At 40.2% G+C, this 67645-nt stretch overlaps 1 protein-coding gene across 1 annotated transcript; it reads left to right on the forward strand.

Moving 5' to 3' along the window:
- Positions 1 to 697: 697 nt before the first annotated feature.
- On the forward strand, positions 698 to 48788 carry BACE2 (beta-secretase 2). Its single transcript, XM_032219491.1, has 9 exons — positions 698 to 1438; positions 28958 to 29046; positions 30675 to 30891; positions 36396 to 36524; positions 39095 to 39229; positions 41750 to 41851; positions 43971 to 44120; positions 45084 to 45252; positions 46422 to 48788. The coding sequence occupies exons 1-9, from the start codon at positions 1121 to 1123 to the stop codon at positions 46673 to 46675; spliced, it is 1563 nt and encodes a 520-aa protein (XP_032075382.1). The 5' UTR covers positions 698 to 1120; the 3' UTR covers positions 46676 to 48788.
- Positions 48789 to 67645: the final 18857 nt, after the last annotated feature.

Below are 67645 nucleotides of genomic sequence, written 5' to 3' on the forward strand. Positions count from 1 at the left end.
AACTCACATTATGGCATGGTCAAATATAGGACCTCAGCTTACATAGGACACCTTTTGTATCTGATGGGTATTATGAGTAAATGCTGTATATAGGCAACCAATAGAAGAGAATATATGTAGCTCACGGCTGAACTGTTATATTTCAATAGTTATATACCCTGTTTATAACTAGGGTAATGAAATCTAAGAACCTAGAAATGGTGTACTGATGATGTTACCTAATCAGGTTGTGAAATGTCTAAAAGCGAACACCAAGCTCAGACAGCACCAAATAGGTACCATTAGCCAGGCCTAACATCTAAAAATAAAAGTGCTGGAATGGGGGTGAAAGGGGGGTGAAAGGGGGGTTTCCAATCAAAATGCATGAAACCTTGCCTGGATGCCCATATGATCCTCATGATCAGGAGACTGTGGTGGTGGTCAGGAAAATTGTTGCCAGCCACCGTTCCTCTCTTGCGGGTTACAGGATTCTAAACCACAGACAAATTGACCTCCCGTCTTGTGAAAGTATATTTTGAAAATCAGAAAAGATTAATCAGCTGATTAAACTTCTGAGCAATAGAAAAGTTTCCACAAAGGCTGTCCCAACTCCGTGCAGCTTTCATTTTACAGAACTCCTCCACGCCCTCCGCTTTGAACAGTTTCGCTTTTATGGCCAACCCCTTAGAAAACTTATGAGGGAAATTCCTCCTTCCTCCCTGGCGCTTTCTCCGCCTCCAAGGCGTTTGCCGGCCACGGGGACGGCCGAGTGGCCCATCGGCCCAGGCGGAGAATGCTGTCAGCCAAGCTGACCGCCCAGCGGGGCACTTTTCTTCAGAACAATTTGCAATCCCGTCACATCCGCTGGGAAGTTACTCGGCGAGTGTCTGGAAAAGAAGACGGCGCCCCCCGCAGTGGTAACCAAAGTCCTGAGACGCTTTGAGCTCCGGGAAAAAACTTTCTTTCTCGGGGCGGTCAAGAGAGCTCTTCTCAGGTTGGACATGCGGGAAGAAGCACCATGAAGCTGGGCTGCCCAGGCGCCTTCCTCGCCTCTCACCGTCGCGGCCGCTTTGAGAAGCAGCGCAAGGGAAGGCTTTAGCTCCCTCTTCTCTAACTGCCTCGGGTTGCGGCGACCGGGGGGATGTCGCGGACGGCTGCCTGTGTCGTGCTGTTGCTCCTGCTAGCAGTGGCGGAGCGGGGCCGGGCTAGTTTCGCTTTCCGCCTCCAAGTATCTTCTCCGGTGACCCCCGAGAGCAACCTGGTTCCCACGCCCGTGTTGCTAAAGTCTCGGAGCAACGGCGGAGCCGGCAGCCAGCCGGCGCTCCCAGAAGCCTCGGGCTTGGCCTTAGCGTCGGATCCCGGCGGCTCCCTCAACTTTCTGGCCATGGTGGACAATCTGCAGGGAGACTCGGGACGCGGCTACTATTTCGAGCTGCTCCTCGGCACCCCGCCGCAAAAGGTAGTGGCACCGCCGGAGCGGGGCTGGTGGACCGATGAGGGAGGTTTCCCATAAAGTGGACCCGTTTGTGCGTTCGCACCTGGGACGGCGTCTCCTTTCCGCCACCGCATCATAGAGCGGGTCTCCCCCTTTCCCTATCCTGAGCGATTCAAGGACCTGGGCGCGCCCGGGGAGGGGGAGCGGGTACACCGCGTAAGGCAACCTTCGTCAACCAAGTGCTCTCCTGGCGTACTGTGGCTTTAAGCAGTTTTGGTTCTGGCGTCCCGGTTGGGGAAGAGTGGGCTAAAGTGTCCGAAGGCTGTTGTGAGAAATAGATCATGGGGCTTTCTGAAGTACTTAGAAGTACCTGAGATCCGACTGAACCTGCTACTTCGAGGCTATCTTCGATGCTTCCGGGAAGCTCACAGATTTCCAAGGCGGTAGTTGTTTCTGCTGTTCCTTTTTTATCCCCACCCCCCACCCCGGCAGGAACCGAGGTTTAGAAATAGCCTTTCTCTGACTTTAGAAGGTTTGGTAAATTGTCAACATCTTCACGTTTTAAACCTCCATTATGTATCTTTGAATGCCTTTGTTCAGTCTGATGCTATTGTCATTCAACTTTATTATCATTTGGGGTTTTAAAACAGGCATTTTTAAAAATCAGTTACTAACATTTAATTATCTCTCTCTAAATAAGTACCCAAACCATTTTTCCTTCCCCCCCTTTTTTTTGAAGTCTGAGGTTTTGCTGAGAGATGGCCAGAACTTTATACTATATCTCTTAATTGTATTGGGTGGGGTAAGGCTGTAATTAATCTTCTTTTGGGGTGATGTGTTGGGTCTCGCTTCCAAGTGATGGCAGAAGTCGTAGTGAAAGTCTATTTGAATGAAACTTTATTGCACTATATACTTTTTAATATATTATTAATGCAGCTGAAAAACAGATGGGAGCAGTTTCTGGCTAGGGAAGGTTGTGGTGCCCAGAAAAGTAAAATATTACTTTCCTCGCAACAACAAAACTGCTTTCCCCCTCCCCTTACAGTGATGAATGTGCTTATACACGGCTCGTTATGTTTTCTGCATTTGGAACAGCTCTATAATACTTCAGAATAATCTGAATTCTGATTTTTATTGTGTTTATGTTTACATGACCTTTTGAATCACAACCCCTGACCTTGCTACTTCTGAAATAAAAAACAAAGGATCTTTCTATAACTATGTAGCAAAATCCTGGTGTACATACTGATTCCATTTGGCTTGCTGGTTGTGTGGCCGTAAGCATTCTATTGCCATTGTAAGTTTTACAGTTGGCGCATAAGCACAAAAGTGCCTAAAATGTGAGGTAAGCTTTTCCTGTTGATAGGACAGTTCATGTTTGTCCCCGACACTCCTTTTTCCCCACTCTCTGCCAGGCTGGGTTCTGGCCAGGTTGCACATTCTGCTAAACCTGACCCCCCCACCCCCAAAAAAGATAAAGACAAAAAGAAACCAAACCATATTATGGATGAGAACACTGCATGACCTAGGTTTCTATGTATGCGAGTATGATTTCACATCAACCCACTTAATAGGAATTTGAATTCTACCTTATAAGCATAGAACCCTCATAATCTGACCTTTGTGCATACTGACTTCTGCAAGCCAGTGGGCTAAAATGTTTCCACTTTATTGTGTTTGTGAGAATATTGAGAAAATAATCTCATAATTGTTTAAGGAAAGGTTTGTTTTAATTGTGACTTGATGAATGAGCTACAAGGATGTGGTTTTCACATTCTGCTGAGTCATGCATATAATTTTTTCCCTAATTTTTGGAGAACCATGAATCCTATTTTTCTGTGACATCTGAAGTCTGGAACAACACCCACCCACAGATTAATTTGGTCTTCATTCTGACTTTGTTCAAAATTGTTAATAAAATTTGGTTCTTCTCCTAGGTTTTGAGCTAAAAAGGGTTTTTGGTGGGGGGGATCAGTTATATTTTATTTGTCTTTTAAATTGTTTCACTATTGTGTATTTGCCCACTGTTGCATAATTTTATACAATGTTCTAAATGGGGGGGGGAGACCAAACTAAATTTGATTTTTTATTTACATTTTAATTGAAATGTATTATACCTCATATGATTACTCTCTGATTATATATTTAATCATTTTGCCCTTCTGCTTAATTAAAAATCACAAATTTGATGACAATTCTTAAAAATCTTTACACAATTCTCATGTGTTAGGATTTGCACCATAATTTTAGATCATGAAACACAGTTCACTAACTATAGTGGCTGAGTTCATACAACATTTCAAGCCAAAATCAAATAAATTATGAAATATATGAATTAGGCCTTTATGTGAAAGAGTTGCAGAGGTGTCAAACTTGTGCATTTCCTGGCAGGCTGTTGAAAAGTGACCATATTTGCTTTTAGTCATGGATTGGTACTTAGTTACTATCAAACAAACAAACTTTGATAGGGAAATGTCAAGTGTGGGAGTGCTTGTATATTCATATTAATCCTACCCTAGGTCTCAATAATGTGATAAAATCTATTTAATTCAGTAGAAGCTTTCAAATTACTTGCAATTGTGAGACTAAGTCACTGATTAATTGCAACAAGGTCTTGGACTGGAGAAGTATAGATATACTTGAAAGCAGCATAATGGGATGTTGGCATAGTGGGCAGCCCTACTTTGTTTATATCCTTTCAGCCCATATAAGTTCAGATGAATGCCTACACTACATTATGAAGCACCCTTTTCTGGGGACCAGCATTACAATGTCCTAGATAATTCCACCTCTTCTCCTTGCCAAAAATTCTGGGATCATAGTAATGATTGTTATTCTGCTGATAATATCAAAAAATAATGAGAATTATAGTTGATAGAGTTTCTTACAGGGTAGAGATGATCCATAACTATTCAGACGAGAAAACAAAACAGAGATTGCTGCAAATCAACTGAGTGACTCCATTAAAATTATATCTTTCATCTTGCCTTTGCTATTCTTTAGAGCCACTGAATTAAAAGAACTTCCCTAGAAGAAAAATATCTTATTGAACATTACTACATCTTTGTCTACAGGGATGTGGGATGTACAGTTGCAAGAAAAAGTATGTGAACCCCTTGGGATTACGTGGAGTTTTGCATGAATTGGTCATAAAATGTGCTCTGAACTTCATCTAAGTCACAACAATAGAAAACCTGCTGAACATAATACTACTCAAACATTAGATGTTGCCATGGTTTAATTCAACATAACTTGTAAACATTCACAGTGCAGGGAGGAAAAAGTATGTGAACCATTGGACTTAATAACTGGTTGACCCTCCTTTGGCAGCAATAACCTCAACCAAACGTTTCCTGTAGTTGCAGATCAGACCTGCACAACGATCTGGAATAATTTTGGACCACCCCTCTTCACAAAACTGCTTCAGTGTAGCAATATTCTTGGGATGTCTGGTGTGAATCACTCTCTTAAGGTCATGCCACAGCATTTCAATCAGGCTTAGGTCAGGACTCTGACTGAGCCACTCCAGAAGGCATATTCTGTGCTGTTGAAGCCATTTTTTTGTTGAATTACTTGTATGTTTTGGGTCATTGTCCTGTTGCATCACCCATCCTCTGCGGAGCTTCAGTTGGTGGACAGATGGTCGTACATTCTTGATAAACCTTGGAATTCATTGTCCCATCAATGACAACAATCCGTCCAGGTCCTGAGGCAGTAAAGCAGCCCCAAACCATGATGCTCCCTCCGCTATGTTTTACAGTGGGTGTGCTGTGCCTTTTTTTCTCCACACATAGTGTTGTGTGTTTTTCCCAAACAACTCAATTTTGGTTTCATCTGTCCACAGTATATTTTGCCAGTAGTGCTGTGGAACATCCAGGTGCTCTTTTGCAAACTTCAAACATGCTGCAATATTTTTTTTGGACAGCAATGGCTTCCTCTGTGGTGTCCTCCCATGTACTCCATTCTTGTTTAATGTTTTCCTTATTGTAGATGTGTCAACCAGAATGTTAGCATGCGCCAGAGATTTCTGTAGGTCTTTAGCTGACACTCTAGGATTCTTCTTTACCTCATGAAGCATTCTGCACTGTGCTTTTGCAGTCATTTTTACAGGACAACCATGCCTAGGGAGGGTAGCTACAGTGCTAAACTTTCTCCATTTGTAGACAGTCTGTCTTACCATGGACACATGAACATCAAGGCTTTTGGAGATATTTTTGTAATCCTTTCCAGCTTCATGCAAGTCAACAATTCTTGATCGTAGGTCTTCACATCAGACAGTGCTTCTTGAAACCAGTAAACCCAAAACAGGTGTGTGTTTTTAAAAGGCAGGACAGCTGTCAGCAACACATCCAATATCATCACACTGATTGGAGTCAAGGTTGGCTCACTCCTGGCTCCAATTAGCTCTTGGAGAAGTCATTAGGCTAGGGGCTCACATACATTTTCCTCCCTGCACTGTGAATGTTTACATGTTATGTTCAATTAAACCATGGCAACATCTAATGTTTGTGTAGTATTATGTTCAGCAGACTGTGGTTTTCTATTGTTGTGACTTAGATGAAGTTCAGAGCACATTTTATGACCAATTCATGCAAAACTCCATGTAATCCCAAGGGGTTCACATACTTTTTCTTGCAACTGTAGTTCTGTACACATTTATCCAGGAAATAAGCCTTACTTAATTGTGGACTTTACTTTTAAACAGACCCACATAGAATTGCATTGCTAATAAAGTTTTCAATGTTGGATACAGCATATTAAAATATTCTTATTTTCACTCAAACTTTAAGAATATATTAGCAAAATAGTTTTCTGCAGGTTTTTTCAGAAGTAAAAGTTTGAACAAGCTCAGTAAGGGTTACTCCTTGGGTAAAATATGTCTTACAGCTGCAGCATATGAGTTTGTAATAGTAGTAATGCTGAATAAGTTATTTCTATATATCACACCCACACATACTTATAATATGTAAGATAAATATCTAAATATTTATTGTTTTTAAATAGACCAATAAGGTCAATAATCTGTTTTTTTTAACACAGGAATATGCAAACTTGGCTTTTAAAGTGATTACATCTTTAATACTGTATAAGTTTTTTTTTCTTAGATGTTTTATCAGAAACTGGAATATTGCTAAACTGGGGAAAAAACCTCAGCAATTTATATATGTGTATCTGCACGTATTGAATACTTTGAAGTTTTAGAAACTTAATTATTTTTCTCTCTGTCATGAGATTGCATGTGAAGAATTAAGGTCTCTTTGGGCAGGATGGCTAGTCAGATGATAAAGATAAACTTCTTAATCCTCAGAATGTTCACAGTTCTAAAATGGATAATAATCAGTTGTGTTGGTTCAAAGAAGTATTTTGAAGAGCTGAGTCTTATTTCCCGAAAGCCTTCAGGGCTTAAAACTTCCCCCCCCCCCCAAATATAATGGTTCTTTGTAATATTTCAACTGATCATTATAGAACATTGCTAATATAAAGGGGAAATGAAGAAACTGAAATCTTTCTCTATTTCAGTTTTGCTCTGTTCAGTTAGCTCTTAATATCCTTTTGACTAAAGTGGTGTTTGTGCTCCTTCTCATATCATTTGCTACATTTGTCTTAACATATAGGGTTTTTGTGTTTTTTAGGGTTTTGAACATAAGCTATTGAAAAGATTTTTCACTGAATTACAAGTGTGCAATTATATCTGTTCTTCAACTTGTTAGATGCTTTTTATAAAATTGAAATCACTGTTTGGGATTACTTCTATCAATGAACAAGTCAAAAAGTATTGGTTTTTAAACCAAAAAAAGAGAGATTATTTTCCTTTCTTTTTCGGTTAAAGAGGCCAGCATGGATGGGGAAATACTGAGAAAATGCCTTTTGAGTGCTTTGGGGGATTTTGATTTTAAAGCCATAATCTGAATATTTGAAAAGATGAAGATGGTTGTTGTTGTTGTTGTTGTTGTTGTTGTTGTTATTGCCAAGATATCATTGCAATATTTCTCACTACTTAGAGTAGGAGGAAGGGCATGTGTAGCCTTTTGGGTGCTCTAAACTACAACTCTCAGCAGCCCAATCATCTTGGTCAATGCTAAGGAATGCTGGAGAGCCATAGTTCCTTCCCCCTGAGCTAAAAGTCATATGCCCTCTTTGTATTTGATTTCCAATATGGATCTGACTATAGTGTACAGGTAGTCCTTCATTTACAACAGTTTATTTAGTGACCATTCACTAAATCATGATATTGAAAAAAGTGACTTATGACTATTTTTCACACTTATGACCATTGCATCAGCCCCATGGTTATGTGATCAAATGGTTATGTGATCAAATTTCAAATGGTTGGCAACATTCTCATATTTATGACAGTTGCAGCATTTTGCGGATATGTGATCAGTTTTTGTGACCTACTGACAAGGTCATAAAATGAGGAAGCCAGATTTACTTCACTAACTTAACAGTTATAGTGATTCACTTAACAATTGTCTCCCCTAGCAATGGAAATGTTGGGCTCAATTGTGATCATAATTAGAGGACTACCTGTATTGTTTTTTTGTGTTCAGTCTCTCCTGAACAGTACTCTGATACTGGGTTTTGGTATTTTTCTTGAAACGCCTGTAACTGATATTTTTCTCCTATTTCTAGAACTGGACATGAACATAAATTGAACACCTGCCATGAATTCCAAATACTTTAGAAAAATATTTATGATGTTCAGAAGCAAATAAAAGAGATGATGTATTTATGTCACTCAGTGTCAATTTCAGTAGGAAATGTGACAAAGCTGTAATGAACAAGGGAATGTTGTAGATATAATCTACTTCCTAATGAAGCATTTATGAAGCTCTGTATTACATTCTTGTTGAAAAGCTATTGAAGTGTGGTTTGGATGGCACCACAGTGAGGCAGATCCACAACTGGATCTACCTAATACTGGCCAATCAGAGTCAGCATTAAGGACTCAATATCACATTGAGTAACCAGTGGGGCTCTGCAAGGGTCACTCCTCTGACCAGTATTATTCAACTTTTTTTTTTATTAAGGACCAGGAATTGATGGCCTGCTTGTCACATTTTTATATGTATGACATAAAACTTCAAGGCCTGGGTAACATACAGGTATGTCATGAGTAGCGACAGAATGAGTTTGCACCCTAATCTGGACAGGTTGAAATACTTGACTGAGAAGAACAAGATGCCCTTTAACAGGGAGAATGTATGATACTACCTTTAGGGATAAAAAATATAGGATAGACATGCAGTATCAGGAATTCATGGCTTGGAAATATTACATCTAAGAATAGATGGGAAAGTGGCTGGACTAGCCAGAGTTAACATCTATCTAGGTTACACTTAAATATAAACTTCCTGATGGTATGATCTGTACAATAATGGAATAGTCTATGTAAATAGTCCTACATCAGGAAATATTTAAATAGATTGGACAAACACCATTCATGAGTGGATTAATTGATTTTCCTGTACATTGTAGAAAGTTGGACTAGAGGTTGTTGAGGTCCTTTCCAACTCTACAGGTATATGATGCTATATCAAGATTCAAAAGAATCTTGAATATGAGTAGTTTTGTCAAAAAGGAAGATTGCTTTACAATGGTTTCCCTTATGATTTCAAACATTTTGTGAAAAAGAATTTCAAGAATGGACATGATTATTTTTCTTTATAGACATTGACAAATCATGGTAATGTGTTCTAGACATCAAATGTTCTGTTCTACATCAGCACAAACAAGAAGTACCGGTAGTTCCTAACTTCCACCCACAATTAAGCCCAACATTTCCATTGCTAAATGACACAGTTGTTAAGTGAGTTTTGCCCCATTTTACAATCTTTCTTGCTAGAGTTCTTAAGTGAATCACTGCAGTTGTTAAGTTAGTAACATGGTTGTTAAAGTGAATCTGGCTTCCCCATTGATTTTGCTTGTCAGAAGGTCGCAAAAGGTGATCATCTGGCCCCAGGACACTGCAACCGTCATAAATATGAGTCAGTTGACAAGTATTGGAATTTTGGTCACATGACTATGGGGATGCTGCAATGATCATAAATTACTTTTTTCAGTGCCGTAACTTCAAATGATTACTTAACTTTGCGTATTGTAAAACAGGGGACTCATATAATTTGTGGAAGAAAGATAATATCCCTTTTCCAAAAAACAAACATTGTATTTCAGTGTTCAAGAACTTGCTCCAAATATAAGGCAATCAATTGAATGATATCAATAAACTTTCTATTTTGTAAAAAAAAAAAAATCAAAGGAGTATGTTGAATGCTAATTGACAGGTTTGTGATGCTATGATTTCATTCGTATATTTTCCTTCCTGAATTCTTGCTGAACCTGGAACAAGATTTATTGTACACTAATAGAATAGTACTGTGCCCTGATTTATTAGATCTGCAATTAATTTGCCTCCACCACGATTAAGTGTATTTTTGGACATTTTAATAAATGTTATATTTACCGTATTTATTTCATTTAACTAATTAGAACAAATGCCAATACCAAATTTTGAAACCAGCATTCAAATAAGTTTTAATGAAGTTTGATAAAATTTGAAAAATAAAATTTAATAAAATTTCTTTGCTTATTATTTCCCTTTATTGCTTTATTGGTCATCCTTGCCTTTGTTTCCTTCTCCAAAAAGACAATATTGCTTTAAATCATCTCCAACTATTGCAGAAAACTATGGATGTGTCTATGAAGAAACTCAGAGTAGCTTCACAATATCTGTATAATACGGTATTTTTGTAGAGTAACTGTACAAAAATGGTTGGTATTAAACATTACAAGGAAAAAGAGTTAGAAAACTGGCCTAATTTCATGCATGTGTAGCCAGAGCTAAGCATCATTTCAGAGGATCTTATTAAGAGTAAGCATGTAAAAACTATACTTGAAGGTGCTTTCACACATTATTAGGGTTTATTCCCTGGATAAATTAAATGAAAACTGCTCTAGTGACAGTCATATTTGTCTGTTTGTTTTCTATATCATATATAGCGACATGCATTGCTTTCAAAAACCACTTAAAATGTGGATTGTCAACACCTCACAGAATGATTTGCCAGTAAGGATATTTGCTAGAATCAACACGAATTCAATCGAATTGTCTGGAGGCCATCAGTTAGATGAATTTGTTTATACATTCCAAATTTATGAACAGGTGTGAAACTTTTACTTCTGTTGGAGGTTAAAAGATTTGATCTTCATCCAAAATGAAATTTATACACATCAAAATATCTTGTTTGTAAATCTTGCTAAACTTTCTATTCCAATATCTATTTTTCATCATGCAAATAATTTTGAGGGAAGGATTGTGCGTGTAAAGATGAGAACAGAAATCCAAATCTAAATTATTCTCTAACTTTTTCCTCAGAAGTTCAAATTAAATATAATCCAAAATGTGAAACATCCACACTTTGTATATTTTTCTGAATAGAAAATACTTTGTACTGAATAAAAAATTGTAAATAGTTTATTCATTGTTGAATTGTTGAGTGGATATTTCCCCCCACAAAGAAATGTGAGAATCTTTACGACATTCCCTTGTATGTTATGTGTGGCTCTTCCCCACCCTACCCACTCCTGGAAGGCCAGCTCTCCCTCACCCCTCAAAAAATGACAAATTCATAGGTTTGAAAAAAATATAATTAACAGCAAAATGAACTCCCAATGGAATGAGTACCCTTACTTTTTTCCATTTTCTAGGAAGTTCACTTGCTATCGTCTTACAGTGCACCCTCCCTCCCCATACATCTGAATCAGTGGTGGGTTTCAAAAAAATTTAGAATCTCTTTTGTAGGTGTGGCCTGCTTTGTGGGAGTGGCTTGCTGGCCATGTGACCAGGTGGAAGTGATTTGCCAGACATGTGACTGAGTGGGAGTGGCTTGACATTCATGTGACTGGGTGGGCATGGCCAACTTGTAAAATGTAGTGAAACTCACTTAACAATACTCTTGCTTAGCAACCAAAATGTTGGCTCAGAAACTCTGACATTTGAAGCAAGCAAGTCTTAAAGCTGTCAAGTTGCACTACTAATTCTTTAGAAAAAAATATCCCAGGGGTGTTCAAACTTGACAGCTTTAAGACTTGTGGACTTCAACTCCCAGAATTCCTCCTCCAGTCATGTTGGTGCAGGGACTCTGGCATTGAAGTGTGCAAGTCTTAAAGCTCTCAAGTTACAAGACCCTTGCACCCCTAACCCTTTAGAAAAAAAAATCCAGGGATGTTCAAACTTGACAACTTTAAGACTTTAAGGTTTAAATAGGACTCTTAGAGCGGGTTGCGCAATTGGTGAGTCAGCCAATCAGTGAGCAGCAGGCAGGACAAGCGTGGTGCGGACGGGCGGGGAGAGGGAGCTGGAACTGGTTTTAAACGGCATGGTAGATTTGTGGAACCTCTTCTATAGTAGAGGTTAGAACTGGCAGAAACCCACCACTGATCTGAATGGTCAGGTTGCAGAAGACTGCTGAACCATAAACAGCAAAAAATACAACTCTGCACAAATAAAAGTGATGTTCTAAATAAGGGCAATCTAACGCCTCCAAGGTCACAATATTATGAATAACTTGAATTATTTCAATAGTATGAAATCACAGTAATCATCTTATAGGGGAGACAGGTGGCAAAATAATAATAAATCAATCAATAGTAATATTTTTTTTGAAATTAGAGTTGGAGCATGATTCTCACTCCCTCTTCATTCCTGAATTCTCTTCCTGTTACAGTACTAGCTTCCAAAGGAAAAAGAAAATGATAAATACAGATCTTTCTCCATGCTAAATTCTATGCAGACCTATTCTGCCCATTCAGCAGGAGTTCAGAAGGATCTGCAAATTAATAAGAATGCTCACTCCAATCTGCCTGCCTTTACTTTGCAATTTTCTCCTGAGAAATAATAACATTTGAGCACCTCCTCCAATTTGATTTGCAATAGTTCATCTTTGCTTGAGTAAGCCTTTAGTAGTGCAGTGAAGTAATGTTTGGTTTGTTTTTTTTAGTGGTCTATCATTAAATAGGAGAAGGTTGTAGCCTAGGACTTCAAGGTTAGGCAAGACAAACATTGCAAGATTGATCAAAGATTATTTGGTTAATTAGTTTAAGAATTTCTTCACAGTTTAGTGTTAATTGTGGAGAATGGTAACGTTTACAAACCCTTTCCACATCATCTACTCCAGCACAGATTATAATTAGTAATAGATTTTCATTAACTGCTCCGAAGATTCATTTATTGGCTAACTTTGCTCCTTGAAGGAGTTTTGCCAAATGAAAGTAAGAAATTGGATGTAAGTAAAAGGGGTTTGTATGATTAAAATTTACAAATCTATCATGAGAATTTAAAATTTGTTAGAAATTATTTTGAGAGCCAAAATAAAACAGGGGCCATTTAAATAACATAGCAGTAGGATTTATTTTTTCACGCTTCATGGTATATACAATTATCTGCAGTCTTGAGGCCTGAAATACAAGATGTGTAATAGAACTAGTCATTAAAGAAGTTGCATTATTTCTTTGTTTTTCATGGTAAATATGCCTCTATCTTTTGGTGAATGTGAGGAATTATGGCTTTTCCCCTGGGAGATGGCAGTGGGGTAATCTCACCATCTCCAAATCTGATGAGATACCTGGATCCTGAATTCATCAGAATTGCACTCTTTGATCCAATAAATTCCTGCATCCAACACAAACGAACTATGATTGGAGTTGTGATTGACCAGATAATGTTTGTAGTAAACCACCCTCCAGGCCTTCCGCATAGCCCTTAAAACCTGGCTGTTCCGGCAGGCCTGGGGCTAAAGACTTGCAGCCCCACTTCGAATGGTATGATTGTTGTGTTTTTTAGCTGTGTATGGTCTTTATGTTTTGTAACTTTTTGTATCCCCTCCCTTGAATTGTGAGCCACCCTGAGTCCCTCTCAGGGAAAAGGGCGGCATACAAATAAAGTAAATTAATTAAAATTTTTAAAAAAATTTTAAAAAATTAACTTTAAGCCATGGGATTGAAGCCTATAAAACATTGTCCTTTTCCCAGCTGCACAGTATTATAAGAGAGTAAAAATTTATCTGAAGTCAATTATTGTGCAATACACAATATTTCTGGCATCACAGTATGTGTAAATTGGGTGTGAATACTTTTTCTAGGGAGCTGAAACTTCTTCACAATCTTAAATCCAAAAAAGATAAGAACACTGCCATCAAGGAAGATTTCTGAGGGAGAATATAAAGTATCAGGAGACTTGGTGGCAGGTTTACTCCCTACTTCCATTTTATTTCTTTGACCTTGTGGTTCTTTTGATAACACAATAATTCCCTACAAAGAAGTTCTTTTTAAATCAGTGGTATTTAGTTCTGGGTAAACAAGATTAAGATAATACAATACAATAGCAGAGTTGGAAGGGACCTTGGAGGTCTTCTAGTCCAACCCCCTGACTAGGCAGGAAACCCTATATCCTTTCAGACAAATGGATATCCAACATCTTCCAGTGTTGGGGCATTCACAACTTCTGGAGGCAAGCTGTTCCACTGATTAATTGTTCTGTCTGTCAGGAAATTTCTCCTCAGTTCTAAGTTGCTTCTCTCCTTAATTAGTTTCCACCCATTGTTTCTTGTTCTGCCCCCAGGTGCCTTGGAGAATAGTTTGATTCCCTCTTCTTTGTGGCAACCCCTGAGATATTGGAACACTGTTATTATGTCTCCACTAGTCCTTCTTTTCATTAAACTAGACATACCCAGTTCCTGCAACCGTTCTTCATATGTTTTAGTCTCCAGTCCCTAAGATCATGCTTTAAATGTCATAACAGTGAAGTGTGGGGAGAGTGGTGATTCCCCATAAATCACAGAAACAATGCTATGTGTAAAATGCAGCATTTAAAATAATGAACAACTCTTTTTAAGTAAATGTGAGTAGAGACTGTAACCATCCCAAAGGTTTTTTTTCTTTCAAGATGCAACTGGATTTCTTGTTTTTTCTTTGAAGACGTTTCACGTCTCATCCAATAAGCTTCTTCAGCTCTGATTGGTGGGGAATGAAAACCATTCCCCATAGTGAGGGGGGAGGAGTAGTCCTGGTACCAGGGGGCGTTGCCCAATGAGCTTATCTGACTCAATCCAATCACGAGAGGATAAGGTCAACCCATTCTGGATACTCCTCCCCTCACTATGAGAAGAGGCGTATCAGGTAAGTACCAACGCCCTTTTTCTACCATCCAGTCAGAGCTGAAGAAGCTTCTTGGTTGAGAAGCAAAACATCTTTAAAGAAAAACACTTGTCTCTTGTAAAAGCACCTTTGGGAAAACCATGACCTAGATAACTGAGAATTTAGAATTTTTGAACTAGAATCTGAGTGAGCTTTGCTCTTTAACCAGACTATTATCTGGCAGTCTAAATGGAAAGATAATTTTGTTGTTCACTTCCTTCAATGCCTGCTGATTGACTGGGGCTTTAAGATGATCTGAAAAGCTCACGATGCCCTTTTCTCCCCCTTCTGGTGTTAAATTCTCAGAGACTGCCTGGAAAAGTTTCTATAGTTTTCTTGGCAATTTTTTTTCCAGAAAGATTTTTGGTTTTAAAAATAGTTTCCCATTGTCTCCTTCCTAGAGCTGAGAGAAAGTAACTGGCCCAAGGTCACCTAGCTGGCTTTGTTCCCAAAGCAGGACTGTCTCCATTTTCTAACCTGAAGCCTTGACTGCTACATCAAAGTGGCTCTACATCTTGCAGTCTAGCTATCATGGCTACATAGAAGTTAACTGAGCAAAATCTGCCATAGTGGAATGTCTCTGGTTTGGGAAAAGCAGGCTGCTGCTGGAATGTACCTGATCAAGATAACATTGATTTTTGGGTTTACCTTTATTGTTTCTCAAAACAAACTAAATTTAAAAATGTGTTTCGCAGTTTAATGGAATGTCCAAAATGCAGTGAAGCAATTCTGGGCTGTTCTAGAAAACCTACTTGTTCCTTTAAAAAAATAATAATGGACAAATGCCATTCTCAGTTGCATTTTTTTATTTCTTAGCTCCATCTAAAATTGTCTAAAATTAATTTAACCTGCATTTCAACATATGAATTCAGAAGTACAAACAAAAACTGTATTGCCTTCTAAAAATAGGATTCCCATTCATTTTGCTCATGGTTTGATTCCTATGATAGAATGTGCAGAATCTCCCCCCCCCCCCCAAAAAAAGACTGCACTGTCTTGTGGGACGGGGTGGGGGAGATTCAGGGCAGCCACTCTGTGGAATCTCTCAGGATCTACTTAATAGGTAAGAAAGTTATAGCTTCAGTTTGGCAAGTTTCTGTCCATTAGGTGTAAGCAATAAAGGACTGAACTCGATTGGATCTCACCGTCACATCTCTGAGTTTCAATCACACAATTTCACATTAAAACTTTAGCAACTAAACTGCATTCACTAATTCAATGTTTCTCCAAAAGCCAATATGAGTACTATGAATGGGAGAGAAAAAATCATATTTGCAAATTCAAAGTGAGCAATAACACATAGTAGCATTGGGCTAATGACATACATTATAGCAGTTTGAGTGCTTTATCTTCTGTTTTGGTTGGAAGCGGCTGTTCCAGAATGGTTGATGATGTAATTAGAGATTGTTGTGTTAAATGAGGCAGTATTTAAATTGGCTTCTAATTTTCCCACCTATTAACCAGCTTTCTTTTTTTCTCCCACTTTTGCAAAAATGACTGCAGTAGAATAATTCACGGCAACAGCTGATTATTAACTATAGAATATTAAGAATCCTGTGCTCCAGCCACCAGAAAATCAGCATGCAAGATATATATTTTAGTCTGGCTGATATTTCTTTATATAAAAATTCCTTTCCTCCTACTGCTTAATTGGTTTTGTAGAATTCACCATTGCTTAATGAAGAGGTGGGCTTTCCTTAGATGACTTTAAAACAAAGCAAACAGAAACAACATTCCATATAATAGCAAAAGTCGCCTCAAATTTCATAGGATCATTAATTCTTCTGTGATTGTGGAGACAGCAGCCAGACTGGGTTTGGCCAGTAACCAATTGGACTGAGTCTACACTTATGATGTCATCGGGCCCTTGTGGCTCCTCCCCAGTTCAGACTCAGTCCAACCAGGACTAGCTGTGAGAATTGATCTCTCCTCCAAATTTTAACCTTATAACTTTAATTGGTGTTTTTTTATAATTTTTTTCCCTTTGAATTGGCTTTTTTAATTGAATTTTTTCTTCTGTCTAAATTGGAGGAAAATTCAAAACTGCTTTCTGGCTGCCGTCTGACTGCCTGCGGCCATGAGTTCGCTCAGGAAGCCTGCCTTACAGTTGGATTGGCCAGCTCATGAGCTATGGCTCTGGAGCTGTTTTCCCACGGTGCTCCTTGACTCTGGGCACTCGGAGGGATGCGCGACCAGCCCTTTCATGCACAGCAGTTCCAGCGAAGTCGGTGGCCATTCTGTGGATCGCTCAGCCACATTGAGTGTTGGCGTCTGCTTTGGCTCAAGCCATGGCAGGTGGACGTCCATACCAAGTGGTGCCTGGCAGCCTCCCCCTTCAGTGGCACCCAATTATTTGGTACCTCTTTGGATCCATACCTCACAGAATCTAAAGACAAGCACAAGGTCCTTTCATCCATCTATAAGAAACAGGACAGTCATCCCGCTCCCTACTATAGGAGGTCGCCCTTTCGGCTGGCGGATGGGAGAACTTCATTCTCCCATCTGCAATGTCAATCCTACACTCCCAGACAGGGATCTCACCAGGACAGATGTAACAGAAACGCACACCAACTCTCTTCCAATCGGAGGCCGCCCAGAGTTCTTTGCCCACTGCCGGGAAGAGACCACAACAGACAATTGGGTACCCAAAACTGTCAAATTTGGCTCATGCTGGAATTCCTTTCCATCCCCCAGGACACTTCGTGCCATGCCCAGTCTCTCTGTGTCCTCACAAGAGGTCACTGATGGAACAGGCCATTCAGCACCTGTTGGAGCGGGCCATCCAACCGGTTCCTCCCCATCAGGAAGGGCAGGGATTTTATTCCCGCCTGTTTGTGGTACCAAAGAAATCCAGGGGATGGAGAGCAATTATGGATCTAAAATCGTTGAACCACCATATTGTCTACTGGCGGTTCAAAATGCATTCTCTGCACACCATCCTGCAGAGAGTCAGAAAAGGTGACTTCCTCATGTCGATGGACTTGACCGAAGCTTACCTTCATATTCCCATCTTCATAGACCACCCAAAATATTTCCGTTTCTCTTTTGGTGGGGAGGCACTTCCAGTGCTGAGCTCTTCCATTCGGACTGTCCTCAGCCCAAGGGTATTCACAAAGGTACTGGCAGCCCTAGCCACCCACATCAGGTCATCTCCAGTTCAGATTCTCTGTTACCGGGACAACATTCTCTTGTCCAGGTCTCCAGTTCAAACAGAAAGGGATCTCGCTCTCACCATTCACACTCTGCGGAATCACGGCTTCGGGGTGAATCTCAAGAAGAATCAACTCGTTCCCAGCACTTGCATTCTCCACCTCAGGGTCTTGATAGACACCGTGGCAGAGAGTGTGTTTCTGTCCAATGACCGCATATTCACATCTGAAGGAGCTTGTCAAGAAGGTGCTGTGCCTATGCAAGGCATCCCTTCTTCTTATCTCCCAAGTCTTGGGCAAGATAGTGTCTTGCTTCGAGGTTGTCCCATGGGCCAGGTTCCACAGCAGGCCCCTTCAATGGTTCATGCTTCCACATCAAAAGGCTGACAGGAGCTGCTCTCCTCTCTGGGTTCCCCTTCTCAGCGAGGTCTTACAATCCCTCAAATGGTGGCAGTCCCCGGCGATTTTGCAAGGGACCTAGTTCAGGGATCCCTGCCATCTCACACTTACGATGGACTCAAGTCTGACGGGGTGGGGACCACACAAGCAGGACCTAGTGGCTCAGGCTCAGTGGTCCTTTGAAGAGAGCCAAAACAGCATAAATTGGCTAGTTACAGGTGGTTCACCTCACCCTCAGATAATTCCAACACTAAGTTCAGGACCGCCACATATTAGTCCTAACAGACAATACCACGACCAAGGCGCACATAAACAGGCAGAGGGCAACATGTTCCTGGTCCCTAATGCAGGAGTCCAACCTGTTGTGCTGGTGTCACCTGTCATCTCTCAGGCAGAGCACATCTCAGGGCACCTCCAACGTCCAGGCAGACTGGCTGAGCTGGACAAGGATAGATCAGGTAGAGTGGAGCGTCCATCCAAACTTCTTCCATCGACTGACACTACAATTCGGTCTCCCAGTCCTAGACCTGTTTGCGATGGCAGACAACAACCAGGTACCTAGGTATTACGGTTAATGGATCCCGTGACATAAGGAGTAGACGCCCTCAGGTGCCAATAGCCCAAAGGTCTCTTGTATGTATTTTCACCCCTTCCCCTCATTCAGAGAGTAATTTGAAAAATGTTGGAGCAGGAGGCAGAACTATTGCTACTAGCATTGAATTGGCCACGCCGGCCTTGGTATGCCAACCTAGTGACTCTGTCATTCTCCATAGTGAGGGGGGAGGAGTATCCAGAATGGGTTGACCTTATCCTCTCATGATTGGATTGAGTCAGATAAGCTCTTTGGGCAACGCCCCCTGGCACCAGGAATTCCCCAGTTTTTCTGACTCAATCAATCGTGAAAGGTTGCTCATTCTGGATCTCCAGCAATTTACTAGGATTTAAAGAAAATTTAGTTGAACACATCGAGCCTTGCCTCACTGCACTGCGCACAGCCTCCTCCTGCAGGATCGGGACTGCCACTAGCCCCCTGGGCGGCACGCTGCCCTGGCCACTGAGTGAATCTGAAGACACTCAGTGAGGACCTTGGCTGGGCAGCAGGAGGACTGGGCACAAGCCTCTCGCAGGCAAGCCCTAACCGCTGAGGCTTATAAGTTGCTGGAGCACTCCGTTACTCCCCTCAGGGGTTGAGCGATGAACCGGGGCTTCCAAACGCCCTGGAGAACCCGCGCTGCCTCCACGTGGCCAGAGGATCACAAGGAAGCCAAAGAAGCCGTTCCTGGCCACAGCAGCATCAGAGAAGAGGCAGGAGGAAGAGGATCCGGCTGAGAGGGCGCGCAGCAGCTCCCTGGAGCAGAAGCCGCTCTTCAGGCACTTTTGAATTTTGTGCCCTTTTGCAAGCTGGACGGCGCCATTTTGAAGCCAGGAGGACCCACGTGATCCAGGATGGCGGTGCCCAGCAGCTACCAGGAAGGAGAATCCCAAGCGGCTGCAAGCATGTACTGCAGCCCCACCAGAGGGGCAGAAGAGCAAGCATCCAGGTCAGTGGCTTCCCCAGAGACTGCCCGAGGAGAGGGGGGGGGAGAGGAAAGGCTAAATGTAAAACCCAAGCACCTCTTCCCCAGGGCAGATCCAGAGGAAGAGGGGGGTCACAAGCTTTCCAAGCCCTCTAAGTATGAGCGGAGGAGGCATAAGGGTTTAGAGAGGCTCTGCAAGAAGGCTGCCAACCATCAGGCCACCCCAGGCAAAAGAGAAAAAACTCCAGGCGCTCCCCTACCCAGTGGAGGCTCAGTGGAGAATCCAACCCTGCCAGCAAGGATCTCTATAGACACCTCAGGACTTTGGGGCTCTACTCAGGGGTGGCAATCCCCTACCACTCCTACTGTGGGGGCAGCCTTGCCTACTGGACGTCCCCTCTTGGGCAGTCCCCCTGCTCAGGGGGGCATTAGCTCCAGCCAGACACCTCCCACAGGGGCCCCCAACTTTCAGGAGTTAATGATGCAGGCCTTTCAGCAATGCATGGCAGCAGCATTCCAACAGCCACAGGCTAAGGGGGCCCCCCTCCCACCCACCCCCAGGGCTCCTGAATTCCCAGAAGCCCAGGAGGAAGAGATCCCCAGCTCCTCAGATTCATCCCAGGAGGACAGTGACATGGAAAGTGAGGAAGGCGAGATCAGGGAGGACAAGCTGTCAGAGGACGAAGGCATGCCTCCTCCTAAACCTGCATTCACTGGGTTGTTCCAGCCCTCACTGTTTAAGTCCCTGCTCTTCAAGGCCAAGGCAACAGTCAAGCTAGGCAACAGAGCAGCGGAGGTCCCACCTCAACGCCAGGGCTTCTCAGCAGAGAATATCTTCAATGAGCAGGCCATCGAGGCAGACACCGTTCCTACGCCCAAGACCTTCCTCGACATGTAAGGTGCCAATGGGCATCTCCTACAACTGGTCCCTCATCCTCCTCTTCAGACAGGGTGTTCTTCAATGTGGACCAAGAGCTGGCTAAGCTACTGGCGCAGCCCGCCATAGATGATCCAGTCGTGGCTCTTCATACATCCACCAACATGCCTGGGGAGCCAGTGGATGCCTTGAAGGCGAAGGACAAGAAGGCGGACCTCACCTTGCAGAGGGGTCATCAAGCAGTGGCCTGGGCTGTGAAAGCAGCCACCACAGCCTCCTTCATCAACAGATCATCCTTGCTGTGGCTGCAAGAGCTATAGCAACGCACCCCCATAGCAGATGCCCAGTCATATTAGGACATCAACAAGCTGGTGGCGGCCATCCAGTTTTCATTGGATGCCACCTTGGCTGCAGCCAGATTTGCTTCCAGGGCGATTGCGTCATAGGTGGCATCACACAGGCTGCTGTGGCTATGACAGTGGCAGGCAGAGGTTCGTCACAAGTGGCACCTGGCTTCGGCCCCTTCACAGGGGACTCCCTCTTTGGCTTGGCTCTGGACCGGTTCCTGATTGAGAACAAGGACAAGAGGAAGGTCCTGGCCACTGCCCAGAAGAAAGGAAGCTTCAGGACGACTCCATACCCCAGATGCTCTTACTCCCGGGGTCAGGACTCTGGTTCCTTCTTTTGGGGTCAGGACTCCTTTAGGGGGTCAGAGGCAGGGTTCTCTGGAAACAGGCAGTGCCAGGGGGGATTTCCTGCTAGGCAGAGGTACCCAGACAGACAGCAGAGAGGCAGGCAGCAGAAGCGGCCCTTTCGAGGGGGCGGAGGAGGCGGAGGGGGGCGCTCCTTCTGCAAAAATTAAAGCTAGGCCCAGCGTTCTCCCCATTGGGGGGTGCTTAGCGCACTTCGCCAACTCCTGGGACCTCACCTCCTCTGACAGGTGGGTGCAGAAGACCATCAGGCATGGCCTTTCACTCGAATTTCTTTCCAGTCCCCCGAGCTTCTTCCGGATATGTCCGGTTTCAAAGAACCCGACCCGGAGGTTGCTGATGCAGGAAGCCATCCAACACCTGTTGGAGATCAGGGCAATCCAGCCGGTGCCTCCAGAGCAACAGGGTCAGGGGCACTACTCCATTCTGTTTGTCATCCCCAAGGCTTCTGGGGGCTGGAGAGCGATCCTTGACCTGAAACGCCTGAACCGTTCCATTCGTTATAGGAGGTTCAAGATGCACTCCCTGCACTCTATCTTGGAGGGGGGTAGACAGGGAGACTTTCTCACCTCTATAGACCTCACTGAGGCCTACCTGCACATTCCCATTGCCCAGGATCACCGCAGGTATCTCAGGTTTTGCTACATAGGACACCACTATCAGTACCGGGCCCTTCTCTTCGGGTTGTCTTCGGCCCCGAGGGTATTCACGAAGGTAATGGCAGCGCTGGCAGCGCACCTGAAGACAGGTCCCGGTGTGCATCCAATGTTACCTGGATGACCTGCTTCTGCAGTCATCTTCCTTTAGGAGTGCCCTGCGAGACCTAGACATCACCATGACAGTCCTGAGGGACCACGGGTTTACGGTAAACCTAGCCAAGAGTCACCTCCACCCCTCTACTAGTCTGATTCACCTAGGAGCCAGAATAGACACCCAGATGGGCATGGTTTTCCTGTCGCCTGACAGACAGATAGCGCTTCTTGTCCTTCGCCTTCAAGGCATCTTCACCCTAGAAAGCAAATCATTAGTGATTAATATGAAATCAATCCTGGAAAAGGATTGATGCCTATCAGAAAAAAAGGTAAAATCATATTCCTCTGCATTTCTTTCTTGCCAGATATCTCTCAGTTCAAAGTCATCTATTATGTCAAAAAAGGATTTAGGTAGTTTTGCTCATATCTTAGTGTTTGGGCAAGAAATCTTCTTATCTCTCTTGGTATCTATAACACCATTCCAGTCACCCACTAATATACAAGACCTATAATCCCACTGTACTAATTTAGCATGAAGATTTCTATAGAAACCGTCTTGCTGTTGATTAGGAGCATAAATTCCCCAAAACAATGTCTTTTTCCCTTCTAGGATTAGATCTAATGCAATGTACCTTCCATAGGGATCTGCTTCAATTAATTCAGCTTTCATATCTTTTCTTAAGTATACAACTATACCATTTTTCTTTTCCATAGCAGAAGCTACAAAATGTTGACCGAATCTTGGATTACTCAAATATTTTTGATCGGTTGATTTGATATGAGTTTCTTGTAAACAAATTATATCATTCTTGAACTGTTTAAGATAGTAAAATATTTTCCTTCTCTTCTGTGGAGAATTCAATCCGTTAACATTCCATGTTAAAATCTTAGTTGTCATCTTTGGTTAGCTGAAGCTTTTTTAGAACCTCCTGCATGGCCTGTTTAACCTTTGGCCTAGCTCCTCCCACGGCTTCTGAGGTTGTTGCTGTGGCTCCTTAATCGATAGCTGATAGTTGTTGCGGTTGTTGCATTTTAACTTGTTGCTCCATTCGTCTGGTAATCATACGGCTAGGTCTCTGTTCCTTAATACCTTGCGCCTCTAGAGGAGAGAGATGATCCATCTTATCTGGTAGTTGTGTGATTTGCTGTCTGTCTTGTCTTTCTTGTGATTTTTCTTTGGATCCAGAAGGTGCAGGATGTCCAACCTTCAAAATATTATGATAGAAATCTCGGGCTTTCCATACGGAGTTGAGACGATATCTTTGCCTGTCCAGTGTAAGTATGATGCCAAATGGCGCGTCCCATCTGTACTGTATCTGACGATTTCTAAGTTCTTCAACTAAAAAGGCATAATCTCTCCTGGCTCTTAGCATTTGAGGTGGTATCTCTTTCAAAACAGTCAGATCTTGACCCCCAATCTGGAACTTAGTTTTATAAGATTCTTGTAATATCGTGTTTCTGAGCTCTCTTGTAGTGAAATATATAACAATGTCTCGAGGAAGCTGCTTCTGCTTTGCCACCCAAGAGTTAACACGATAAACTTTATCGATTTTCCAGTCAAACCCCTGTCTTCCCACCAGATTATCAAAGGCTTCTGAAAGAATCTGTTTCAGGTTTTCCTGTTTTTCTTCACGCAACCCCCTTACTCTTAATGCGAGTTCCATTTGTCTGTACTGTATCATAATAATTTCTTTTTCAGCATTTTCAACTTTTTGTTGCACCACCTCTGTTTTCGATGTCAAATTAGTATTAGCTTGATTAAGATCCTCTAAACTATCTTCAACTCCTGAAATATGTTCTGTCAGTACAGTTACAAGCCCCAGTATATCATCTTTAATTTTAGCAACTCTGGCATCAATTTTATCATACAAGTCATCCTTAAGTTCTTTTATCTCCTCTTTTATCTCCCCTTTTATCTCCTCTTTAAAATCTTTCAGTTTGTTTTCCACTTTAATTGTCAGCGTGTTATGAGCTTCACTCAGTTCTCTCAGGAAGAGTTCTGTCGTTAGTAACTCTCCAGTAGGGGGCATAGAGGGCAGTGGCTGTGACTTTGTACCAAGTATTGGCGATGTGCTTCTGGGGGCTGAAGAAGGGGGTTTCAGATTAGGATTTGCTTTTGAGGCCATTCCAAGTTTTATCTTCAAGCAATTAGGAAAACTCTACTGGCCCGCTATACAGTTGTGGAAAGAGGTACTAAATCACCCCTTTATTTTGAGGTTTTTTTTAAAAAACTTCGTAGGACTTTGCAGAAGGTTTCAAAAAATAAGCATTGTAACGAAACAGTTTAGCATATTCACCACTGTTTTGAATGTCTCTATATTAGCAAAGAGTCTTTTAAAAATGAAACTAATTAGTAAAGATCTGTTGGCCAGCTGTGAGGCAAAATAAATCACTCCCTTCCTTTGAAGTTTTGAAACTCCGTATAACTAGATAAACATTGTTACTCAGCAATTCAACTGGCTCGTCGCCATTTTAAGTGCCTCTTTAAATAAATAAAATAACGGATGAGGATCTTGTAAAAAAGAAGGTAGGATTTAAATAAACAATTAATGCTCTCGCATACGAATTCTGCTCGTTTTGAAATCAAGTAATTCAATCTTTGTTCTGAGTGGGAGGGACGCTTACTTTGTGCTGCAAAGCAGCTGGAGATTTCCAGCACAGAACAGTTCTGCCTTCAGCTGGCCCCCCTCTCTCTTCGCAGACACAGAAGCTGCAAAGATCAGAAAGGCATTTGCTCGACAAAACTTCTCTCCTTCCCTTCTTGCCCGAAGAGTAAGGTGTCTGTCAGATGTCTGATAGATGATCATCTGAATAGATAACGCGACTGGTGACTCGGGAGCAGCTATGTTTAGCTGCTTCCATCAGGAAGTCCCGTCCAGGAAGTCCCTATATATTGATGTTGAAGACAATAAAAGCTAAAAACTGAATTAAGAGTCTGGAGTGAATGGTGCAATGAGTCGGATAGAGCTCTTTGTCATTAAAACTGGGGAATTCCTGGTGCCAGGGGGCGTTGCCCAAAGAGCTTATCTGACTCAATCCAATCATGAGAGGATAAGGTCAACCCATTCTGGATACTCCTCCCCCCACTATGAGAAGAGGCATATCAGGTAAGTACCAACGCCCTATCTCCACTCCATGGCACATTCCACGGTCTCTCCTGTCTCTACACCAAGGGTCTGTTTGTCACCCCGACCCCCAGTGGCTACAATTAACCACATGGCGATTGAGCAGCAAGCTTTAACAGCTGATAACATCTCCCTCAACCTCATTGCTACCATTCAAACATCACCCAGAAGCTCTACTAACCGCATTTATGATGCCACTTGGCAGGCATTTGCACTGTGGTGTACCAACCAGACTGTTGACCAACTTAAAGTGTCCATTCCACAGATATTGGACTTCTTTCAGAGGGGACTTGATCAGGGCCTTACTCCTAATACGTTACGTCGACAGGTGGCCGCATTGGCTTCTGTCCTAGACAGTCTGGCCTCCGAACATCTACCTTCTCATCTTTTGATCCAGAGATTTCTCTGTGGAGCATCCAACCTGCGTCCCCCTGCCATCCATAGGTATCCGACTTGGGACTTACCTCATGTCCTATAGGCTTTGACTTCCCTTTGAACCTATGAGATCCACTTCTTTTAAACTGTTGTCCTTTAAGATGTTTTTGGTGGCTATAACATCTGCCAGGTGTCAAACTTGTGTTGTCACAGTGTCATCACGTGATGTATCATGACTTTTTCCCCTTTGCTAAACCAGGCAAGGGTGTGGCCAGCACATGATGCATCCAGCCCATTGGCCATGAGTTTGACACCTCTGCTACAAAGGATGACACCAGGATGACCATGGGGGATCTTAAGAGGGCAGTGCAAGACAGAGGGGCATAGATAATGCTGATCCATAGAGTGGCCGAGCATCAGGCATGACTGAATGGCTGATGACAACAATGATAGTTTCATTTGCAGGAAAAAGTTTCAGTATAGAAGAACAATCAGACAATCCTTTGGCACTTCTGATGAAATGATTCTCTTCCCTTCCCCAGCTTAGCAAATATGACTTCAGCTGAGAATTTAGGGGTTAATTGTTCCAGTACAACTGAATCATACAACTGGAAGGCTGTCACTGATTTTTTTACTCCGACTATACTATTATTAATGATATGAGCTGTTGTTCCAAGATCAGTAATTTTTAACACTTAATCACTGATCATTCTCTTGTGTTTTGTTTTCAGGTTTTTTTAAAATAATGTCTATGCTAGTTTCATTTAGTTGTGGAATGTTAATCTGGATAGCACTTAATCCTTGGATTCTGGTCAAACCCTAAAGTGGGTTGCTGATTTCATGTTTGACTAATTTAATTTAATTTAATTTATTAAATTTATAGGCCACCCAATCCCGGAGGACTCCGGGCGGCTTACACAAAACAAGAAAAGAAAAAACAAACCAAATAAAAATAAAAATTTAAAAATTCTCCAACACACATACGTTCAATGTGGGGCTGGACCCTACATAATAAGGTCAACAGCCCAGGCCTGCCGGAACAGCCAGGTTTTAACAGCTTTTCTGAAGGCCATGAGGGTGGGTGAGGTCCGGACCTCTGGGGGTAGCTGATTCCATAGGGTCGGAGCAGCCACAGAGAAGGCCCTCCTCCGAGGCCCCGCCAGCCGACACGGTCTGGCTGACGGTGTCCTAAGGAGGCCCACCCTGTGGGATCTTATCGGCCGTTGGGAGGTATGCGGCAGTAGGCGGTCTCACAAATACGCTGGTCCTGAGCCATATAGGGCTTTAAAGGTGATGACCAATACCTTGAATTGCGTTCAGAGACCAATTGGCAGCCAGTGCAGCTCGCGGAGGATAGGTGTAATATGGGTGTATGTCGATACACCCAATATCGCTTGCGCGGCTGCATTCTGGACTAGCTGTAGTCTCCGAACGCTTTTCAGGGGTAGCCCCATGTAGAGCGCATTGCAATAATCCAGCCTTGAGGTGACAAGGGCATGAGTGACTGTTTGAAGTGCACCCCGATCCAAGTAGGGCCGCAATTGATGCACCAGGCGAACCTGGGCAAAGGCCCCCCTGATCACAGCCGACAAGTGGTGTTCCAGTGTCAGCTGTGGATCTAGGAGGACCCCCAAATTGCGGGCCCTCTCTGAGGGGTGTAAGTTTTCACCCCCCAGGATCAAGGACTGAACTGTCCTTCGGGGGCAGCATCCACAGCCACTAAACTTAATTGTAGCTGATAATTTTATTTATCTGATAGCTTGTGGGAAAAGTATTTCTTCAACACACTGAACAAGATTTAAACTATATTGCCTATTTTAAAATACTTTCCTTAATGACATTGTTCACTGGTGTGTGTGTGTGTGTGTGTGTGTGTGTGTTTATACTAATAATGTTAAATTGAAGCACTTTTAATTAGCTATTGTGTGGGATAGGATTTGATAAATAACTATTATATGGAACTAACAATTTTCAAATGCTTAATTATGTCTTGTAGTACTTGTAGTGACATATTACTACTCTAAGCTTTGTAGGTTTTCTCTGAATATATCAAAAATTTTCCATTCTGCTTGTCTACTAGTAATCTTTATAGGCAGGTAATAAATTATCATTTTTAAATATCACAGACATTTCCTTAACTGTCCTGAATGTTTATTCCTACTCCTAAAGTATTATTGCGGCTTTACACAAATGGCCAGGCATAATTCTATATAAAATTATTTCCTGATTATTAATAGTTCAAGGTAGGGGGAAAAATAATTCCCATCACGTTTTTTAGTCAAGCTATATTCATGCAAGTAAAGGCAACTTAAAGCTGTGTGGTTAGTATAAGCAGTTTCCTGCTGAAATATAGCAATCATGTGGCAATAATCATAAACATATGGCTTGCTGAACTAAATGGTTTACAGGCTGTTTACTCAAATTAAAAGGAGGACAAAATGTGTTATCCAGATTGCTAAAGATTCCTTTTTAAAAATAATATTTTTTTCAGACCAGAATACCAAATTTGTATTCTCAATTCTATTGTTTTCTTGAAATCCTATCTCTATTATTCTACTCTTTCTGCTGCTACTAATCTATACTTTTCCCACACATTTCTTGCTTTGATGCTATCCATACAATATAAAAGAATGATAAATCTCTACCTCCTAATACTTCTGATTCAACCTGTCTTCCTTCGTCTTTCCCCTGTTCATCTCTCAGCAACATTTCACTTTTGCTTTTAGAATTTGCAACACAAGTTTGCTTTCCAGCCAAATTCAGCTCTCATTGTTTTTGTCTTTGCATTCGCCCAATAATTTTTGGATTAAGGTACATAAAATCCTCTAACTTAAAGAATGCTAAAAAAATATAGGTCCTCCTGTTGAAATTAAATTTCCACAGTGTTTAAACCAGTTTTATTTGTAAAGATGGTTGCTGCAGCATCCCCATGGTCATGTAATCATGATTTCTAAAGTTCCCTCTCAGCTTTTCCCTAGCAAAGTCAATGGGGAAGCCAGCAGGAAGTTGCTTTCATTCTTACTGCTTTTTTCCCCACCTACATCATTCTGCCTATACTTTTAGCTAAGTAAATGTTGACTTATCATTTTAGTGTATTTGCCATTACAGTTATTTTTCTGCTTATGATATACATTCTTCTTAGAAAATCATGGAACTATCCAACATTGAGGTAAAAAAAATACAGTCAGCCTAAAATTTAATGTTCATTCTGATCCCATCAGATTATACATCCTTTCTCTCAAGGATGGCCTAACAGGTATCAGGACAGTCTAGTAGAACTTTAAAATATATTTCCATTAGCCAAGAACCATCCAAACCCTAAAGGTTGAAAAGTGGAAAAAACCAATGATTTTTAAATAGCATTTCACACTTAGGTCAAAAGCTTTTTTTAAAAATCAATTTATCTGAATATAATACAAAAATAACTTTCCTTTCTTTTTAACAGCTAAATATTCTAGTTGACACTGGAAGCAGCAATTTTGCAGTTTCAGGTGCACCAAATACAGATCTGACATCATACTTTGACACAGAAAGGTAAGAGTTTTGATCCCTACTTCCCATTCCTTGGGACAGTGACTCCCAACTTTTTGTGCATCAGGATCTGGTTCCGTGGGAAAAGGATTTTCTGCAGACCAGAAGGGACATGGTTTTGCATGCTGCCTGCATCCTGCAGCTGGAGCTTCGCTTGTTTGCGCAGTTTAGTGCCAGTCCAGTTTGGGGTTGTTGGGGACCCTTGTGTTAGGAAATTGTATTGAAGTTTGTATGAAATGTCAGGGGGGAAATAGCAAAGCTAGAAGCTTTTCTTTACAGAACATTGAATGGGATGCAACCTCCGCATTTCTTATTTAAGTATTCCAGCACAATCCTTCTGATTGTGTATCTCTGTTAGAATTATTTAACTGATATACATGATATGATTCCTCCAGCATGGCAATGTCTTCTTTTTAGAAAATAGGTTTTCTAAAGTTGGGGGGGGGGGGAAGAATCCTTAGTCCATCCTAGTACTGTTTGAGAAGTTTCCGGCTCCTAAAACCAAGAAAGACACACTGTGATTCCTCAGCAGTTTCCCCTATTGTTCCTCACCTATAGATAGAAATCTTGCCAAACTATTTGCACCATAAAACAAATATTCTGGGAACTATTAGGGAGGAGCCATCTTTTCCCTTTTTATCCCATACACACTATCTAAATTGTGACGTCTCTTGCTCCTCTGGAAAACACTTTCTTCCTCCTGGAAATCAGGTCAACATTCTTCATAAGAAAGTTGGCATGCCACAGTTATAATTTGTAAATAGGCAATGGTATTCTCCCCCCCCCCCCATGTGACTAACTACAGTGCCACACATGGATACATGCTTATATCAAATGTGTATATGCTGTGTTTGCAATGAAGCAATGTTACCATATTGTATCACACTGTAAGCTGCCCAGAGTTATTGTACCAATGAGATGGATGGCATAAAAATTAATTAATAAATAAATGTAATAAATACATTATTGGAATAATGAATCAATACCACCTCTGCATTGATAAATGAGCATGAAAATGTGGGGTTTGGGAGCAGGGATGTCATTTGTTACCCAACTGAAATTATATGCTAGAGAAAGGACTAATATTTGGCAAAGAATGACATAAGGCAGGTTAAAATGGCACTTATTAATGTGCATTACTAATGCAGTGAAAGGTCACATTGTCTTGAGATGAAATAGTTGCATGCTTCTATTCAGATATTGCAAAGCATCTTAGTAACAGGACATGCTTAATTGTGATGGAATGTAAATGACATCCAACAATCTATAAGAAATATTTGTGCATAATATTTTCACAGCAAAAATGAAAATTTAAAAAGAAGGGAGGTGTAGCTCTTTATGAAGTCTTACTTTATGTGGTGGAACAAATTCATTGCATATAAATTAAAAGACTGAAATGTATGCAAGGATATATGGAGAGGAAGAATTTGCCTGACTGATGTGGTATCTGAAAAATAGTGATTGTATTACATACTTTTTTGTTGGTTGCATTGCTTGGTTGGTGGGGTTTTGCTGATTTTACATAATAGATATAATTGCTATTCTTGAGAATGAAGGTGGACTGTGTATATGATGCTTTTATCACAGAATATGGAATAACTTGGTTTATAACATTTTGTTTCTTTCCTTAGGTCCAGCACATATAAATCACTAAATGTTGAGGTTACTGTTAAATATACCCAAGGAAGCTGGATTGGAGTTCTTGGAACAGATGTCATTAGAATGCCTAAAGGAATAAATGGCACTTATATCATCAACATTGCCACCATTTTTCAATCTGAAAATTTCTTTTTAAAAGGCATTCAATGGCAAGGGATCCTTGGTTTGGCATACAGTACATTGGCTAAGGTAACTGGATCTCATATTCATCAGTTTATTTATATGAAAATAAAAGCAGATATTGTGAGCAAATGAAAGTTTCATTGTTGCTTCTATGATTTTACTGATTTGTATCCTAATTTACATTGCTAGTATTCCTGCATGATTTCACATCCAAGCACTATCCAAGTTGTCCCTAGTTAGGTTTTGAAGTCAGCAACATGCTGATTCAATAACGATAAATATTTTATCATTAAAATCATTTTATCATTTAAACCATTAAAATGGTTTTACATTTATTCTTATGAGGCAGGGGTGAACCTTGCAGTTCTAAGGCTACAGGTGTTTCCATCCTGAAAAATTTACCCCCAAATTACAAAATGCATGGGGAAATAATTATATTATCTGTATTTAAAACTAAAGGAAATGAAACTAATGGGAAGTAAATTAAAGTTCATGAGGCCACATGTGCACAGTTCTCACCACCCATCTTTAAAAAGATATTATAATGCTAGAAAAGGTGTGGGGGGGAGAACAGCCAAATGATTAGGACACCTTTGCTTCTCCCTTGTTAAAAAAAAAAGACTATCACATTTGAGTTCTTTAATGTTGGATAAGCATGATAGAAGTATATAAAATCATGTTTGGCTAACATGTGCAGGAAGTGTTTTTTTTCCACCCCCTGTCTCATTTAATTTTGATATGAGGTCATGTATTGAAATAATTACATGGAAAAGGACATTTTTTTAATACTGTGAAATTATATGGAAAATGACATTCTTTTTATACTGTGAAATTTGTTGACAGCTTATTAAAAAAGGGCCATCCAATTTAGATGGTTTAAAAAGAGACTGAATATGGTCATGGATGATTACTACTACTTGATACTATTATTGATGGTTGTTTACTACCTCCTAATTCATAGAGAGTGTAACATAGGGGAACATCCCCCATCTAAGCTTACAATCTTCCCAAAGATCTTCCCAAATGCTTCTGGAAGGTCACTGTAAACATAGAAAGCTGGCCTAAATCAGCTTACCAGATATTTGATATAATTTGTGTAAAAGGGATGCATTGAAGACTATGAGTACTCAAAGATAGTATAAAGGGCATAACAATTGAGGAAGTGATAAGGGACTTTCCCAAGTCCTGAAGGGCAAGGGAAGAACGCATAATCGATTGCAGCATAACATTTGACACAAATCAAGAGAAATACAGGTAGTTCTCTGGTTGCAATAACAATTAAGACAGGAACTGTCATCATTAAGCAACATGGTCATAAAGTCACTGTGTCATTCAGTTCTGGTAGTCCAGGTTGGCAGTCCTGATTGTAGATATTAAGTGTGGAAGTGTGCACAATTGTGACTTCCAACTTGCTGTCAGCTTCCCCACTGATACTTGTGGGAAGCAAGCAGGGAATATCTGAAATTGTGATCAAATGACAATGGGATCACTGCAGTGGCTAGAATTCCAAGGATTGGTTATAAGTCCCTTTGTTCAGTGCCATCACAAGTTTAAATGATCACTGAATAAGTGGTCATAACCTGAGCGCCAACTGTACTGAGGTTTTAGCTATCATTAAAATAAGGAAACACAAAGAGAAAAAAACCCTAACTATATTGAATAGTAACAGTTGAATGACATGCAAAAAGACAACTAGTAAGCATAGATAAATAAAAATTGCATAGGAAAATTTTCTAATAATATGTTCTCCTCTTCCCCTCTATTTATTTGCCTAGTTGACCACAACTTGGAATACCTAGATTCAAGGGGGGGTTGATACGGATTGCTCAGACAGGCTTGGGGGGGAGTGTGTCAGGGCACAGGCCAGAGCTAACTAATGGGCGCGGGTCGGGAGTGCTGGGAAGGGTTGGGATTCCAGGGGAGACATTAAGCCATTCCATTGGGGGGGTTCACCATCTCCACTGTTTGTGGGAGAGGCAGATATGGTGGGGGATGAGGGCCAAATTATGTTCGGGGGACGCGGGTCCGCTGTTTAAGAGCAATCGCGCATTCTGACCCTCATCACCCTTCTCACACCCCTGGGTGCCTGGGATTACAGGACCCTGGTCTCCGGCTGGTGTCGCTTAACGCCAGGTCCATGGTACATAAGGCTCCCCTCATTTACGACCTCATACAAGAGGGTAGAGCGGACCTGGCGTGCATTACGGAGACCTGGTTGGGCCATGAGGGGGGTGTTCCCCTTAGTGAATTATGCCCACCAGGCTTCCAGGCATTTCACCAGCCGAGAGCCCAGGGGCGGGGGGGGGTGGCAGCGGTGGTTATTAGGAAAAGTCTCAGACCTCAGGAGGTCACTGTGCCTCAGATAGGCGGGTGTGAGTCCCTTTTTGTGAAATGGGGCCTTGGAGTTCAGGTGGGCCTTTTTGTTATGTACCTGTCTCCCTGCTACATTTCATCGGCCCTGCCGGAGCTGCTGAATGTGTTAGCTGGATTGGCGGTTGATTTCCCCAGGCTTATGATCCTGGGGGATTTCAATCTGCCTTCCATTGGCGAGACATCTGAGTCAGCTCGGGAGTTCATGGCTTCCATGATGGCTATGGACCTAACTCAGTTAATTCAAGACCCCACTCATAATGGGGGACACACGCTCGACCTGATTTTTGTCTCTGGGCAGTGGATGAATGATCTAGATTTAGGGGATATTTCTATCCAAACCTTGTCATGGTCGGATCATTTCCTCATCAGGCTTGACTTCCATACTGCTACCCCTCACTGCAGGGAGGCGGAACCGACTAGATGGTTCTGCCCCAGGCGCCTGATGGACCCTGAAAGGTTCCTGATGGAGCTTGGGACTTTTCCTGAATCCCTTGCTCACAACTCGACCGAAGCCCTAGTGGAAGCCTGGGATAGGGCGGCCACTGGGGCTTTGGATCGTGTTGTGCCTTTGCAGCCTCTGACCCGGTGTCGATCCCGGGTAGCCCCCTGGTTTTTCGAGGAGCTCGGGAGATGAAACACCGGAAAAGATGCCTAGAGAGTGGTTGGAGGGCCAGCCGGTCCGAATCTGATCAAACACTAGTAAGAATCCATATTAAATCCTACTTAGTGGCGATAAAAGCAGCAAAACGACAACATTTTTCCGCTCTTATCGCGTCCGTAGATAACTGCCCAGCCGCCCTGTTTAGGGTGACCCACTCCTTACTTAACCAAGGAGCTGGGAAAGACCCCTTGCAGGGTAGGGCTGAAGAATTTGTTCAGTATCTGCAGAATAAAATTGCTCAGATCTGGACAGGCTTAGACTCTGACTGGGTAGATTTGTGCGAGTCGACAGGGATGAATCTTGTGGAGACCATCTGGGATGAGTTTGATCCTGTGACCCCCGAGGGCATGGACAGGATTATGGGGAGACTCAGTGCTGCCACTTGTGTGCTGGACCCGTGCCCCTTTTGGTTAGTCTCGGCTGCCCAGGAGGTGACACGAGGCTGGCTCCAGGCGATTACCAATGCTTCATTGAGAGAGGGGTTCTTTCCCACCGCCTTGAAGGAGGCGGTGGTGAGGCCCCTCCTTAAGAAGACTTTCCTGGACCCAGCTTCTTTAGCTAACTATCGTCCGGTCTCCAACCTTCGCTTTGTAGCGAAGGTTGTTGAGAGTGCGGTAGCACGTCAGCTTCCCCAGTCCCTGGATGAAGCTGCCTACCTGGATCCGTTCCAGTCAGGTTTCAGGCCCGGATACAGCATGGAGACGGCATTGGTCACGTTGGTCGATGATCTCTGGTGGGCCCGGGACAGGGGCTACTCCTCTGTCCTGGTCCTATTAGACTTTTCAGTGGCTTTCAATACCATCGACCATGGTATCCTACTGCGACGACTCGGGGGGGTGGGAGTGGGGGGCACCGTTTTACGGTGGTTCTCCTCCTACCTGTCGGATCGGTTGCAGTTTGTGTTGACTGGAGGACAAGGATCGACCCTGAGGCGCGTCACTTGTGGGGTGCCCCAGGGGTCGGTTCTCTCACCCCTCCTGTTCAACATATATATGAAACCACTGGGTGAGATCATCCGTGGTTTTGGGGTACGGTATCATCAATATGCTGATGATACCCAACTTTTCATCTCTACCCCAGACCACCCAAACGATGCCCTCGATGTGATGTCCCGATGCCTGGAGGCTGTGCGGATCTGGATGGGGAGGAAGAGGCTCAAGCTCAATCTCTCCAAGACGGAGTGGCTGTGGTTTCTGTCATCCTGATTTGTGCATCTTGTTCCATCTTTGATGATAGGGGGAGAAATTTTAGCCCCCTCAGAAAGGGCCCACAATCTGGGCGTCCTCCTGGATATGCGGCTTAGTTTAGAAGAACACCTGACGGCCGTGACCAGGGGTGCCTTTTACCAGGTTCGCCTGGTATGTCAGTTACGCCCCTTCCTGGATCGGGATGCTCTGTGCACAGTCACTCATGCCCTTGTCCTTTCTCGCCTGGACTACTGTAACACTCTCTACATGGGGCTGCCCTTGAAGAGCATCCGGAAGCTTCAACTGGTCCAGAATGCGGCTGTGCGGGTTATCATGGGGGGCACCTAGGTGCTCCCATGTTATACCCCTTTTAGGCAGCCTGCACTGGTTGCCAGTTGTCTTCCGGGTGCGATTCAAGATACTAATTATGACCTTTAAAGTGCTCCATGGCTTAGGCCCAGGGCACCTGCGAGACCACCTACTGCCACCGGTAGCCTCCCATCGTCCAGTGCGATCCCACAGAGTTGGCCTTCTCAGGGTGCCGTCAGTCAGACAGTGTCGGCTAGTGACCCCCAGGGGGAGAGCCTTCTCTGTGGGAGCGCCTTCCCTCTGGAATGAGCTGCCCCCGGAGCTTTGTATAATCCCCGACCTCCGGTCCTTCTGACGCGCCCTAAAAAGTTGGCTTTTCCAGCAAGACAGCCTGGCCTGAACAAAACAAAATACAGTATTGATCACTGTTAATTTTAATTCAATTTTTTTTAAAAAAAATGTATTGTCAATTTTAATTGGGTTTGGGATATTCCATTTAATTTTTTTTTAACTTTTATATTATGTGTTTCTTTTAATTGTTGTATGCTGCCCTGAATCCTTGGGAGAAGGGTGGCATATAAATCTAATAAATCTCTCTCAAATCCAGATAATTTCCTCTAGAAATGTTTCTGGAACTGCTGGCCAAAACCTAGAGTGGAAGACCAAAATTAGATAATATACAGCAATGGCAAAATTAATCATTTATAACCATAATAGAACTATCAGAATTTAAGCAAGAATGGTTCCCTTATGTACAGCAGGGCAAATTTTAAGACTTTGAATCATGATTTTTAAGAAGAAAGCTATGACACCAATAAAAAATAGATGAAAGGATTTAAACGAATGCTAGCAATTACCTTCAGTGTTTAATGTATAGCATAAGTTTGAGGTTCTAATAACCTCAATTTAATAAATTTGTTTCATTGTTAAAACTCCTTTTATCCACCAAAAGTAATCTGAATGGGTTGCTCTCTATCAATTTATTCACAGTGCTTCAATTTCTGTACAACTGATTTTTTGCTATTCTTCTTTTTTAACAGCCGTCAAGTTCTGTGGAGACTTTTTTTGATTCTATTGTGAATCAAGCCAAGATCCCCAATGTTTTTTCCCTGCAGATGTGTGGACCTAGTATGCCTGTTTCTGGAACTGGTACTAATGGAGGTAGTCTTGTGGGTATCTGTCAGATTGAATGTTAGGAAAAATGTGCATTTTTTTAGGCTACTTAATATAATTAAATCCAATCACTTGACATCTTTCTCATATCCTTTAGAAACTGTATAGCTATGGAAGTTTACTAATTTCTCCTAATTGATGATTAAATTGATGGAATACAGATTTGTCATAACTTTTCTTATTATTTCGAACAATTAGCTTAATAGTTACCCAAACATATCGGCTGGATTTTAAAGTTCAAGTTTAAAGATATCTTTTCTTTTGTTAACTCTAATAAATTATTGAGTCAATGTATGACCTGGACAATCACAACTGAATTATCAATCTTCCAGTACTTCGCTTTTAATAATGTTGAAAACTGAACAATAAGATCTGAGTCTTAATGGTTTCAACGTGAGCATAGATTGAAACATAATTTCAAATGCATACATTCTGTACACAATAACCATAAGTTAAGAATTTTTCTTCTTGTTCATTTTGTTTTTCTTTAAAATTCAGTATTTTAAATGTAATTTATTGTGTGAGAGAAGTGGTAATAATCCTATCTGTATTTTATTTTTAAAATGTACCCTGTTAAGTTCAATGGTGCTGGCTTTGCTAGAATTACACTAGACGAATATATAATTCACTATATATAGACACTATTTAATATTTAAAAGGACATAACCTGGTGACATTTTGTACTACTAGTGATGATTTCCCTCCCAGTAAGCTACTCTTAAAAAGCAATACCAATAGGGGTTGCAGAACTCCTGTTTTATTCAAATTAGTGATCTGATTTTTTTTCATTGATCTCTTAGGTTAAAATTAATGTTTAGATTGTACACAAAAATACAAATGCCCATCTGGCTTTTTAACTTGCTGATATATTGGGACTACAACTTCCGCAATTATCAATTCAACAAAAGAATGACTGGTCTGTATGGATGGACACGACTCCTTACATGGCCAACATTTGGATTGACATTTCAGACAGTTAAACAAATAAATGTAGTAAGAAGTCACAAATGCCATTTAGCTTTGTTCTGCAGCCTTACCTGAACTCATCTCCACTGCATCATTTTAACAATAGAAAGATGTGGAGAAAGGTGTGCAAGCTTTGTGAAATTTCAAAATAGGAAGTCTTTAAATCTAGTAGATTCATTGCCTTCTCCATCTTCCTCTGATGGACAGATCTGTAGAATGCTCTGTTTTCCGTAGGAATGCCAACTATTGAGAAAGCTTCAGAAAAAAAATTGCCTCTTCAGTTGTGAAAGGAATACCATTAGCCACAAAGGGCATTCTCTTAAAGACATGGGCCTATATCTTTAGTTGATTACCTCTCTGGTATTTAACTGATTACAAATCAACTGGAATTGTATATTACAGCAGCATAGTGAATGCACAGAAATGGAACAGTTTGAAAATGATGTGCTATTAATTGTTCAGAGATAGAGGAACTATTTAAATTATATTAATATTTATGATACAAGGATCTTCTTGGGTCCAAGTAAAATTTGAAATTGATATGCAACCCAGATTATTAGCCATAACTTTAAATTCATAGGCTTAAAAGTGAAAAGTTGTTTAGGCTAACTCAGACAAAGTATTATCATGAGGTGCTTTACAAAGCACCCCTTGTCAAAATGTTAAAGAATCTGTGTCCTCAGGAGGTTTGCTGTGGTTCCTTTGATTTTCCCTGCTTTCAAATGTACATAAATACGTGCTGACAACCAGAGAAAGCCTTTGATATGATTGTATATATAGGTAGCCCTCAACTTACAACCACAATTGAGCCCAAAACATATGTTGGTTTGTGAGACATTTGTTAGGTGGGTTTTGCCCCATTTTACGACTTTTCTTGCCACAGTTGTTAAGTGAATCATTGCAATTGTTAAATTAGTATCATAGTTGTTAAGTGAGTAATTTACCCATTGCCAGAAGGGCACAAAAGATGATCACATAATCCCAGGACACTGCAGAAGTCATAAATATGAGTCACTTGCCAAGCTTCTAAATTTTGATCATGTGGGGATGCTACAACAATCGTAACTGTGAAAAATAGTTATAAGTCCCTTTTTCAGTGATGTTGTAACTTTGAACAGTCACTATATGAACTGTTGTAAGTAGAGGACTACCTGTACACTTAAGATGCAATCGCCTTAATGCTTCACATGTTTTGTTCACATCTCAGCATGTTGCAATGTCCCTTTTTCAAATTCTTTGTGCAGCTCTATTAATGTTGCTAGAAAAAACATTTTAGATTATAAGGCTTTTATTTTAAATCCTATATTCTTAAATGCATTTCTGTGTGTGTGTGTGTGTGTGTGTGTGTGTGTGTGTGTGTGTGTGTGTGTGTAAAAATTAGTATGTTTACAAGCCTAGTTATTTCTCATCAACTTTTTAAAACTTGTTTTGATTGACTGACTATACTGAAAAATCAGATCTCATATTGAATTTATATATTCATATACTTATTACTGTCCTTGAATCATTTTGAAGACCCTCTGTTAGATTGTAAACATATTTTATAACTTAATTATATTTGATTATGTGATACAGTAATTTTTTTTTATTTTTTTTTTAGGTATTGGGTGGGATTGAACCAAGCCTATACAAGGGGAAAATTTGGTATACACCTATTAAAAAAGAATGGTATTATCAAGTTGAAATACTGAAATTTGAAGTTGGGGGCCAGAACCTTAATTTGGACTGCAAAGAGGTATTTTTCATAAGTAAAAATTATAATTTAATATTCTTCTACTTAATGACAACTTTCACATGTGTGGAATCTGTTTCATGGATTATCTCTATGTATGCAGAATGGAGCATGGAGTTCTGTCCCTGCATTAATACGAAGGAACATAGGCCTGAAAATTGTCCTTCTTTCTGGTTGTCATCAATATTTTGCCAAGAACTTGCTTATTATCCTTCCTCAAACTAGTTAATATGTTTTTAATGGTCATTTGGGAAACAGATTGATATGTAAAACGAGTAACCATTTTACTGTAGTTCTTTCATTGTTGACTTATTATTTCTGTTGTACAAGCCTAACCAAACTTGGTTGTATAAAAATAGTGTTAAATAAATCAATGCTAATTAGTATTTGAGTGACCAATAAATTTGAGCAGTAGTAAATGTTTAATCTTAGATGTGCATGAAAGTAAACTTCTAAAAAAGTTTATGCAAAGTATGATATGGGGTATACGTATCAGTTTAACTAAAAATCTAAGGCCTGTGGTTGATGTCTATATGATTTTATGTTTTTAGGAATATTTATTTATTTATTTTTATACCACCCAAAGTCCAGAGTTGAACAGCCAATAAATTTAAATCAATAAAGAAATCAATTTTTTTTATAATTGCTTCTCAGATATATTCTATATTTTCAGTTGCTCTGTGGCACCATTTCTATATTTCTGAACTTTAAGTGAATTCCCAAAGCTTTTGGATCTGTCTTGCATTATATCTGTTTCTTTGTATAACATAGAAACGTAAGTGGCGGCTTTACAAATTCTATACAGATTTAGTCTGTAATGAGTTCAATGGGATTTATTCATGTCTTATTGACATGAAATTGCATAAAAGCAAATACCACTGTTAAGATAAACTAAATTAATTTGTTAACCTAGTTTACTTTGTGTTAGGTCATCTTTTTCTGGTTTCAATTTCTCTTCCTCACATACTTTAATAAGTTGAATGGGAAATAACAACACTTGGGTCCACGTCTAATTTTAGTGTGATCAATTAATATTACTAATAAAATGACACCAATTATGCAGATTTATCCCACTATAAACATTAGATTATCTTAAGGCTCTTGATTACTTTTACTTCACAATTGAGCCCAAAATTTATGTTGTTAAGTGAGACATTTGTTAAGTGAATTTTTCCACATTTTATCACCTTCCTTGCCTCAGTTGTTAAATGAATCACTGCAGTTGATAAGTTAGTAACCCAGTTGTGAAGTGAATCTGGCTTCCCCATTGACTTTGTTTGTCAGAAGGTCGGAAAAGGTGATCACAGGACTTTGGGACACAGCAACAGTCATAAGTATGAACCAAATGCCAAGTATTTGAATTTTAATCTCAGGATTATGGGGAGGCTGGAAAGGTCATAACTGTGAAAACAGTTATAAGTCAATGCTGTTGTAATGTTGAATGGTCACTAAAGGAACTGTTGTAAGTCAAGGATTACCTATAGTATTTTCTCCACCTTTGAGTGAATTGTAATGACAATGAAAAATAATAGATGCTTCCATCTGGGCTGCTCAAAGAAGACAGCATAGAATATGGAGACAAAACTAATGTGTGCTCTTAAAAGGATAGGAATTGAAAAAAAAATAGTCCTACTTTTGATTATATGCTCAAAGGCATCATGCTTTTTAATGGTATATAAAGATCAAAGAGTTAAAGGGAAGAAGGAGAAGATCTATGTGGGGGATTCTTAAATGTGTGGTTATGAAAATGTGCCGTGGAAATTGGAAAGAGAATAGCATGGAAATTGAGTGGTGTTGGAGCAGATTTATACAGATAATGACACTTTATCTGTTGTAACAAATCAAGTGTATCATTTTCCATGTTCTTCACCTCTAAAATATTGGATACCTTTAAAATATTCAACAACTTGTTAGTTTTATTTGGTTCCTCTGATACTAGCAGATCATTGTACTTTGACCTAGTTGTGAATTGAAAACCAATACAACTGGAGTTTTACTAGTTAGCAGAATTATCAAGCTCCATAAGCATAAGTCCATCACATCTTCTTTTTTATATGTCCCCAAGGGGAGGAACTTGGGGTTCTATTTTTAAAAAAATCTAAAGTAGGTCCTGGATAGGCATCATTGCTGGTGATTATTTTATCTTTACTTTGCTATAAAAATGAACTAGATATGGAAAGACATCTCTTTCATTTTCAGGTAAGAAGGTCCTTTAAAGGACGAGGTCAATCAAGAGGCCGTTAGTTAATTTATACTATAGGGACACTTGAGAAGAGAGGTCAAGGCTGGTCTTATTATTCCATTTGGGTTGTTGTGCTAGAAAAAACCTTACTCTCTCTCTTCAAGATACTTCAAAGATCTTATTGCCTCATAGTATGAATTAAGTTTCAGAAGATCTGATACCAGGCCCTTCAATATATGTTTTCATATATTGAAGGTGAATATTTCACCTTCTCTCCCCCAAAAGTTTATTATTGACTTGCTAATTGTTATGACTAGTGTTTTCTTCCTTCCCTCTTTCAGTACAATTCAGACAAAGCAATTGTGGACAGTGGAACAACTCTCTTGCGGCTGCCAGAAAAAGTCTTTAGTGCTGTTGTGGAAGCCATTACACAGACTTCTTTGGTAAGCTGTGGCTTAAGAGTTTGTCTCCCGAGTTAAGTTCTTAAAGGAATTCTTTTCAATGCTTATAGTACGATGTGTAATCAAAAGATTGGAACTAAATTAGATTCTTTTTTCTCCTTTTTGGATGGAGACTTGATAGAGAAATATATAAATTAAGTTTCTGTGCTATCAAAACCATACTATATAACCGGGATGGCGAACCTATGGCACGTGTGCCACAGGTGGCACATGGAGCCATTTGTCAGGGCACGCGAGGTGTTGTCTGTCAGCTGGCCAGCACGCAGGTGGCCAGCTGACTTCAGCCTTTTTTAAAGCCATTTTTCGCCCTCCCCAGGCTCCTATAAAGCCTCTGGAGCCTGGGGAGGGCAAATAAAGCATGCAAAACATGGGTGGGAGCATGCACACTGGAGGGGTCACATGTTGCATTATGGGTACGGCATGCGCCCACATGACCTCCCTGTGCTCCCCTCTTTATGGCATGCAAGCCGAAATAGGTTCGCCTCTGCTGCTATATAATTTCTGTGGTCTCCAGTGTATTAAAAGCTTCATGTATGCAGCAGATTCGGGGATAAAATGTTTATTTTGTTATTGGTAACCCTAAACAGGATAAGTATTTAATCTTATTTTTAAGGCATAGCTGTATTTGTTTTAAAGACTGATTTTCTACATATGGTATAAAGTTCAAAATATGGATCATATTAATAAATACAATGAAAAAACATGTACACATCTAAAAGTACGACAAAGAAGTCAGGATGTCAGAACTCTCAACTTTTCCTGCCTGCCCCTTAGCTAGACCCAGGATGACCACAAAAATCAGGTAAGTAAAAGTGATGTTACTGAAGCAATGCATATCAAGAATGGCCAGTGTTTTTATGGCCTGGAACCACACCTTTTAAAACTGGTTTTGATCTGTAGGAGTTGCAGGACATGGAGCACAGTGTCATGAGGTTACTATGTTGGGTGAAACCAGCATTTCTAAAAGGTTAGAAATGTTAGTTTCATCCTTGCCAGGAATATTTTGTGGACAGCAAATGGAGAGTAAGACTCTGTATGCAAGTGCTGGTTTGTTGCCTATGCCTGTATAGATAGAGGAAACAATTAAATGGCAAGTTTCCTAGAAATAAGCAGGAATTTCTTCTCTCACTTTCTAGTCCAGTGAAGAGGCTAGAAAACTAAAACCCAAGTGACCTCTACTGATACATTCACAGGCTTCAGTTACCATATTTTTGGAGTATAATACGCACATTTGTCCGTCCCCCCCAAAAAGAGGCTGAAAATCTGGGTGTGTCTTAAACACTGAATACAGGATTTTTGGCCTCCCAAAACCCTGCCCCCTTCATAAAAATGGAAGTGCAGAGGGTTTGGGAGGCCTGCAAAGTGTTCCTGGGGAGGGCAAAAACAAGCAAAAAATGGGCCATTTTTTGTCGATTTTTGTCCCTCCCCCAGTCACCAGGAGCACACTACAAGCCTCCCAAAGCATATGCATTCCCTGTTTTTGCAAAAATGGGCCATTTTTTGCCCCCCCAACCCCGCAGGAACACTCTACAGGCCTCTCAAACTCTCTGCATGCCCCGTTTTTCACAAAAAATGAGGTATGCAGAGGGTTTGGGAGGCTTGCAGAGTGCAAAAACTTTTTTAAAAAAATTTACCACTTCAAAATCTTGTTGTGTCTTATACTCCTGTGTGTCTTATAGACCAAAAAATATGGTAATCTGCCCTGGTGAGCATGAAAGCAGCCAGACTTCCTCTTGATTTCAATACCGATCTGTTCAAATAATTTCATAGCATATCTTTTCTGTGCCCCTATCCAAAAGGAAGAGGATTTGTTTGCATCTTCCGTGGCAGGAAGCGCAGATCTACTATTTATACACCTTTTGCTACATATAGCAATTCCAGGTCAAAAGTTCAACATGTTGTTGAAGCTTCATGTGGAAGTATGTAAAAGTATTGTCCTACTTTTTCTTATGAGAATAAATACCATGATTAGGAGACTGGTGCACCATTATGATCCAATTTCTTAAACTGAAACAAAAACTGAAATCAGGTAATAGAGAGACCTTGTATACATGCTAAGGTCGGGACAGAGTTTGGGTTTTTGTTTTGTTTTTCCTTATAGATCCAAGAATTCACACCTGGATTTTGGAGTGGCACACAGCTTGCCTGCTGGGATAAAAGTGAAAATCCTTGGGCCCTCTTTCCCAAGATCTCTATCTATCTGAGAGATGTTAATTCCAGCCAGTCCTTTCGAATCACTATCCTTCCACAGGTCTGGAGCTCTTATTTTACTATTACTAATATTTATGACAAGGAAGATGGACATGGATTAATCATGTGCTAAACTAAGTACTGACAGCTGTTCATGTGCATCCCATTGTAGATATTGCTGCTTGTGTGTCTTGTTAAGAATTCCAGTAGTGATGTTTATTCCCATCCAGGGAGAGTCTTGGTGGGTCTTTGGACAACAGCAAGGACAGCAGGAGGTGGCTTAGCTTTACCTTGTTAGGGTGTTTCATGCCATGGAGACAGTACAATTCTCCCTGTCAAAGTGAAGAAATGACAGGGACTTGGAAGCCTAGCAGTTCCTACTCCTTTGTTGTGTGTGGATAAAAGCCAGGATGCACAGCAGCCTTGTCCAGTTACTGCAGCTTCAGGAGGCCTCAAGACAAAACATGGCCACTTTGCTTATCGAGTGGAAGAGCATAGGATATTTTCACAAATAGTTTGAAAGTGTTTTATTCAATCCTCTGTCAAAATGAAGCATCCTTGAACCTTTGCACAGCCCTTTTAACAGCTTAATTTGAAAAGGGCAAAGGTCATTTGAGACATGCTCAATTCCTCTATTGTTTTGTTTGACATCATATGAAAATGCTATGCCTTTGTCTTCCTGCAGAATGTTTTTCCAGGTTTTAGTTTACTGTAACCTAGCTTACAACAATAGATGTTATGGTTGTCTCCCAACTAGTTCTGTAGAATTCTCTTTGCATTTTATCACCACAGTAGCCATATTTAAGCTAAAGCAAATCTAGATAAATTATACCAGTCAAAAGGTATTTAAATGTCTATGTGAAATATAAGCTGAGCATTTTGACTGGTAATATGGTGATTGCTCTTGCTTTTAAAGCCTTGTATTTATTTTACAGTTTTAAAAAAATCATTTGGTTTTATTGAGTGTTCATTGAGGTGTATTTTGGTTTTTTAATCATCTTTTATGTCTTTCAAAAAAAAACAGCTTTACATTCAGCCGATTCTAGGGATAGGGCAGAATCTAGACTGCTATCGGTTTGGTATCTCCTCTTCCTCCAGTGCCTTGGTTATTGGGGCTACAGTGATGGAAGGATTCTATGTCATCTTTGATAGAGCCCAAAAGAGAGTGGGATTTGCATTAAGTACTTGTGCTGGTAAGTGATGGGTAAAACAAGAGAGAGAGTGAGAGGAGGGGAGGGGGAGAGAGAGATAGAGAGATAGAGATCTTTCTTAATGAATTATCTTTCTTTATGAATACTTTTAGGGCTTATGTTAAAGTTCAAACATATTTTTATAAATAGAGGAAATGTCAAAGGGTTATAGTGTGCTTTTTGAATTGAAAGAATATTTTAAAATTTCAAACCTGAGGGTCACAAATGGGTATTAGATATTCTGTACAGGAGAACCTACTTTTCTATGTGTTTTTGTGATTTTTAATCTTCCAAACAATGTTGCCAAATAGATGAAGCAGAACAATTTTGATTTCTGATGGCTTCCTGTGAATTTCATAGGATGAATTGAGGGACTCAGTTTTTTTCAAACAGTTACAGAAACTTTGTATCTGTTTCTGCATTTTCAGTCGATTATTAAATGCTTTGCTATTGAAACTGATGAAACTGGCAAGAACAACTTATGCATGCAAAATGTTCTATGTATGTTGATCAAAAGAATAAAAGAATCCATTGTGTTTCAGGAACAAAGTAATTATTTAGATATCATTTTTTTAAAAAAATACTTAATCACATAGGTGCCCACACATAAAGACATACACACAAACATAAACAATGGAACACTGAGTTTTTTGGTAGTGAGAAGTGACCTTACACTTGAACCATCTGGGAAAGGAAAATGTGAATCAGTAGCCTTGCTACTCTTCTGAAATATAAAGATTTTTTTTGTAAATAAAAAGACAAATTTTATCTTAAAAATAATGTTCTTAAAGCCCATCTTGCAGTGCTAAATAAATTGTTTCTAAATGTGTAGAATATCTTCCAATTTCACATTAATCAATACACAGGAAAAAGTTTCACAGAAATGAAATGATTTCTTTGATTTTACAGATCATAGAAAATAATTGTTACAACAAAATCTTGTAATATTGTGAAATAAGAGTTTATAGCTTTGAATTCAACTCATTTCCCTAATAAGTTTCCAGAATATAGACATTGTGTTTGTTTTGTAGCATGCATATTTCCCTTAGCTTCCATTTAACAGAGTATACTGGCATTTAATTGTAAACATTTATAGGCTTATAGTTTTTAACATATATATGCTTTTTGTTTGCTCTCTCAGTATTTATCTTTCTTTTAATTTTTTTATATAGAACTGCATGGTTCTCCAGTATCTGAGATTGAAGGCCCGTTTACTACCACAGATGTAGCAGGCACTTGTGTATCAACCAAATCTCTCCATGAACCAATCTTGTGGATTGTGTCTTACACACTTATGAGTTTCTGTGGACTTGTACTTCTCATACTCATCATCTTGCTGCTTATTCCATCACGCTGTCGTCATCGTTATGCTGACTGCGACACTGTAAACGATGAATCATCCTTAGTACGGCATAGATGGAAATGAAGAATTTGATCAACTTGTGAAGAATCCTTATGTATTCTGATAGGGAGTGAAGAATGACTCTCCATTTTTTTACCCTGAGGTTCTTAAGATGTGTTAAGACTACAGCCTGTATTTCTAAATCAGCATGATTATATAAGCTGAGAATTATAGGTGGTGTAGTTGAACAGACTTGCAGGGCACAAGGTTAGGGTATTTTAGCCAAAGATTAAAATCTGAGCTTCACTCTGTACAAATACTGTGGTCTATCACCAAATCACCTTCCAATTCTCCTTTAACATAAATTTAATACTTCAACAATTAATTATTTCAGTTATGTTAATATATAGCCATTTCAAATGCTACTCTATTGCTTGCTTCATATACACAGTTGCCCCTAGTACACTTCTTTTTTTAAAAAAAAGCTAAAACTTTGTTTTATAGTTCCAAAAAGATTGTCATTTCTACAAAACAACAACCTACAAAATATTCTTTTGAGATAAGCCATTCATCAGACTTGCCATAAAGAACAGAAATATTTCTTCTTCGTTGATGTTTTTTTCATTAAAAATATATGTTCCTTGGTGAATCATGACTTCATCAGTAACTGGCAGAAAGATAGATTGATAATTAAAAGGAGGAAAATAAGACTTTTTTTTTTTAAAAAAAGAAAAAGATGAGGGTTTTTTCCTCTTTGGAAAATGATCTATTTCTTTTAATGGTTTACTCTGTGATTCTTTAAAAAGGTTAAGCAGTGGAAAACACAGAAATCAAACCCATTATGTAATTTGTATGAAACTAGTATGAAACAAGACTGCCTCTCTTCAGGGATTTATCAGTAAGACATAGGTAGATATGCTTGACGTAGATGCCGATCGCCTTCCCCCTCCATTCAGCACAACTGGAACATCCCTTTAAAGCTTCTCTCTCTCCCTCTTTCTCTTTTTCCCACACACACACTCCCAGTTCATGACATTTTAACATTTACAACTTTACTACGCACACAAATATCTTGGTTTTCTAAATTCATGCATAAATGATCTTTGAAAGGGTTCTTTGAGTCTTTGTGCACATATCCTGCAGAAACAGCATAGATATAAAGCAAAGTCTCTCTCTCTCTCTCTCTCTCTCTCCCTCCCTCCCTCCCTCCCTCCCTCCCTCACCCTCTCTCCATTTGTGGAGACTCTAATGACTAGAAATCAAATTTGTAACAATGCAGGGGAATTTCTTCAGTTAAATGACTTACTCAACTGTGACCTGACTGAGAAAGGTGAAGACCCATAAATGATCAGATGTTTAATTACTTTACTTAACAATAACAATGTTTATTGATCTCCATTTCAATATAGCAAACACAATGCTAGCGGGAGCTTATTCACATATTTTGTCTATGTTAACTTGCCTTTTCCTTTGCCGATGCACTTGTGCCAAAGGTCTTCACAATATGAGAACATGCATTTAAAACAATATCCATCACTATGATTCTTAACTAAAAAAAACCTGTAATACTAAAAAAAAAACTTATTGTGGTTATAGTGTTATTTTCACATATTTTGTAATTATTTTTTAAAATTATACTAAGTTGCAGAGTCTGATCACAGGGTAAGGATTAAGCCATTATCTCCATGAGGAACACAAAACCTTTTACTAGTTGTGCTGATGTTGAAAGAAAAATTATTGCAATGGCAAATGTATTATTCTCAGATTACTTTTGAACTTTTGGAGTCCTTTTATTGGTGCCATATTCGCCCTGTTTTGGAATATCATTTTTGGGTTTGAATGGCATAAATGCAAATTCTTGAAAAATTAAGCAATAATTGATTCATTAAGAAAGAGAAAACTTTGTTGCTGAAATATGGCTAACAAAATTTGTATTTTCTGACATTTGCTTGCATTGTTGTTTCAACACATCCATCTACTGTAAACTGAGAAGACAGATGGCAGCTTGATGAGTGTCACAATAGATGCTGGGCAATAGTGGCCAAGGACCATTTTTAACCTCAAAACACAATGTGCAAGCTTAGCATGGAAGATGAAAAGTCATAAATTTTCAAACATTTCAACTGACATTTTCTCTATCATAAAGGTTATTTATACCTATAATTAAATTGAAATAAACTTTTATGTAAAAAATTTCTATGGGCATGTTGACTGATTAGTTAAGGACTGATTTTGTTCTATGAATTCTGTGTTGCTTTTATGAAAAGTGTCATGGTTTCCACAAGAAACAGCTATTCTTAATCTTCAATCTATCTACAATGAAAACAAACAGGATCCATTGTAAGACTTAAGGTGATTGGCAACCCCCATGCAGAGATAGACTAGTACAGGTAGTCTTTGACTTACAACCATAATTGAGTCCAACATTTATGTTGCTAAGCAAGACATTTGTTAAGTGAATTTTATGACCTTTCTTGCCACATTTGTTAAGTGAATCACTCCAGTTGTTAAGTTAGTAACACAGTTGTTAAATGAATCTGGCTTCCCCATTGACTTTGCTTGTTAGAAGTTTGCAAAAGGTAATGACATGACACAGACATTGCAACCGTCCAAATATAAACCAGTTATCAAGCATCTGAATTTTGATCACATGAGGATGTTGCAGTGGTTGTGGTAATTTTTTTCAGTGTTGTAACTTCAGACAGTCATTAAATAAATCAAGGATTACCTGTATTTGTAGACTGCACACAAAACCTAGATGTACACCACATTTACACAATACAATACGAACAGGAGCTTCCTGTTCTTTCTAATAGCAATTGCCAATCAATATCGCTCACCTTATATTGTTTCCCCTTCTATTATATTTCATTTGTATTTCACCATTCTTAACCTTCTTATCTTACTCCTCTGTCTGCTATATTGGCTGATTACCTCTAGTAAGTTTAACCACTTGGATACATATATATATATATGTGTGTTAAATCTCCTTAACTATTATTTTTGGGCTTTGTTATCTTCCTTCATTGATCCTTGTTTCTTTCCTCCATCCACCTATACCATTTATCCCATATCTGGTAGTATTCTGTTTCTTCTTTTCCCTGGATTTCTTTTGTTAATTTGTCCATTTCAGGACAGTCCATAACCTTTCTTATTATTTCATCTTCACTTGGAATTAATTTGTTTTTCCAACAAATGGGTCCTTTCAAAATACTGTAATTTTAGCATCAGCTTCTTTGCTGAAACTAACATCTTCATTCAGTTTTGATGGTTTTATCTAAATAGATTTCATGGACTGATCTGATTATATAAGACACAGCACACAAAGGATTTATATCCCATCTTATTTCATTTTGCTTGCCATCTTTTAGCTTTAGTTTTTTTAAATTCCAATTGCATTGATTATTGTGCATCACCCAGAATTTTTGAGAGGTAGGCAGTGTGCCAGTTTAATAGATTTTATTCCTTAATGGTGGCAGTTTATAAAACATTCTACATTTTGCTCTCATCTAATGAAGGTTATCCAAGGGCTCAGTGTCTAAGATGCTGAGCTTGTCGATTAGAAAGGTTGGCAGGTCAGCAGTTCGAATCCCTAGTGCCGTGTAATGGAGTGAGCTCCTGTTATTTGCTCCAGCTTCTGCCAATCTAGCAGTTCAAAAGCATGTAAAAATGCAAGTAAATGGGAAGGTAACAGCAATCCATGCCCCTTCTGCATTTAGTCATGCTGGCAACACGACCATGGATACATCTTTGGACAGCACTGGCTCTTCAGCTTTGAAACAGAGATGAGCAACGCCCCCTAGAGTCGGGAACGACTAGCACATATGTGCAAAGAGAACCTTTACTTTTCAATGAAGACTAAACCATATGTAAATTGCAGTAATGTACATATTTACAGTACCTTAGAGCAAAATGCAGTGAACTGAAAACTCCATGGCTCTCAAACTATTTTTTTTTTACAAGTAAAGAATTACGCATGTCTTAATTCTGTCTAAAACAGTGCTAGTCAAAGTGTGGTGGATGCTGCTCTGTTTCTGGTTCACAAGCAAGATAAGTATAAGATCTGAAAGTAAATGTTCAGAAATTTTTATAGCAATTTGAATTATCACAACATCCTATCAGTCCACAACACATTGGAAATAAATGAAATTAATGCTGCAGATAGACGCACTTATCTAAAGAGCTTTCCAGCATTTCTATTCTATTCCTAAATAGAATCCTATTCTATTCTTGCTTGAAATCCACAACAACTTAATGCCTATAACCCTCTTTCTGCCAACTAACTTCTGCTTATTTAGCTGTTCCTAAGCTGATTTCATCTTCAGTAAAGATGATTATTGGATCTTAGTTGGAATAGGCAATGATTCGTGGTGGAATTTATATCATTTGTTCCTTTTACATCATTTCTTTTTGTGAAGTATTGGCAGTAAGAACTTTGAATTCTTGCGTATCCACAATACTGATGAAGGAAGACATTTCTGTGACCAAAATTGGTTACTCTAAAGACCATCTTTTCTTTTCTTTTTTTTTTCTTTTTTTTTTTATTATAGATTTTATTGGTAAAAAGAAAATACAACATCCATAACTTGTAACAAAACAATACAACTACATTTCGAGATATTCCCATACTATCAAATCATTATAAACATCAAAGGTTAGGTATCTTTCCCTCCCTCTTTTCTTCCCTCCCCCCTTACTTCCTTCTCCCCTGCCTTCCCTCCTTTCTTTTCTCCTTTTCTCCTTTCCTTCCCCCTCCTTTCCCTCCCTCGCTCCCCCCCTCCTTCACACATACCTTCCCTCCTTCCCTGCCTCTTTCCCTCCTCCTTCCTTTTCTCTTAATCTCCCTCCTTTCCTCCCTCCTTCCCTCCTTCCTTTCAACTCACCTTCTCTCTTTCTTTCCCTCCCTCTTTCCCTCTTTACTACCCTCTCTTCTTCCCTCCCTCCTTCCTCCCCCAGTTTCTTCTCTTTCTTCTCTCCTTCTTTCTTCCCACCTTCTTTCCCTTCTCTTCTTTCTCTTCCTCCTCTTTCTTCCCCCCTTCTTCTGCCTTTCCTATTCCTCTCCTTTCTCCTCTCCATCCAGACTTCCCTACTATCCTCCTTCCCTCCCTTCTAACCTTTGTTACATTTGCGTATTTTCCTCTGCTGAGGACAATCTGGTTCTCTTTCCCTTTCCTTGCTTGAAGAGGCAAGGATTATACGTCTTCTCGCCTCATCTAAAATGAAGTTTGATCACTAATTTCATGCAGGTAATTATAGCGAATTTCCTATCAGCTTTTTAAAGTTTTCCCAGCATTGTAGCGTGACAAAATTGCTCGACGGTGGGTTCTCGCCCCTGATACATTTCTCCTTTCGTTTATCTCTCAGTTGTTGTATATTGTTCATTTGAGTTATTGGTTTAATCGTGATAGGTTAGTTAGCTATCTCTTTTTATGTCTAGGTCTTCACTGACTCATCAAGCCATTTGTATAGCTTCTCCCAGACTGTATAAAAGTCTGTGTCTTCTTTGTCATTAATTCGCATCGTCAGTCTGTTCATTTCTGCTAGTTCTAAAATTTTATTCATCACCATAGTGTTGGTAGGGGCATTTTCACTCTTCCAGCACTGTGCGTAAACAATCCTTGACGCTGTCAGAATATGGACTAGGAGGTATTGGTCAGATTTGCAAATTTTTTGATCTATTATTCCTAATAAGAAAGTTTCCGGCTTAAAGCATAGTTTAATTGACAGGATTCCATTCAGCCATCCTAGTATTTGCTTCCAATATGCTTTGGCTACCGGACACGTCCACCACATATGGTAGTACGTGCCCAGCACCGTTTTACATTTCCAGCATATGGCTGAAACTTTTGAAGACATTTTCGCCAGTCTTGTCGGTGGAAGATGCCAGCGGTAGAACATTTTATATATATTTTCTTTATAGGCCGTCGACTTTGTCAATTTTAGATTCCATTCCCAGACTCTTTCCCAGTCGTCTAGATCTATTGAGTGGCCGATGTTTTGGGCCCAGGTTACCATGACTTCTTTTACTCTTTCTGCTTCCGTTTTTCGAATCAGTAAGCAGTTGTATATTTTTGAAATTAATTTCTCATCTGGTCCAATTAAAATTTTATCTAATTCCTGGTTCTTGTTCTGGAAGCCAGGTTGTGCTAGATCGAATTTATGTTTGTTTTGAATTTGAAGATATGGCCACCAATCGATGTTTATTCCCTTATCAGCCAAATTTTCCCTGGGGTTTAGTTTGTTTTGGTCGTCTAGCAACTGTTGGTAGGTAACAATTTTATCCAAGTTTATCAAATTCGGGTATATCAGGGCTTCCGTCGGAGATATCCATTTAGGTAGTTGCGTATAGTATCTCCTTCTAATTTCGAGCCAGTCCTTAATCAATACCCCCCTTAAATGGTGACTACTAAAATAGTTGTGGATTTTATTTCCCTCGCACCATAAGTAGTTGTGCCACCCGTATTGCAGGTCGTGGCCCTCTATTGTTAAGATTCTTTTATTAGCTAACATTACCCATTCTTTTATCCACATAGTTGTTGCTGCTTGATGATATGTTTTCCATTCCGGTAATCCCATTCCCCCTTGAGTTCTTTTATCCTGCAGGTGCATATATTTTATTCTGGGCTTTTTACCATTCCATATAAAGTTACGAATCATTTTGTCCAAATCATTATAAAATTTTTCCCCTAGCTTAACCGGTGCCGTTTGAAATAGGTAGAGGATTTTTGGGAGAACATTCATTTTAATTACTGCGACTCTTCCCATCAGTGATAGTTGTAGTTTTGACCAGGTTTTTAAGTCCTTTTGGGTATTCTGTAACAACTTATCATAGTTGTCTTCTTTTATGGAAGAGCACTTCGCAGACAGCCAGATCCCTAAATACTTAATTTTTTTAGTTACCTTTAATTCCATTGTTTCCTCTAGTTCTCCAATCTGGTTTTTGGGGAAATTTTTTATAATCATTTTTGTTTTTTCCTTGTTTATTTTTAAACCGGCCACACACCCAAAGTTCTCAATGTCCTTCATCAAATTCGGTCCTGAAAGTAAGGGGTCTTCCACGATAAAGACCATGTCATCCGCGAAGGCCTGTACTTTATATTGTTCTTTTTTTATGGTCAGGCCCCTAATTTCCTGATTTGATCTTATCCGATTTTAAAGGACCTCTAGAGACGTAATAAATAGTAGTGGGGAGAGCGGGCACCCTTGTCTAACACCCTTTCCAATTTGTATCCTCTCCGTTAGTTCCCCATTGACTATAATATTTGCAGATTGCCGTGAATATATAGATTCTATAATCTTAATAAATTTATCGCCAAATTTCATCATTTTTAGTTGAGTGATTAGAAAGTTCCAATCTAGGTTATCAAAGGCTTTCTGAGCGTCGACAAAGATTAATGCGAGTTGTTTCTCGGATCTTGTTTGATAGAATTCCAGGGTGTCCATTATTATTCTTGTATTGTTTCTAATATGTCTTTTTGGGAGAAAGCCGTTTTGATCCGAATGGATACTTTGATTTAATATTATTTTTAGTCTTTCCGCCAATATTGATACAAAGATTTTGTAATCTGCATTTAACAGGGATATGGGTCTATAATTTTGGACCTTGCTACTGTCCGCCTCTTCCTTTGGTATTAGGGTAATGTAGGCTTCCCCCCATGATTTTGGGACCCTACCATTTTGCAATGTATCATTACATAGTTCTAATAATTTGTCTTCTATGGTATTTTGAAGTTTTTTATATATTTCCGACGGGAGCCCATCCGGCCCAGGTGTTTTATTGTTTTTTTGTTTTTGAATGGCCTTTTTCAGTTCTTCTTGTGTAATTTCTTTATCGAGCATCTCTCTCATCTCCTCCGACAAGACTGGAAGCTTCTGCTTTATAAGGTATTTTCTAATGTCCTGTTCATTAATTTCGTCTTGTTTATATAGTTTCCTATAATAGTTCTGTACTATCTTTTTCTTTTCTCCTATTTCTTGTTTCAGATTCCCCTCCTCATCATACAGTTGTTTAATAATTCTTTTGACCTTCTCCTTTCTTATTTTGTGGGCCAACCATCTCCCAGTTTTATTTGCATGTTCAAAATAATTCTGCTTCATTTTCTTAATGTTTTGTGCTATTTCCTCTTGGGAGATCAAATTTATTTGGTGTTTAATTAACTCTCCTTTTTCCCTGTGTCTACTATTTTCTGGCTCTTTCTGGGTCAGCAGTTCCGTCTCTCTTAGTTCTTTGTTCAGTGTATTAAGTTTTTCCCTGTGCATTTTGTTTCTTCTTATTATATAGGCTATGGAAATTCCCCTCACAACTGCCTTCATCGTGTCCCAAACATTTTGTATTGAGGTCTGCTCTTTACCGTTTTCTTTAAAGAAGTAGCCCAGTTCCTTTTCTATTTGTTGTACAAATTGTTTCTCTTGTAGTATGTTCTGGTTTAATGTCCACCTAGCTTTTATCCTTGCCTTCCCTTTCCATTGCCATAAGACTGGGTGATGATCGGCCCACTTGTTGGTTATTATTTCAATATTTACAGTATCCATGAGTAGCTCCGAGTTTGACCAAACCATGTCGATACGGGACCATGAATTATGTGGATGGGAGTAAAACGTGTACTGTTGCATCTTGTCATTCATTGCTCGCCAGACATCATAAAGATCTAAATCCTTCACCATATTTACATAGGCAGACGGTAGTTTCCTTCTTGTGCTTTTCTTGTGGGTACCCTTATAGTCCATCTTACCATCTGCTATAGCGTTGAAATCCCCTAGAATACATATATTTTGCCACTCTATTTCATTTATCCTCTTATATAGATTAATATAAAATCTCTCTTGTTTTTGATTTGGGGCATAGATTCCAACTAGTAAAAAATTTTTCCCACCATTAATTATCTCCACCATTAATACCCTACCATCTTTGTCTGCATATATTAATTTGGGGTTCAACCATTCTTTTATATACATCACAATTCCTCTTTTTCTGGTTTGTGCTGACGAGCAGAATGTTTTACCTAGTTTTGGACAGACCAACAGGTTATTGTATTTTTCTTTAATGTGGGTTTCCTGAAGACAGATTACATCTAACTTTTGTTTCACTAGATCCAACAGTACTCGTTTTCTTTTGGAAGTTATGTTAAGACCATTTACATTAGCTGATAGTACATTCGTTTCCCATTCTTCAATTCCCTTACACGTTATTCGCTTTGAGGGCACCTTTGGATCGAGTCTCGATGGGTGACCTTGCTCTCGAATCTTCTCTGCCATATCTCTCTCGTTCTCTGGCCTCTCCTGGCCCCCGCCCCTCTGGTTGAGTTTCAATTATAGTGTCCCCCTGTCTTAAAAGTCCTTCTTTATTAAATCTCTCATCGTCTGCTAGTAAAAGTTCCTGGAATTCTTGAGCTTTCGCCAAGGTATCTATTCAGTATTTCTTTTCCCTCCATGTTATCAACATTCCTTCTGGAAGGAGCCATCTGAACTGAATTCTGTCTCTGTTTAAACGTGTGGAGAGGAAGTTGTATTTCCTTCTCTTCTCTCTGACTCTCCGTGGAGTCTGTTTTAAGATGAGAATTTCTTTACCTTTGTATGTTAGAGAGTCCCCTCTTATTGTACTTAGAATGTCCTCTCTCAGCTGTCTTCTCAACACCCTCACATGGATCTCCCTCGGAAGCCGGTGGCGTCTCGCGAAGCCTGTATTGACTCTATAGGCTTCGTCCAGATCATTAATAACCTCTTTTTTCGGCCTGCCGAGGACTAATCCCAGGATTTCTCCAATCAGCTCCCGGAGGTTTTCATCTTTTGCTTCCTCCACGTTTTGTAGTCTTAAATAATATGCTGATCGCTCTAATTCTAGCTGGAGGATGGCCTCCTCCAGGCTTGAGTTTATAGATTCCAGATTGTCCTCCACTTTGTCTATCCTTTTTTCCACTATTTCCGTTCTCCCCTTAACATTTTGAATTTCCTGCTCATTTTTCAGCAGCGCTGTTTGTATTACTCCTATACGTTCCTCAATTTTTCCCATATTGTTTCTTACTTCACGCATTTCATTCTTTACTCCCTCCAGGCCTTTGGCGACACTTTCCCCCATCTTCAATATTGTCTCTTGTAGGGAGTCCATTGTTACTTCCTGGTCTTGCAGGGTTGGGGCTGCCTTATCTCCCGTTTGCCTGCCCTCAGGGGACTTTTCCCTCACCGGGGTAGATAGGGGAGTTTGCTTTTTACTCCCTTTAATTAAGGTTACTGTTTTCGTTGCCATTTGCTTTAATTCAGCTCTTCCCCTATAAGGTGTAAGTCTAGTACCTTCTGAGTGCTGCTTAAGTAGTTATACAGAGCCCGGGGTACATACAGGGTAATTAAGCTGGAGCAGGGCTGTGAAATATAGGCTCAGTTAATTCTATAGTATCTGGGAGAGTCAGGAAGAGAAACGTTTCAGCGTGATACGACAGGGTGCAGGAGAGGCCAGAAAGTATTTAGAACTCACCCATCAATCTCTTCCTGTTGTCAGTGTAGTGTTTTCCTTCTGCTGTCTCTGGCTGTAATATGACACCGGGTACTTCAAACCCTTGTGATTAAACTTCTTTCCTTTTTCCCAGGCAGGCAAATCCAGCTTCTCTTCTTCGTCTCGTCCTCTGTTAATCCTCAAATTTAACTAGTCCAAAGCCTGTCTTCTTCTATTCACAACGTCAATCAGCTTTCACAAAAGTTCACTGTTTGTATTTAATAGCCGCTGCAGATAAATGCGCCCACACACGTATCTGTATTTATTGCAGTAAAGTTGTTTATCTTTTAGGTTTAGGCTTTTAAGTCAGATCTTGTGATTACCGTCATTTGGTCCGCTATATATTCCCTGCAGCTGTCTCTCCCTTCCTTATTAGTGGCTGGCAGTCACGCCTTCTGGTCGGCCATTAATCAGCCGACCTCTTTTGCACGAACTCTGAGGGAGCCTCTTGCTTCGTGGGAGGAGATCGCCTTTCACCCTCCACTGCACAGAGGTTTCCCCTCTCCAAAGGTCCTCGCACCTCGAAGGGACCTTGCCTATTACGGCCACGCTCGTGGAAAGACCGGGCGAACCGAACAGAGAGTCTGTCAGCAGCCCGTTCCAGCGTGACGCCAGACCGGAAGTTCCACGTTCCATATGAAGACCATCTTTTCTATATGATACCTACTATATTACTCATTGTGCATTAATTTCATATATGATTAAAACTTTTCATCCACTGAAAAAAGAGAATAAAATAGCTGAATATAAACTATAATTTCACGTGGCACGACAAAACCGCGCTGGTCAAAATCGCGGTGATAAAATCGTGGCGCTAAAGCCGTGACATCACCGCGCGTCATCACCGCCACGACAACAGCGTGGCAACAGAAGGGCACTTTAAAACGGCGCCGCAGCAGAAAGCCGACTTCAATTAAGGTAAGCGTTAGGATTAGGTTTAGGGGTTTGTTTTAGGGTTTGTTTTAGGGTTAGGGTTAGGGTTAGCGTTAGGTTTAGCGTTAGGTTTAGCGTTAGGTTTAGGTTTAGGTTTAGGGTACTGAGTGCTTGGGAATGCGCAAATTTGCCCTCCGCGATTATGTCATTTTGGTAGGGTCGCGTTTTTCCTTAGCGCTTAGAACGGCGCGAATTAGTCTTCGCGCTTATGTCTCCGTGCAGAAGGGCTTCGCGGATTTGTGGTGGAACCATAATTTCAAGACTAATGTTCTAAAAGAAGTCTAGTTACTGAATTTTTATTATGGAGTGAGTGTTTACTGGTAGTAAAGTACAGGTCTTTCAAGAATGCTTTCCTTGACCATAATAAAGACTGAAGAAAGACTATATTAAAAATAGATCTTAGAAGCACATAGGAATATCTCTATTTCCTCCAAGCAAATTATCAAATTAGGATGGTTAAAAGAAAAGAATTTGGCTAGTAAATAATACTTAGCCTGCAATAGAATGTGGAAATAATCAGAAAACAAGACTTATTTTTCTAAAGGTCAAATTGAACATGTTCAGCTGAGACCTGAAGACCAGCTGGCTGGGGGGAGGCAAGGCATCCCAACACCAGCAGTGCAGCAAGAGGTAAGATATTTTTCTTTCGTAAGCTTCTGTTTCATTGTTTGCAGGGAAACAAGCTCATGAAAGAAACACCACAGAGATCTGACCTGGGGTGATAATTTGAGTGCCAGTAGAGAGGGCTTTGCATACCACCTCTGGCATGCGCACCATAGGTTCGCCATCATGGGCCTAAACAGTTAACCGCTACAAAGTGAACTTCAGGGTTGTTGTTTTTTAGAAGTTTGTGCAGTGACTATATGACTATACAAAGTGGGAAAAACATCTTGTGCCTTGAGACTGCAGAATTGGATTGAGGATAAGCTGATATCAGCCAGCAGGGGATTACCTATGCACGTATAGCTGAAAACAGGGAGGCCCACATGTACAGATGTAATAAAATGCCAAGAGAGGTGAATATTTGTAGCTCAAGGTTGAAATGAGGGGTTCTTGGTGCTTTCTGAGCTTGGCTGTTTTCTTGCAGATGTTTTATTACTTAGTTTAGGTAATGAAATATTCTCAAAAAAACAACCAAGAGTACTCAAGTTGCCAACACTATGTAACATCAAAAATTAGTATCTGTATTTGCTTGCTTTCATCTTCCCTCCTAATTTTGTTTCCATTTGTTATTGATTCTCATATGTTGAACAGGCCAGCAGGAATGCCTCTACTTTTCAGTCTTTGTACAACAGTAAGAATAATGCAAGTGCTAAATTTATTTATTGATAAATAAAATCATAAAACTTGTCAAAATTATGAACTACCATAGTAAGGTTAGTTGTGAAAATACATGTCAGTCATTAGATTTTTGAACTTTTGGTGTTTCATTAAAAACCTTTCTAGGGTAATTTGTTTTTAGACATACACCATATGATAAAGCATTTTTCTCTAAAGTGGTGTATGGATTTAGGTTTTCAATGTATGTGGTGGCTCAATGGCTAAGATGCTGAGCTTGTCGATCAGAAAGGTTGACAGTTCGAATCCCTAGCACTGCATAATGGAGTGAGCTTCCATTACTTGTCCCAGCTTATGTCAACCTACCAGTTCTAAAGCATGTAAAAAATGCAAGAAGAAAAAATAGCAACCACCTTTGGTGGGAAGGTAACAGTGTTCCATGCACCTTCGGCATTTAGTCATGCTGGCCACATGACCATGGAGACATATTTGGAAAACGCTGGATCTTCAGCTTTGAAATGGAGATAAGCACCGCCCCCTTGAGTCGGGAACAACAAGCACATATGTGCAAGGGGAACCTTTACCTTTACCTTACTTGTGCTTAATCCACATAATGCCATATATCTGATACTATGGCACTATGTTACATGTGCAGGTCCATACTCCTCCAAACTTACTAATAAAAATGATGAGGAATTTGAAGGCAAAATGCAAGGAAACAACATATGTACTTTTATACTTCTTTTGAGCCTGATTGTTCTAAAAGATTTGGGCTGCACTGAAATCAAAGTTCTTTTCTGCCCTCCAGTGATCATCTGAAGTTTTGCATGATTACTACAATGTGTAATACAATTACATGCAAAAGGGGGAGTTTGAGAAAAGAAAAAAAAACTGGCCAATATATCTGAAATGGACAACCAATGGCAAAGTGGATGGATTCAGTTACAGTGGCAAGGAGAACACTGTTGAAAGACCTGAAAGATATGATTAGGGATAGATTGTCATGGAGAAAACTATATGTTTGGCAGGAGGTGAAAATGATTTGATGGTACATAATCACATCTGGAATAGGGAAGTTTTACATCAGAGGAAAATAGCTCTTTTTGTTTAAAAGGCAATATTATATGCAGAGGTAGGTAACTTTGGGGACTAGGAGCTCATTCTGAATGCACATTTGATGAATATACAACATAACTACCATGAGAAATTTTCTGTTTACAGAATGGCTGCTAAAGTGGTTAAGGCCAGTCACAAAACAGTTATTGTCAAAATGAGAAACCAGCCCAGCAGCAGCAGCAGCCATAACAGACCCTGCCCCTCTTGTACATGCTTAATTATGTCATGTACATGTATAAAAAAGCAGACCTTATTGTATAATGGCACTGTGCTGCTTTTGACATTTTGATGAAAATGAGAATCTTCAGTGTCATTCGTATGAAACCCAAATTCCGATACTACAAATAAACATGTTACAGACTGGGGCTTCACTTTGCAACATGTCAGATTCTTGTTTCATGGTTTTTATTATAGGAATTATATTTTTTAAAATGGGGCAGGAAAGTGTCTGAGATCACGTTTTTAAATAAATAGTTCCAACAATAAAGGACTGCAAGTCTGAATGAACAGAGTAATTTAGAGACTGGAAGGTCTTTAGTCGAAATAGGATAACAAGAGTTGGGGAAAACAAGGAATCATACACACAGACACACACCACACACACACACCAATCATGGGATTAGCCTTACCATAAGACAGTATACTGGTCAATGGCATAACTGAGGTGTCATATCAATATAGGTAAGGAACTTATTTTACTGTTTTAATATTATTGCCAAGGTAGAGGAAACGGTCCTAGGATACTCTCAGAAGCCAAAACAGAGAATTCAATCCAAGAAGTATAATATAAAAAAGGTTGTTGGATATTATTTAACAATTTATATTTATTTAATTTAATGGCTACTGTTCTGCTTTTTTTCTTTAAAGAAATGGCAGGCATAATTTCTTTTTTCAAACATGTTTATTCTTTTATCACCAAAAAGAAAAGAAAAGAAAAAATAAAGAAAAGAAAAAAAGACTAACAAATATCCAACACTAACAACAACAATGAAAGAAAAAATATATGTATGAAAAAGAGAAGTCAAATAATGAATATACTTACCATTAAACAAAAAAATCCATTACGGCTAAATGCTGAAAGATACATCAAAAATCTAATATATATCAGGAATATATATTTCTGAGGGGTGGGGCTGATGTCACGATGGTACAACGTGCTATCTTGGAGCTCCAGGATCACCATCAATATCTCTGCCGCTGGACGGTCCTTTTGGACCTAACCGTCCCATAGAGATGGTGATATAGAAGGGCACATCCGGCTGATCCCAGGGACATCGCAAAGTCCCTGATAGATCCAAGAGAAGCCCTTTTTTTCTGGGCACAGAAAAGCAGCAATTGAAGCTGTTGAAAGTTGGGACAGCTCCAGAATGGAACGAAGTGGGAGAGAAAGTGTGTTGAATTGGTGAGATAAACTTTATTATTAGAGAAGAGAACATCCCAAAAGATCAAAAGTAAAGTTAAAATTGAAGATAGAAGAGATTAATTGGTGAGATTAAGCCTGAGTCAAACTTAGCTGTGTTATTTTTAAAAAAATCTTTTTATTGATGGAATTTTTACAAATTTCTTATTTTTTAAACTGAACTGGTTTTCCCCCCTTTCTTCTAATTTTATTTTTTTAATACTTATTGATTATAACTTTCTTTTTCTTTTTTCAACGCTCTATTGCATTTTCTTTTTTAAAAAATTTCTTTTTTTCCTCAAGTTTGGAATATAAAGAGGGAAGTAAAAGTAGAGAAAAAGAAATAACACTGCCATTTAGAGGCTTGGAGGCCTCTTCTTTTCTTTCTTTGAGCATCTGATCTACAGTTCAAGGTCTCTGAGCTTGTTTAGTGAAAATGATAGCAGGATGAGTATGGATTGTTTATACAGGTGCTCCTCTCGGGTACTATTATAGCTGGATTGTAGTGAAAAGAAAGCTTTGATTTGAAAGAAAGAAGATTGCAGTGAACTTGTTTGGAACTTAATAAAAAAGCCTTGGATTCTATATAGTGGCAGTGTTTAGTATCTGGAGGAAAAGATTAATATAGATCATGTCGCAGCACAAAAAAGAAAAGGAAGTGACATTGCAGATGATTATGCAATGAATTCAAAAAATACAAGTAAGAACAGAGAACATTGAAAAGAGAATGGAGAATATTGAAAAAAGAACAGGAAAAATAGATGAAAAAATGAGAATATTTACCAAACAACGATGAAATACGAGGACACATTTCAAAAATTTGAAGAAAAAGATGAACAAAGAGACAAGAAAATTGGAGATATTGACAGCAGATTGAACGTGGTTGAAAAAGACAAGAGTGGAATATTGGAATGGAACAGACGAGGGTTTTTGAGTCTTTACAAGATACGCTGTAAAAAACAAGTTGCCAAGAGAAGTCCACATAAGATCTACCAAGAAAGCAATTAGAACACAAATACTACAAATGGCAAAAGATATAAAATTGCATTACTATTGGATGGATACAGGATGATGTTATGAAAAGTTATAATAAAAATTAATTTAAATATAGATAAACTTAGAATATTACGTATAAAATGAAGTAATAATAGATATAGTCAAATAAATGATTAATAATGATAATGTGTGTGCGTGTGTATATGTATGTATGTATGTATGTATGTATGTATGTATGTGTATGTGGGTGTGTATATTAGATTGATAATATGAAATTTTATATAAATTTGTAAGTGAGGATTATGGAGAGGATGCACAAGAGTGTTGTAACCAAAAGTAAACAATTTTATACAGAATACAATATAAAGATGTAATATTACTGGATGGTTTTAGGATGATGTAATGAAATGCCATAATATAAATTTATTCTAAATGTAGAATAATTCACATAAAAGGAAGTAATAATAGTTATAGTCAAATAAATGTTTAATAATGATAATAATTGTATACATATATATTAGATTGATAATATGAAATTCTATATAAATTGTAAGTGAAGACTATGGTGAGGAAGTATAAAAGTCTGGTAACCAAGTGACACACTGTATGTAACTAGAGGATGGTTTTTATGTTTTATGTTTGTTTATGTTTTTTGTTTGTTTAAAAATAAAAAATCTAATATATTCCCCTCCTCTTACATAATGGGTCTACAAATAGTTATAAACTTGCCCATCTGTATTTAACAAAAATGCTAATTTATATAAACAAAATTCCTAACAACCAAATCAACCCAACATATGTTTGTGCATGTGTGCGTGCATGCATGTACGTGTGTAAACAGTCAACAGTTACCCCAGAGTTAAAACTAATCTTCAAATCCCTGCTAGTCATCTGTCATTTTATTTAACATGTAGAAAATCCACAAACAGCTTCCAGTTTCTTATAAACCTGTCTAATCCATTGTCTTTAATCAGAGCAGTTAATTTTGCCACCTTTGCTAATTCAATCAATTTTAAAATAGAAATGGCAGGCATAATTTCATGTCCTGAAAATGGACTTAGTCTCAAAGTGTTAAGTCCTCGGGGTTACAATGATGCCCAAAGACTTGCCGACTGCAGGACTGTCCTGATTGGCTAAGACATGAGCAGCCTTTCAGCAGGAGAATGCAGCCTTGTCTTGGTCCGCCTGTCTGACAGCTTCTATATAAAGAGGTGTCAGATGGCAAATGTTGTTGTTAGTTTGGGAGTTTGCCTTGCAATTTGCCTTGTTAACTGTTAGAATAAAGGTTGTTTTGTGGTACAACCTGCCTAGCCTCAGTTCCTTCCTACCTAGTTCTCCATACAGAGCACTGGCAACGAAGGTGAGATCAGGGCTGAGGTAAAGACTAGTTGAAGTCACTAAGCTGAGCTGAGGTCTGTTTAGCTGATCACTGCCTTCCAGTCACAGGAGAAGAGACGTTGCACCAAGGCTACCTCCCCAGCATTCCATCCTTCTAAGGATGGCTGCTCTGCCCATGTTTGCAGCTTTCAATCCAGCCACTGAGACCTGGAACACCTACCTCAAATGATTTGAGTGCTTCCTAGAGGCAAATGACTTTACCGAATTGTCCAGTGGCCATGAGGTTATTTCCTCAGCTCATGTGGCCATGAAATGTTCAGGTCAGCTCAGGCGCTAGCTGCCCCCCAGCTGTTCCACATAATGCCACGTGAGATGCTACTGCAGAAATAAAAAAAACATTACTCTCCAGCCCCCTCACGCCAGGCCGCATTCCGTCAGAGGACTCAAAAAGAAGGGGAGTCCATTAATGAGTATATGGCCTCCCTTTGGACAGCCGCCCTGTACTGTGACTTCTGTGAGCTGGACAATGTCCTGCTGGACCAGCTTGTTTGTGGAGTAAGAGACCCGAGGCTGCAGCGACGTTGCTGGCCTGGCCTGAGCTGACTCTCCAGATGGTTTTGGACAAAGCTAGGGTGTCCAAAATGTCGGACAGGTCAACTGTGGAGATTCAATGCTTCCAGCCAATGACCACCTCTGCCAGCAAGAACCAATCCATCCAATATGAAGAAGCCGATCAGGGTGACACCACCGATGACAAGGGTGAAGTGAGTCACCTCAGAACAGCCCAAAGAAAAAGATGGACTCCAGCTATCAAATTACCTCAGGCTAGCTGTTTGAGTTGTGGTGGGAACCATGCCAGGTTATCCTGCAGATTCAAAGATGCCATCTGCTGCTGCTGTGGCAAGAAAGGATACTTAGCAAAAGTATCCAGAGCTGCCGTGCCAGCCACTGACCTGCCATCAGAGCCAACATTCACCAAACAATATGAGAAAAAGTCTCTAAGATGCCAGGATTGCTTCACGGTTTCTAAGGACCGACATCTGCCTGATGTGGCCATCAGCCATGCCTCAATGGCCACCCCTAACAACAAAATTTACTTCACTGTAAATTTGGAAGGATGCCTTGCAAGATGGAGGTGGACTCTGACTCCTCCAAATCTTTAGTCTCCTGAGCCACTATCAAGCAGTTAGTGCCCAGCCTGTCAAAAAAATGTCTCAAACCATGCCCTGTCAGACTGAGGGAATATCAGGGGAATTCTATCCCAATCCTTGGATGTGGCACCTTCAACATCACCTGCAAAAAATTCATCAGCCGCCATCCCCTAATTATTGTGGATGGCACACTGCCCAGCCTTCTGGGACTAGACTGGTTCTCAGGATTGGGGCTCAAATATCCAGCATCCACGCCACCATTCCTGACACTTTGGGCATGTTCCCCAGTGAGTTCAGAGATGTCTTTGACAGCAGCCTTGGTAAATATAAGGGGAACCCCATTTCTTTCAATTTAGACCCTCAGATAGCACCAATCTGCTTGAAACCTAGAAGGGTGCCCTTTGTTTCTTTCAAGATGGATCTGGAGCTAGACAAATTGATAGTCCAGGGAGTCCTTGAAGCTGTGGACCATTTGAATTGTTATCCCAATTAAGCAGGATGGCACCATCAGAATATGCATTGATTATAAGTGCACAATTAATAAGACTTTGCAAGCCAACCCCTATCCAGTCCTGTGGTGCAACATCTACTCAACCCCCTGGGCCAGGGAAATGTATTTGCCAAGCTGGACCTAGCACAGGCACATCAGCAGCTCCCAGTCAATGAAGCCACTGCCATGGTTCAAACCATTGTCACGCACTGGGAGCTTTTAAATGTAAACACTTCCACTTTGGGGTTAGTGTCGCCACAGGTATCTTTCATAGCCTGAGGGAGCAGTTGCTTCAGGGGCTGTCTGGGGTAGCACCCTGTTGTAATGATGTTCTGATCTTGGCCACCAATCAGACAGAATTCATCAGGAAACTAAGAGCAGTCCTGGTGCATTTCAGACGTGCAGGATTCAAATTGAAGCAGGAGAAATGCAAGATAGGAGTTCTCCAGGTAGAATTTTTGGGATACCTCATTGATTCCCAGGGGCTCCACCCCACTCCATCTAAAATTGAGGAGATAAAAAAGGTGCCAACCCTTTCTAATAGGACAAGGGGTGGGCGCAAGGGCCAGTGCTACCCGAGTTCCAACCTTACCACCTGAGACAGCATGAGCTGTCCATGCAAAATGGTGCCTGCTAAGGGCACCAATTTTACATTGCCTGCACGATGCCCACCCTGGCATCATGCGCATGAAGTCACCGGGGTTTATCTATGTGTGGTAGACCAAGATGGACCAGGAGATAGAGGACTGGGTAGCCAAATGCTGCCCCTGTCTGTGAGTGAGAAGCACCCCAAGTCTCGGGTCCATCTGGACTTTGCTGGATCATTCCTGGGGTAGACCTTTATGGTCTTAGTCGACACCTATTTGAAGTGGGTGGAATTGGCCCTCATGCCATCCACCACATCAGAGATGGTCATAAGGGTGCTGGGCAGGCTGTTCATAACCCACGGATTGCCGGACGTCATAGTGTCCAGTTTACATTAGCACCCTTCCAGATGTTTCTTGCCAAACATGGCATATGCCATGCCCTGACGGCCCGATTCCACCTGGGTGCCAACAGCATAGTGGAACGGACAGTCCGATCAGCCATAGAGGCATTACGCCATCTGGGCCCTGGAAATTGGGATGATAAACTATCCCAATATCTATTGCACACAACCCCATGCCCAGTCACCAAGCAAAGTCCCACTGAAAGACTCATGGGTCGCCACCTCAGGACAAACCTGGACCGACTTCACCCCAGCTATACCACCAAACAAGCCCCCAACAGATGCAGTTGCACTTGAACTTTTGCTGTCAGAGATCCAGTCTATGCCCAAAATTATGAGACTGACTCAAGGTAGCTGCCAGGACACATAGTACAACTAACTGGACCCTACTCTTATAGGATCGAGCTCAATGACAGTCGAATGTGGCGCCGACACATAAACCAGCTCAGTAGAAGAGTCACAGACACAACCAAGCAGCGGCCAGGGCAGGCCCAATCCTACCCTGGAGAGATAACACCCCCAGCGGGCCTTCCAGCCCAACCAGAACTAATCCAGATACCCACCACCAAAGCATTCTCAACACCTGATTTACCTGGAGAATCAGGCCTTCCAGCGACACTCGAGCCTCCCACTGAATTGGAGTTCATCAGAAGTTCTGGAGGACTCTTCACCAGCTCCTCCTTTTTCAGCCACTGCCCCAGAACTGAGACGATCAGGGCAGAGCTGACAGCGGCCAATGTACCTATCTAACTACACATGTGCCATCTGGGAGGAGAGGGGTGTTAAGTCCTCAGAGTTAGGACGATGGCCAAAGACCTGTCCTGATTGGCTAAGACACAAGCAGCTTTCAGCGGGAGAACGCAGCCTTGCTATTGGTCC

Source organism: Thamnophis elegans, chromosome 6, assembly GCF_009769535.1.
Source record: "Thamnophis elegans isolate rThaEle1 chromosome 6, rThaEle1.pri, whole genome shotgun sequence".
NCBI lineage: Eukaryota > Metazoa > Chordata > Lepidosauria > Squamata > Colubridae > Thamnophis > Thamnophis elegans.

Excerpts from the sequence above, each read along its gene's own strand:
- BACE2 (XM_032219491.1), top strand. The coding sequence starts at position 1,121 with ATGTCGCGGACGGCTGCCTGTGTCGTGCTGTTGCTCCTGCTAGCAGTG. Across the intron at positions 36,525-39,094 it reads GTACTAATGGAGGTAGTCTT|GTATTGGGTGGGATTGAACC; the intron begins GTGGGTATCTGT and ends TTTTTTTTTTAG. Across the intron at positions 41,852-43,970 it reads CCATTACACAGACTTCTTTG|ATCCAAGAATTCACACCTGG; the intron begins GTAAGCTGTGGC and ends TTTTCCTTATAG.